General features: G+C 39.9%; 2 protein-coding genes across 7 annotated transcripts; one reads left to right on the forward strand and one right to left on the reverse strand.

Annotated features, from left to right (window-relative positions):
* GTPBP8 (GTP binding protein 8 (putative)) lies at positions 15,145-35,380 on the forward strand. Of its 2 annotated transcripts, none has more exons than XM_018066550.1 (6): positions 15,145-15,534; positions 18,585-18,683; positions 20,344-20,474; positions 21,383-21,482; positions 23,798-23,916; positions 35,046-35,380. In XM_018066550.1, exons 1-6 carry the CDS (start codon positions 15,199-15,201, stop codon positions 35,131-35,133), a joined length of 873 nt encoding a protein of 290 aa, XP_017922039.1. In that variant the 5' UTR covers positions 15,145-15,198; the 3' UTR covers positions 35,134-35,380. The 2 variants fall into 2 exon arrangements, with proteins under 2 accessions (XP_017922039.1, XP_005674983.2); XM_005674926.3 differs by lacking the exon at positions 35,046-35,380 and adding an exon at positions 28,845-29,055 and having other exon boundaries at positions 15,159-15,534.
* On the reverse strand, positions 30,399-48,953 carry NEPRO (nucleolus and neural progenitor protein). 5 transcript variants are annotated; one of them, XM_005674925.3, is made up of 9 exons: positions 48,776-48,953; positions 43,776-43,930; positions 41,197-41,276; positions 40,694-40,825; positions 39,924-40,001; positions 38,376-38,737; positions 38,080-38,141; positions 35,415-35,674; positions 30,399-33,298 (listed from the first exon to the last, which is right to left on the reverse strand). In XM_005674925.3, the coding sequence occupies exons 1-9, from the start codon at positions 48,876-48,878 to the stop codon at positions 32,839-32,841; spliced, it is 1,692 nt and encodes a 563-aa protein (XP_005674982.2). In that variant the 5' UTR covers positions 48,879-48,953; the 3' UTR covers positions 30,399-32,838. The 5 variants fall into 5 exon arrangements, with proteins under 5 accessions (XP_005674982.2, XP_017921666.1, XP_017921726.1 ...); XM_018066177.1 differs by lacking the exon at positions 48,776-48,953 and adding an exon at positions 47,707-47,749; XM_018066237.1 differs by lacking the exon at positions 48,776-48,953 and adding an exon at positions 44,859-44,896.

The following is a 72,089-nucleotide window of genomic DNA, read 5'->3' on the forward strand; positions in this document are numbered from 1 at the left end:
TTAAAAGCTTCTGCACAACAAAGGAAAGTATAAGCAAGGTGAAAAGACAGTCTTCTGAATGGGAGAAAATAATAGCAAATGAAGCAACTGACAAACAACTAATCTCAAAAATATACAAGCAACTTATGCAGCTCAACTCCAGAAAAATAAACGACCCAATCAAAAAATGGGCCAAAGAACTAAATAGACATTTCTCCAAAGAAGACATACGGATGGCTAACAAACACATGAAAAGATGCTCAACATCACTCATTATTAGAGAAATGCAAATCAAAACCACAATGAGGTACCACTTCACACCAGTCAGAATGGCTGCCATCCAAAAATCTGCAAGCAATAAATGCTGGAGAGGGTGTAGAGAAAAGGGAACCCTCCTACACTGTTGGTGGGAATGCAAACTAGTACAGCCACTATGGAAAACAGTGTGGAGATTCCTTAAAAAATTGCAAATAGAACTACCTTATGACCTAGCAATCCCACTGCTGGGCATACACACCGAGGAAACCAGAATTGAAAGAGACACATGTACCCCAATGTTCATCGCAGCACTGTTTATAATAGCCAGGACATGGAAACAACCTAGATGTCCATCAGCAGATGAATGGATAAGAAAGCTGTGGTACATATACACAATGGAGTATTACTCAGCCGTTAAAAAGAATTCATTTGAATCAGTTCTGATGAGATGGATGAAACTGGAGCCGATCATACAGAGTGAACTAAGCCAGAAAGAAAAACACCAATACAGTATACTAACACATATATATGGAATTTAGAAAGATGGCAATGACGACCCTGTATGCAAGACAGGAAAAAAGACACAGACGTGTATAACAGACTTTTGGACTCAGAGGCAGAGGGAGAGGGTGGGATGATTTGGGAGAATGGCATTCTAACATGTATACTATCATGTAAGAAACAAATCGCCAGTCTATGTCTGATGCAGGATACAGCATGCTTGGGGCTGGTGCATGGGGACGACCCAGAGAGATGTTATGGGGAGGGAGGTGGGAGGGGGGTTCATGTTTGGGAACGCATGTAAGAATTAAAGATTTTAAAATTTAAAAAAAAAAGTAAAAAATAAAAAAAGAAAAAAAATCATATATAGCCTCTTACTCCATTGTTATTATTCTTTCAAAAGATTGTCCCTTTATTCAAGTACAAATATTTAGGTAACTCAGTTATGCTTTATGTATACCAGTTTGTATCTCTATATTGTCACCCTGCTTATTTAACTTCTATGCAAAGTACATCATGAGAAACGCTGAGCTGGAAGAAGCACAAGCTGGAATCAAGATTGCTGGGAGAAATATCAATAACCTCAGATATGCAGATGACACCACCCTTATGGCAGAAAGTGAAGAGGAACTAAAAAGCCTCTTGATGAAAGTGAAAGTGGAGAGTGAAAAAGTTGGCTTAAAGCTCAACATTCAGAAAACGAAGATCATGGCATCTGGTCCCATCACTTCATGGGAAATAGATGGGGAAACAGTGGAAACAGTGTCAAACTTTATTTTTTGGGCTCCAAAATCACTAAGGATGGTGATTGCAGCCATGAAATTAAAAGACGCTTACTCCTTGGAAGAAAAGTTATGACCAACCTAGATAGCATATTCAAAAGCAGAGACATTACTTTGCCGACTAAGGTCCGTCTAGTCAAGGCTATGGTTTTTCCAGTAGTCATGTATGGATGGGATAGTTGGACTGTGAAGAAAGCTGAGTGCCGAAGAATTGATGCTTTTGAACCAGGGTGTTGGAGAAGACTCTTGAGAGTCCCTTGGATTGCAAGGAGATCCAACCAGTCCATTCTGAAGGAGATCAACCCTGGGATTTCTTTGGAGGGAATGATGCTGAAGCTGAAACTCCAGTACTTTGGCCAAATCATGCGAAGAGTTGACTCACTGGAAAAGACTCTGATGCTGGGAAGGATTGGGGGCAGGAGGAGAAGGGGACGACAGAGGATGAGATGGCTGGATGGCATCACGGACTCGATGGATGCAAGTCTGAGTGAACTCCAGGAGTTGGTGATGGACAGGGAGGCCTGGCATGCTGTGATTCATGGGGTCACAGAGTTGGACACAACTGAGCGACTGAACTGAACTGAACTGAAACACAATGATTTTAAGAGGTCTTTTGAAATAATGATTCTACAAGTCAAAGAGATACATAATATAAAATATACTTTCTACAAAAAGAAACAAAAAATGGAAGAGGGAGCAAAATATATTTTTAATGGTTATCATTATAAAAGTAATAAGTGAAGTGAAAGTCACTCGGTCTTTGCAACCCCATGGACTTCTCCATGGAATTCTCCATGCCAGAATACTGGAGTGGGTAGCCTTTCCCTTCTCCAGGGGATCTTCCCAATCCAGGAATCAAACCCAGGTCTCCCGCATTACAGGCAGATTCTTTACCAGCTGAGCCATAAGGGATGCCCAAGAATACTGGAGTGGGTAGCCTGTCCCTTATCCAGTGGATCTTCCCAACCACGGAATTGAACCAGGGGTCTCCTGCATTGCAGGTGTATTCTTTACCAACTGAGCTATCAGGGAAGCCAAAAAAAGTAATATCTTCTTTACTAAAGCAACTTAAACAGTAGTCCAAAATTATACAAAGTAAAAAGTGAAACTATTTCTTCAAGTGCTTCAATTCCTACCTGTCTTCCCGTTCCCACTCTTCATTTGTTATAGACAGAGAAATGCACACACACCCCTGCCCACCACACCAACAGGTCTGTCCTAATCCTTAGGACATGGGAATAAGTTTCTTATGGCAAGAAGAACATGGCTAATGTGATTAAATTAATGAGTTTAAAATGAGGAAATTATTTTGGATTATCTAGTTGGGTTCAATATAATCACAAGTATCCTTATAAGAGAAAGGAGGGAAGCAAGTCAGTATCAGAGAGATGAAAGATGTTACTCTGCTGGTTTTGAAGATGGAGAAGGAGATAAAAGCCAAGGATTGTTGGTTGCCTCTAGAAACTGGGCAAGACAAAGAGGCAGATTCTCCTCTGGACCTTCTAGAAGGAACACAGCCTTGCTGACACCTTGATTTCAGCCCAGTTAAAGCTATTTCAGAATCGTAAGGTAATAAATTTATAAGACAAAAATTGTTTTAAGCCATATAGTGTGTGGTATTTTGTTACAGGAGCAGCATAAAATTAATATATCATTTAACCACCACTATGCAAGAGAGTTCCAGAAAAACATCTATTTCTGCTTTATTGACTATGCCAAAGCCTTTGACTGTGTGGATCACAATAAACTGTGGAAAATTCTGAAAGAGATAGGAATACCAGACCACCTGACCTGCCTCTTGAGAAATCTGTATGCAGGTCAGGAAGCAGCAGTTAGAACTGGACATGGAACAACAGACTGGTTCCAAATAGGAAAAGGAGTACATCAAGGCTGTATATGGTCACCCTGCTTATTTAACTTCTATGCAGAGTACATCATGAGAAACGCTAGACTGGAAGAAACACAAGCTGGAATCAAGATTGCCGGGAGAAACATCAATAACCTCAGATATGCAGATGACACCACCCTTATGGCAGAAAGTGAAGAGGAACTAAAAAGCCTCTTGATGAAAGTGAAAGAGGAGAGTGAAAAAGTTGGCTTAAAGCTCAACATTCAGAAAACGAAGATCGTGGCATCTGGTCCCATCACTTCATGGGAAATAGATGGGGAAACAGTGGAAACAGTGTCAGACTTTATTTTTGGGGGCTCCAAATCACTGCAGATGGTGACTGCAGCCATGAAATTAAAAGACGCTTACTCCTTGGAAGAAAAGTTATGACCAACCTAGATAGTATTCAAAAGCAGAGACATCACTTTGCTGACTAAGGTCCATCTAGTCAAGGCTATGGTTTTTCCTGTGGTCATGTATGGATGTGAGAGTTGGACTGTGAAGAAGACTGAGTGCTGAAGAATTGATGCTTTTGACCTGTGGTGTTGGAGAAGACTCTTGAGAGTCCCTTGGACTGCAAGGAGATCCAACCAGTCCATTCTGAAGGAGATCAGCCCTGGGATTTCTTTGGAGGGAATGATGCTGAAGCTGAAACTCCAGTACTTTGGCCACGTCATGCGAAGAGTTGACTCATTGGAGAAGACTCTGATGCTGGGAGGGATTGGGGGCAGGAGGAGAAGGGGACGACAGAGGATGAGATGGCTGGATGGCATCATGGACTCGATGAACGTGAGTCTGAGTGAACTCCGGGAGTTGGTGATGGACCGGGAGGCCTGGCGTGCTGCGATTCATGGGGTCACAAAGAGTCGGAGACGACTGAGCGACTGAAGTGAACTGAACTGAACTGATGCTTGTATAACCTTCCATAACAGATATTCTTCCTCCTTTATTATGTCCATTTCTAATATCTGGGGGGCTCCCATGACGGTGCAGATGGAGGCCCACATAGCACATGTCTAAATATTTTGAAGTTATAAATTAAGGTAACAAATTGTTAAATAAAGTATGTTCTATCCTCCTACCTTAACAAGTAGAACTTCAAAACAAACAAACAAAAAAAGCTTTTTGGACTTCCCTGTGGCGGTACAGGGCATAAGAGTCCACCTGCCAGTGCAGGGGAGACGGGTTCCATCCCCAGTCTGGGAAGATCCTGCGTGCTGCGGAGTGTCTAAGCCCGCACACCTCAACAACTGAGCCTGTGCTCTAGAGCCCTCACGCTGCAGCTGCTGAAGTCTGTGCACCATGGTCTATGCTCTGCAACAAGAGAAGAGCCTGCAATAGAAGCCCGGGCACCTCAATGCAGAGTAGCCCCGGCTCGCGGAAGCTAGAGAAAGCCTGTGCACAGCAACCAAGGACCAGCGCAACAACAAATAAATAAACAGTAATTTTTTAAAAGTTTAACTCTAAACCTATGATTTGTATAAGGGCAAATGTTGGTAAGATATCAGAGATGGTCAAATTCAATTACTATTATGTAAGTCTGAATCTTCTCTTGCCAGTCTGTGTATGTTTGTAAGAGTCAGAAAACATGTAATGCATAAGCCATTGTGTAATTATGTCATAAACCCTTTTCTCATTTCCATACAGTTCAGTTTTCCCCCTCAATAAGTTCCATCTAGTCAAAGCTATGGTTTTTCCAGTAGTCACGTATGGATGTGAGAGTTGGACTATAAAGAAAGCTGAGCACCAAAGAATTGATGTTTTTGAAATGTGATATTGGAGAAGACTCTTGAGAGTCCCTTGGACTGCAAGGAGATCCAACCAGTCCATCCTAAAGGAGATCAGTCCTGAATATTCATTGGAAGGACTGATGCTGAAGCTAAAACTCCAATACTTTGGCCACCTCATGCAAAGAACTGACTCATTTGAAAAGACCCCGATGCTGGGAAAGATTGAAGGTGGGAGAAGGGGAAGACCGAGGATGAGATGGTAGGGTGGCATCACTGACTGAATGGACATGAGTTTGAGTAAACTCCAGGAGTTGGTGATGGACAGGGAGGCCTGGCGTGCTGCAGTCTATCGGGTCGCAAAGAGTCAGACACGACTGAATGACTGAACTGAAAACTGACGGTTTATACGCTTTGCCTAACCTTTTCTCCTTCTACTTGAGTTAACTATATTCTTTGTTGATATACCTAAGTTCCTCATATTCAAGATATTAATCACCTCAGCTGTCTCCTGGCTTGGCTCCACCCCATCTGCTGCTTCCAATAGTTTAAAATAGGTTAAAATGTTATGTATTTTATTTTAAACTTTGTTTCAAAGACAACATACAGAATTATCTAATGAATTTGAAACTTGCATTTTTATTGCATTTGTTTTTTGTTGTTTACCAATATGAGCATCCTTTATGAGCTAAACTATTTACTTTTATTATATTGCTGTGATATTAGATCTTATTTCAGCCATCTTATTTCTAGTTATTGATTTATTATACCTTTAAAATTAATTTACCTTTTTCTAATACGTCCATTAGAAAAATTCAAGTTTCTTATTCCATTTTGAAAAATCTACATCCTTTTTTTATTCTTATGGCAGATAACCCAACTTAACAAGATTCATACTTATCCTTATTTTTTCTATAAAGTTTTAAAGTTTATCAATATCTAAAACTCTCCACCACAAAGCCAAGACAAACATCCAAGCTTCTGCTCATTTTCCAATGGTCTTATGCACTTCCAGCCCACACCCACCCCATAATATCATCTGCAAGCAGGCTACTCAAAATATGGTCCCTGAACTAGCACTAGTCGACAAACTGTTTGATACCAGTTTTGATATTTTTAAAAAGGAACTTTGTGCCAGAGTGTAAATCATCTGCATTACTAAGCATACAGTTTAGCACAGCTTCCTTTCTTTCCTTTTTTGTCTAACAAGATTTTATTCAAATAAAATAAGAAGCAATGCATTCATTTACATTTCTGCACATGCATTTTGTCTCATCCAGTGGATAACAAACTCTTCTTGGACCTGCACTTCAAGGCGAAGTGATCTAGACTAGTTTTAGCTTTGAGGGGTTAAAATATGCTCTTGTGGGTCATTGCTTATTTAGTCAACAATAAAACATACTGAGCTGATGTTAATTTTCTCCAATGCTTTAAAAATGCTACTTTATTATTTTCTTAAAAATGCTGCTACTCAGAAAATTTAGTCCCTCTCTTATAACTTGGCAGTTGACCTGCATTTATCCTCTGGAAATTTCTAACATTTGTTTTTTGCACTTAGTGCTCTAAAATATAAACTTAATATGACTAAGTATAACATTTCTTTCATCTATTCTGTTATTTGAGCCCTTTCAAATGGAGGTTTTACATCTTTCATTCTGGAAGGTTTTCAATGGTTATTTTTTTAAATACTAACTTTCCTCCATTTATTTTACAGTCACTCCAATAATACTGATACCAGCATTTCCTCTTCTGTCCTGCCTTAGCTCTTAATTTTTCTGTTTCATTTTATTGTCTTTTTCCAGTGCTTTCCTAGACTCTTCCTTAACTTGATTATCCAGCTCACCATTTTGGGTGGGAGGGGAGGTTTCTAGTCATTCTTCTATTCATTATCAAGTCTATCCATTGAGATCTTTACTTGAAAATAATAAATTCTTATCCAGTATCTCTTTTTTCCTTTTTATACAGTTAATGGGGTTCTCACGGCAAGAATATTGGAGTGGTTTGCCATTCCTGCCTCCAGTGGACCATGTTTTGTTAGAACTCTCCACTGTGACCCGTCCGTCTTGGGTGGCCCTACACAGCATGGCTCATAGCTTCAATTGAGTTATGCAAGCCCTTTCATCATGACAAGGCAGTGGTCCATGAAGGGTGAGGAGTGATCCGTGAAGGACAGGGAGGCCTGGCATGCTGCAGTCCACGGGGTGGCAAAGAGTCAGACACAACTTGGTGACTAAACAGCAACAACATCCCATATCTCCAACTGGTTCTTCTCTGAAGCTTCCTGTTTCATATTTTTCATGTTCTCCCTTATCTCTCTGTGAATATTCACTGGTTTTATTTTAAATTCTTTGTCCACCAGATATGTTCACTGATTAAGATAATTTGTTTTTTACTTTTATCTTTTTTTTTTTTTTTTTGGCTTGTGGGTTTGTAATGCAAGTTTGTAAGCTCATATTATCATGGTAAAATCAGTTAGTTACATTGGCAAATAACAGATACAGGGGGAGAAGAGTGAACTAGGCCCTAGCTTGCAGTAGTTTGGGCAGTAAAGGGGTACCCCACAGTATAAAACCATCTTGCATTACATTCTAGGCTCAGCCATTCCTTCTATGCCCTCCATTCATGAGATCTGCCTATCAGGTAACTGCCTCATACTTTTATCCCAAGCATTCTTCTAAAAATAATCACAAAACTTTTCTCTTTTTCAACTTATTGTCCAGCTTATGAAGGAGAGTAAGGAGGTTAGAGGGACTAGTCCAGAACCTAATTGCACTCAACTGCAGCTAAACACCCCAGGATTCATTCAGTCACCCTAGCCTCTGCTGTTCAATCACTAATTCAATTACTAATGTTCACTGCACTGCTCTTGCTGCTGCTGCTGCTGCTAAGTCACTTCAGTCGTGTCCGACTCTGTGTGACCCCATAGACGGCAGCCCACCAGGCTCCCCTGTCCCTGGGATTCTCCAGGCAAGAACACTGGAGTGGGTTGCCATTTCCTTAGAGTCCCCATACTTCATGACAAGTAGATGGCACAGCAATGTTGATTATAACCTCCTTCAGTATAAAGAGTTCTAGTTTTGCTACGTTTCACTAAATTGACTAGAGCACGTTTATCCCACCTTCCTCAAAAATCTCCAGAAAAATAATTTGTATTTAGAGCAGAACCTGGAGTATAGCTTTTCTACAAGCATACAATCTCATAAGCACAGATAAGAAAATCCTCACTTAAAAAAAACTTTACCTTTTAATTTATGTGCAGAAAAGGGTTAAAATAGGAGGTTATGACTGCTGTCCTTAAAAAGGCTTTATTATATGGCACCTGAGAAATGGATTCGGAAAATTTCCCTGAATGATAAGAGCTCACTATACCTAAACTGACTGTAAAAACAATATGGTTTATGCTGAAGATCTGCTTTTCTTCTGTGAGTCTGGAATTTCAGTGACCACAGTCACATGAGCACTATGTGCCAGTACGACCGGCCCAGCATAAAACACTGGAGTCCTAGGCTAAGGTGAATGTTCCTGGTGGACGGTTCACACGTGTTTATGGCTCACTGCTGGCAGAATTAATCGCATCCTGTGCAACTCCCCTGGGAGAGGACTTGTAGAAACTTATGATTGGTTTCCTCCAGATTTCACCTTGAGTGCCTGTCTGTTTGCCAATTTTGCTTCATATTCTTTCACTGGGATAAATCATAGCCATGAGTACACCTATATGCTGAGTCCCATGAGCCTATCTAGTGAATCATTTAATTTGGGGAATAGTCTTGGAGACCCCTGACACAATCTACCTGAGAGTGAATTAAACTGTCTGAATCTCTCTCAACATCTCTGCCTCTTGAAAGGCTTCTAATCTACTCAGGATGCCAGAGAACACACCATTTACTTCCAGTAAGACAACGAAAATATAATTAGAGACATCAGTTCAGTTCAGTCTCTCAGTCGTGTCCGACTCTTTGCGACCCCATGAATCGCAGCACGCCAGGCCTCCCTGTCCAGCACCAACTCCCGGAGTCCACTCAGACTCATGTCCATCGAGTCAGCGATGCAATCCAGCCATCTCATCCTCTGTCGTCCCCTTCTCCTCCTGCCCCGAGTCTCTCCCAGCATCAGAGTCTTTTCCAATGAGTCAACTCTTCGCATGAAGTGGCCAAAGTACTGGAGCTTCAGCTTTAGCATCATTCCTTCCAAAGAAATTCCAGGGCTGATCTCCTTCAGAATGGACTGGTTGGATCTCCTTGCAGTCCAAGGGACTCTCAAGAGTCTTCTCCAACACCACAGTTCAAACGCATCAATTCTTCGGCGCTCAGCCTTCTTCACAGTCCAACTCTCACATCCATACATGACCACAGGAAAACCATAGCCTTGACTAGACGGACCTTAGTCAGCAAAGTAATGTCTCTGCTCTTGAATATGCGATCTAGGTTGGTCATAACTTTTCTTCCAATTAGAGACATACTACAATGTAAACTTGCCCATCAAAATGATCTTGCCTAATAGGTAATAAGGTTTAAAACATAGTCAATAATCTGTGAGAACAGCAAAATGCTTTTTTCCAACAACAAAAACTGAATAATATAAAAACACAAGTTGATAGAGTTCTAATATATTTTAAAAGCACTAGTATGGCAGAGAGATCAAACACGAAGTTACAAGTGAGAACAATTGACTATCTAACATAACTGTTTTTACTGAAAAAAACAACTTTGAAGGAAGTGAAGCTCTATACTTCTCCAAACCCAAACCATTCTAAGAACTCACCTCCTACACATGATCATGGTCTGATATTTAATCTACAAATCTCTCTAGAGAAATCTGTGAGTACAATAGGCAAAACCCTAAAAAAAAAAAAAAAGCTCAAAAAGCTTCTCTGAAGGAAAAAAATATATATCTCTGTTAGAGGCATTCTCTAGTGATACATTAATATATTAATATTAATTATAATATAATTATAATTAATATTAATATATTAATGGAATACAAACTGAAACTAAATGATTTGATGAGCTCCCAAAAAAAGGACTATAGAAAATAATGTTTCTTGAATGATGGTCAAATACTAAATTTCAAAAATAACAATTCATAACCTAATTAGGAAATTAGGTTATTCTTTGAGGGATTCCCTGGTGACTCAGAAGGTAAAGCATCTGCCTGCAATGCAAGAGACCTGGGTTTGATCCCTGGGTCAGGAAGATCCCCTGGAGAAGGAAAGCCCACTTCAGTACTCTTCCCTGGAAAATTCCACAGACAAAGGAGCCTGGTAGGCTACAGTCCATGGGGCTGCAAAGAGTTGGACATGACTGAGCAACTTCACTTTCCTTTCCTTTAGGAAATAAGGTGGGCAAATCATACATCATGTTACATATGTGTGCCATAAATTTTTGTCAACATATTTGATGATATCTAATTTAATTTTTTAATCAGCTGTTACACATAAATATTATTTAAATAATTAAATGCATTTTTAACTTATAGCATTCACTCAGACAGTAGTTATTATAATTCAAGGCAGGAGAAGGGGACAACAGAGGATGAGATGGCTGGATGACATCACTGACTTGATGCACGTGAGTCTGAGGGAACTCCAGGAGTTGGTGATGGACAGGGAGGCCTGGTGTGCTGCGATTCATGGGGTCACAAAGAGTCGGACACAACTGAGCAACTGACCTGAACTGAACTGAATATACCCTGTGGGCTTCCCTGGTGGCTTAAAGAATCCACCTGCAATGAAGAAGACAAGGGTTCAATCCCTCAGTTGGGAAGATCCCCCTGGAAAAGGAAATGGCAACCCACTCCAGTATTCTTGTCTGGGAAATCTCATGGACAGAGGAGTTTGGTGGGACAGTCCACAGGGTTGCAAAAGAGCTGGACATGATTCAGCCACTGCTACTGCTGCTGTTAAGTCACTTCAGTCATGTCCAACTCTGTGTGACCCCACAGACGGCAGCCCACCAGGCTCTCCTGTCCCTGGGATTTTCCAGGCAAGAACACTGGAGTGGGTTGCCATTTCCTTCTCCAATGCGTGAAAGTGAAAAGTGAAAGTGAAGTCGCTCAGTCATGTCCGACTCTTAGCAACCCCATGGACTGCAGCCTACCAGGCTCCTCTGTCCATGGGATTTTCCAGGCAAGAGTACTGGAGTGGGGTGCCATTAGCCACTAAACAACAACAATATACCCTGTATTTACTTATCTTACTATCTCAAGATCATAGCATATGAGAACAGAAACTTTTCTGTTTCATTTACTTCGTCTTGTATCTCCAGTACTTAGTACAGTGCTTAGCATGAATATTTGATGAATGAACAAATGATGGAATTGAGCAGGGGTGCCTTATCACTCTCAGTGTCAAATAATTTATACTACAGTATTACACAGGAAAGAGTATAGAACAGTACAGTCCATGAATACAGCCTCATTTATCAACTTCCCTGGGCTACCATGGGCTTCCCTGGTGGCTCAGATGGTAAAGAATCCATGCCCAAGGCAAGAGACCTGGGTTCAATCCCTGGGTCAGGAAGATCCCCTGGAGAAGGGAATCACTCCCTACCCCAGTCTTCTTGCCTGGAGAACTCCATGGACAGAGGAACCTGGTGGGCTACAGTCCATGGGATTGCAAAGAGTCAGACATGACTAAGGAACTAACACTTTGACGTCTCTTTTGCTGGGCTACCACAGTTTAGTGAGTATGTCTTGACCCTGTGCTGTGGAACTAGATCAAGGGTGGGTTTTCCACAGTTCTCTGGGATTTCTCTAGGTCAGTTCAAGCCCTTTCTCACATCCTAGTTATATCTCTGCAATCTGCTGACCAAGGAGCTGCTTGGTTTCTTAATCCACACTCCTTTTCCCCACAAGGACTTAAATCCTCTTCTGAATCATATAACACCCTGCCTAGCCAGGAGGTTTGATTCTGACTCCCAATTCAAAACTGTTAGCCAGGGTACTACTTCAGCCAGACAGACCACCTGGCAAGGTGCTGCCCACAATCAGAGACAGAATGTTGCCAGAAAACAGGGAATACTGTTGCAACATCCATCTGCCAGACTGGATCCCCATCAGTATTGATTTGGTCTGACATTCCTGGACTTTGAGAATTCTGTTGCAAGGAAGGAGAACCCCTTTCAGGGCCTAAGGGTGGGCTCTTGTCAAATACTCAGAAATGAATTGTCTGAGGAGACACATGCGCTGACAAAGCCAGAGATTTTTTTGGGATTTTATTGGGAATGCGCACCCAGTGGAGAGCAGAAGGGCAAGTGAAGCTAGGAGGACTGTTCTGTTACGTGGCTCACAATCTCGGGTTTTATGGTGATGAGATTAGTTTCTAGATTGTCTCTGGCCGATCATTCTGACTCAGGGTTGTTCCTGGTGGTCCATGCATCACCCAGCCAAGATGGATTTCACTGAGAAGGTTTCTGGGAGGATAGTACATAAGGACTGGTGTCTCCTATTGACTTTTGACTTTACCCAAATTCTTCCAATTGATGGTGGCTTGTTAGTTCCATGTTCCTTATCAGGCTCTGCTATCATAAAATAACTGATGCAAATAGTTACTCTGGTGCCTGGTCAGGCGGCAGTTTCAGACAGTGTTTCCCCTAACAATTCCTTGTGTACCCTAAGATTTCCATTGCAGCTCCACAATGGAATTATTTTCTTTATGCCAATTCCTCCTGTTTCTAGCTTCCCTCTCTGACTAGCAGGCCTCATGGCAATGAATGCCTCATGCAGGCTTCCTAGAATACCTCTCAAAACCTTATACGAATTAGCAAAAGTCTTTCATGCTTGGGCTTATTTCCACACCTGGGATCCCAACAGTGTTGAAAGTGTTAGTTGCTCAGTCATGTACAACTCTTTGTGACCCCATCGGCAGTAACCCACCAGGCTCCTTTGTCTATGGAATTCTCTACGCAAGAAGACTGTAATGCAAAGCCATTCCCTTCTCCAAGGGATCTTCCTAACCCAGGGATTGAACTCAGTTCTCCCACATTGCAGGTGGATTCTTTACTACTGAACCACCAGGGAAGCCCTCAAAGTTCAGAGTTGTCTGCAAATGTACCAACATACATATTCAGTGAAAAAAAGATGGACTATTTAATAAGTATTGTTGAGACAACTGGTTGACCATTTGGAAAAAAATAAAGCTGAATTCCTAGCAGACTCTTTTTATTAAAACAAACTCCAATTGTATGAAACACTTAATTGTGAAAAAACTTAAACCACTAGAATAAAAGATAGGTTAATTTGTTTATAATCCTAGAAAATTTTTCTAAACATAACACAAAGCTTAGAATGTTTAAGAGACTATTCAGTTTGGCCACTTACAAATTAAAAATCTACAATCAAAATCCTATTAAAAAGTCAAAAGTTAAAAGTTGGGGAAAATATTTTAAAAACATGACAGATAAAAGGTCAATGTTCTCAATAACTAAACAATTATTATAAATCATTTTAAAGTAATAATCTAATATAAAACATGATTTTTACAAAGTATATTTATTCTCTTTAATAATCAGGAATATATGAACTAAAAAATAGCCTGCTTTTATAATGCCTACTTTGATGCTATAATATTTTGTTATTAGGAAGTAGTCCAGAGAAGGAAATGGCAACCCACTCCAGTACTCTTGCCTGGAAAATCCCATGGACAGAGGAGCCTGGTAGGCTACAGTCCATGGGGCCGCAAAGAGTTGGACACGACTGAGCGACTTTACTTCACTTCCGCTGCAATTTCTTTAAAAGATAATTTTTCCACAGAAATATGAAAAATAGAAATGCACTCAACTTATGCACCAATCAAGTCCTCTTCTAGGGATATGTCCTACTTCCACAAGTGTGAAAAAATGTCTCTTTATGAGGTCTTATTGTAGCACTGTTGTAACAACAAAATCTAATTAGTGATCAATAAGACATGGGGGAAATAAATGGAATAATATGCCTCCTTTAAAAACAATCATTTATGTTAAGTATGTATTGATATAGGAAGACTTTCTAATACATTGTTTAAAAAATTTTAAGGCTTTAGAACAGTATTTTGAGTTAAATTACAAACATGGTAACTTATATATCCAAAACGTCTGGATGCTTACAATAAAGTGTTTTCTTATGGAGGCGTGAGACTAGGGGATGGAGGCAAGCCTTAAAGCCTAATGCAAAGATCAACAAAAAATTAGGCGGGCAACAATTTCAGGCTACTTTGTTGCCTGAAACAACAAAGTCAAAGTTGTTGACCTTGTTCACTAATTTTTGTGTGACATTAACTCAAGAACTGCCCTGAATAGTCAATGAACAACCTGAGGAATCGCTCAAGAGATCATGAGCTAACCTTGCTACGCTGTTTGCTGGTAAGGTTTTAGAAGATCCATTGTCTTTTAGGTAGAAATATCTTTCAGATAGTCATTTTATCACGATCGCTCTGTCTCCCATTCCAGCACTGATGAGTTTGAATGGCTTTAAGAAACTTCTGAAATAAGATGTCGTTACATAACTTCAATGAAACAACTCTTGAACACCTGTGTAAACTGTTTGGTTTGGTTTTGTTTTCTTTTACTCTGTAAGAAATCTCTAAATTTTAATGACATTTCCTGCAGCTGTAGAGAAGGCGAAATGAAGTACGAACTGTCTGCACCCTGAAAACCAGGTGCTTTTTGAACAACATTTCTCACCCGCCCTTTTCATTTCTGCGCAAGTGTTTTTGCCACAACCAGAAAGTGTGAAGAGTAAACCGCCCTGAAATCCACCAGAGCTGCGCACGTTTTCTTCTTCACTTGAGCCTCAGGGCTCACACAGCTAGATATGTTTTTTCAGCTCTGAAAAACAGTTAAACAACCTCTCCAAAGCGACATACATGTCAAAGGCACAGTTGTCAGGGCCAGGATGTGAAAAGCATCCAACCACTTTTCCCCCCGCTGCGGGTAACGCCTGTCTCCAGCTCTTGGAACACAGTCTCTGCGGGAACCAAAGAGGCAATTGGAAACTACAATTCCCAGCAGGCTTAGCGGGAGCCGGGTCACGCACGCGCATTTCAGATCTTGGGATTGAGGTCCCGAGGTGGGACTTCTAAAAGACGAAAATGGCCTCGCACCGGCTGCGGCCGTGCGTGGGCAGGCTGTTTGGGATGGGACCAGAGCTGGGGAGCGGAAGACGAGCTTACAGCGCGTTCCAGGCCTTCACGGAGGTTCTACGGCTGCCGAGCAAGCAGCTGACGAAGCTGGTCTTCCCGCTGCAAGAACTCCATGGGCATTTCGTCCCGGGCTCGAGGCCAGACCTTCACCTGAATATCTTCCACCCGAGCCTGGAGGACATCGCGCGGGCGGAGAGCTTCTTCACGGCCTCCGCCCGAAACCGCATAGAGTACCTCTCCTCGGCGGTGCGTCTCGACCACGCCCCGGACCTTCGCCGCCCGGAGGTGAGCGCCGCAGCTGCCTGAGGGTACTGAGGGCTTGGGCCATGATTTTGCTGTAACCTATTATCAACTAGCGATGCTAGTGGTAAAGAACCCTCCTGCCGATGCAGGTAGACATAAAAGACACAGGTTCGATCCCTGGGTCGGGAAGATCCCGTGGCGGAGGGCACGGCAGCCCACTCCAGTATTCATGCCTGGAGAATCCCTTGGACAGAGGAGCCTGACAGGCTGAAGTCCATAGGGTCACACAGAGTCGGACACGACTGAAGCAACTTAGCATGCCTGCCTGCATTATCAGCACACGAGAGAGATTTACTAGCTTTGTATGGACGCGATATCATTATTGTAACAAAGTAAGCAGATGTGCGTTTAATTATTTTGGTGAATAAGTGAGTGAAAGTCACTCAGTCGTGTCCGACTCTTTGCGACACCATGGACTATACAGTCCATGGAATTCTCCAGGCCAGAATACTGGAGTAGGTAGCCATTCCCTTCGCCAGGGAATCTTCCCAACCCAGGGATTGAACCCAGGTCTCCCGCTTTGCAGGCGGATTCTTTACAAGCTGAGCCACAAGGAAAGCCCAATTATTTTGGTAGTGAATATGAAAGACTTTAGAAGGCGATTAAAACATTTATCATTTTTGTTTTTAATTGAAGTAGGGAAAACATGCCGAGACAAACTGGAAAAAGTGAAGAATGCAAAAAGTAGAGTAGTTTTACAAATGAAGTGATCCTTATCAATACATAATTTTCACTCAATCTGAATTTACTATCATGTGCCAAAAAAATCATATATAAATGGCAATAATCTGTAAGACTTTCTAAAACAGCTTCAGTGGAATTCAGTGAGTGTCCATTTTATGCATGTCCTGCAGTTTAATATTTTGTTCTGTTAAGGCTCAGTTCAGTTGCTCAGTTATGTCGGACTCTTTGCGACCCCATGAATCGCAGCACGCCAGGCCTCCCTGTCCATCACCAACTCCCGGAGTTCACTCAAACTCACGTCCATCGAGTCAGTGATGCCATCCAGCCATCTCATCCTCCGTGGTCCTCTTGTCTTCCTGCTCCCAATCCCTCCCAGCATCAGTCTTTTCCAATGAGTCAACTCTTCGCATGAGGTGGCCAAAGTACTGGAGTTTCAGCTTTAGCATCAGTCCTTCCAAAGAAATCCCAGGGTTGATCTCCTTCAGAATGGACTAGTTGGATCTCCTTGCAGTCCAGGGGACTCTCAAGAGTCTTCTCCAACACCACAGTTCAAAAGCATCAATTCTTCAGCACTCAGCTTTCATCACAGTCCAACTCTCGCATCCATACATGACCACTGGAAAAACCATAGCCTTGACTAAACGGATCTTTGTTGGCAAAGTTTGCTTTTCATTATGCTGTCTAGGTTGGTCATATTTTTCTTCCAAGGAGTAAGCATCTTTTAATTTCATGGCTGCAGTCACCATCTACAGTGATTTTGGAGCCTGTTTCCCCATCAATTTCCCATGAAGTGATGGGACCAGATGCCATGATCTTTGTTTTCTGAATGTTGAGCTTTAAGCCAGCTTTTTCACTCTCCTCTTTCACTTTCATCAAGAGGCTTTTTAGTTCCTCTTCACTTTCTGCCATAAGGGTGGTGTCATCTGCATATCAGAGGTTATTGATATTTCTCCTGGCAGTCCTGATTCCAGCTTGTGCTTCTTCCAGCCCAGCGTTTCTCATGATGTACTTACTCTGCATATAAGTTAAATAAGCAGAGTGACAATATACAGCTTTGACGTACTCCTTTTCCTATTTGGAACCAGTCCGTTGTTCCATGTCCAGTTCTAACTGTTGCTTCCTGATCTGCATACAGGTTTCTCAAGAGCCAGGTCAAGTGGTGGTCTGGTATTCCTTTCTCTTTCTCAGACCTCCATTATTGGTGATAATGGCACCATTGCGCTGGAACTTTTCTACTCGAACTCTACAATAATTTAAGAGTACATAAATCACTTCATGATTTGGAGACAGCATTGCTTTTCCATTTTTAAATTCTGGACTTTTGTGTAATTTCTTTTTAATTTAGTTTTTTTAATCTATATTATTTGATTTAATCTGGTAGGACATTTGAAATTTATACAGCATCCAAATCAGTTTATTTTGAAGGACTGACCACAGTTTTGCAAAATATATAGCACTGCTGGCTCCTGCTCACTAAATGCCACCCAGTTATATTAATAACCAAAAATGCCCTCTTATTAATCATAAAAAATGCCCTTACAAATTTCAAAAACACCCCCAGGGGGCGCTACCGCCCTCATTTAGAAGCACTGATTGCCATGTGTATTAATGGTTAGTCTCAGAAATATTTTGTTGCTTTCTACATTCACACTAAAGGAGAAAAGCTTAAATGGAACAAGAAAGGTCAAGAGAAAGAAATAATTATAATGTTGTAATAGTGTACTTTGAGAGTTTGTGGGGAAATGTGGTTTCAAACAGGAGTGACTTTGGAGTCAGTTTTGTTGAAACGCATGTAATTGTTAACTTCAAAAAGCTTTGAAAATATGGAATTCTTAATAAATGTTGCAGATGTTCTTGAGTGACATGTAATTAAAAGCACAGGTACAGATATAGATGTCTAGAGTTCAGTTTCCAGCTTCTTCACTTTCTAGCTGTATAATTTGGGGCCGGATATTGAGCCTCTCTTTGCCTCTGGTTTTATCACCTGTAAAGTGAGAAAACTTTTAGTTTATAATGTTATCTGTCTCATAGGGATATTGTAAAGAGTAAATAAGAAAATAACAAGTGCTTTTAAAACCGTACCTGCCACATTAAAATCATTTAATATATAACAACTGTATATTAGAATTTGAAGGTTGACTAACCATAAGCTACTTTTTTATGGTTAATCAAGACTGAATAGTATTTACAGATATTTACAGCTAATAGTGTGTTGGCCAAAAAGTTCATTTGGGTTTTTCTGTAAGCTGGTAAAACCCAAATGAACTTTTTGGCCAACCCAATACAATATATGATTTTATATATATATATAAACTAGTACTCAATGATTTTCTTTTTGCTTGTATAAGGTATGTTTTATAGGCAGAAGCAATGTTGGAAAATCCTCTCTAATAAAGGCCTTGTTTTCACTTGCCCCAGAGGTTGAAGTTAGAGTCTCCAAAAAACCGGTATGTCAAAATTTAAAACATATCTGAACTACCTCTGCATTGACTAAGATGAAGAATAAATATTGGGGGGGGCGGTTAGAAACCATAATTGCTAAGTTCCTAGAAAAGTGATTTCTTTCAAACAAGTGCTAATGTAAGACATTTCATTAATGCCTGTGTATTTCTCTGAAGAAAACGGAAGTTATTTTAGTAACCTGGCCAGTATGTTGAAGAAATTTTCCTTGGTCCAGTCTTTTCTCAAGAGTTATTCCATTGTCATTCTATATTTGCTTCTATGAGAATGCTCATCTAGTTCTACATTGATTTTTGAAGGAAACAGCTTTAAGTGTATTTTTTTCCTCCTATAATCTTTCATACCTAGCTAACTCATATATATATATACATACACACGATTCAGGCACTTCCCAGTTTACCCAGGGCCAAATTGATGTGCTTAATATCCCAGTCAGTCTGCTGTAATAGCTTTTTGTCATTTTCTCATTTCCTCTGCTTCCTTTTCCATAATACAGACTCTACCAATATTTAAGGAACCCTCTCCCCACCCCAGTTCCCCTCACCTTATTATCTATCCTTGGCAAAATGTTCCTAACAACCCAGGGCTCACTGCCCCTATTTCCTTACAATAGAACCCTTCCCTGAGGCTTCACTAATGTTTTCTTCCTCCCAGTTTCTTCACATAGTTGATTCCCTGATACTACCCCTGATGATTGTAGTCATTTGTTAACCCTTCTATCCTTATTCCTTTGTGCCCTGCCTCATCAAATGTCGTAGTTCAACTCTGACTCCTAGGTAGGGTGTTTCCTTTCTGCTGTGAGAAGACAATGGAAGAATTATATTCTTGACATTTCTAATCTGTAATTCTAAAGTTTTTTTCCTATAGATAGACACATAAGTTGCCTGGGAACCTAAGCATCATTTATAAAACCTTCCTGAGTTCTGAACAATTGACTTTTAAAATTGTTTGTCATAATTTTTCCTTTTCTGATTAATAAACGTCTGTGGACAGAAAACCACATGCATAAACTATTTTGATCATCTTTACATTAATTGTAGTTGCACAAGTACTTTACAGTTGTACATGCTTTTTAAAAAAATGGCTTAATGAAAGCACCAAACCCATCTAATAAAACACGCCTATTGATTTAAGGCAAGTAATAGTCTAGCTACAGTATCAAACTTTGCATCTGGTTTTTATGAAAACTTGTATGACTGACAGTAAGCATTTAATTTATCCTGTTTGTGCCATAATTCATTTAAAGTGGAGATAATTCTTTAAAGTGGAAATATGTTTTTCATCAGAGAATATCGACTAATGCAGCCATACTATTTAGACCAGCTCTCTCACTAAGAGAGAACTAATGAAGTAGGAAAACTTGAAAATACTCTGCCTGCGTATTTCTAATATGGATTTGGAGTTCTTCAATCATACAGATTCTCTTTAAAGAAAAATGAATTGGAAGGAGGAAGTAGGATCATCTAAGCTTATATCTAGCCGCTTCTCTTCTGTTTCTTTTTCCTGTATCGTCATCTGCATAGGGTTATATACAGAATACTTTTATGCTTTTAATAAGTAATTATTGATTGAACAGAAAATATTTTGAGTCATGAAATATACAAAGGACATATTTTAAGAAACTTATTTTTACATTTACTTTATCAGGGCCATACAAAGAAAATTAATTTTTACAAAGTTGGAAAATACTTTACATTGGTGGACATGCCAGGTTATGGCTATAGAGCACCTGAAGATTTCGTTGACATGGTAGAAACCTACCTAAAAGAACGAAAGAAGTAAGAAGCTTTTTGTTTTTTAATTGTTGTATTTAACCCCTAAACATGTTTTCATGAATAGAACATTCTACACATGATGAACCCTTCAGTTTTATCAAATAACTTTTCTAGAAAGTGTACTTTATTCTCATAATATTCTGAACTATTTCGGAGGAAGGTATATACTGGCTTAGTTTTTTTTTCCTGTAAATTAGGTTAAACTTAAATTCAATTGTTTTCCTATATTGAGACTATAAGTAGTACATCAGCAGACTTTATTCATTTTTTATACCAGACTCTTGGCTGGCTATTTTTAAAAATGAAATTTGTTGGTTAATGTGGTGTTTACCAGATTTAAATAAACTTCAGTAAATTCTGGTTATTCTTAAAATACTTCTGACATCACAGCCTTGATGAATACTACTTTTATTTGTCTCCATAGGTAGTAGCCAGGTAGCAGGTCTATGTTTCAAGCATTGCAGAATATATGGAAAAATTAATTTTAAACTTTTGAAGTATAAAACAATGTTTATAAGTAATTTGCTTGTTGTATCTTTACAAAGAAGCTAAGATAAAATACTTACACAAGAAAATACAAAATATAATGTGTTTGGTTTTGTTATCTGCTAGTCTTAAAGTAATATTTGAAGACTTAGACACTTTTATGGTAACTTATAGTCATATGTTCTATATATGCTATTGAAATAATATTAATGAATCTGGCTATTGAACATAACCAACACTGGGACCTGTTGGAACTAGGATGGACTTCATGGTAAATTGAGAATTCCTTTTGCCTAAAGAAATTTTTAAATTTTGATCTGATAATTTTTCAAAAGACAATTTCTTAGTATAGTGAAGGTTAGGGTGGGGGAAATGAATAAGGATATTTTTCTTTGCTGTTAATCTTCATTTCTGCATTCCTACAGTTTGATGAGAACATTTTTATTAGTGGATAGTGTTGTTGGAATTCAAAAAGCAGACAATATTGCCATAGAAATGTGTGAAGAATTTGCATTACCTTATGTGGTAAGTATTTCTTTTGACTCATGGTTGCACTCAGAAATATGAGTTCCCTGTGTGTCTGTCTGTTTAATAAATGAGTAGGTCTCCTCCTCAAAAGTTAAAGGAGTACCTTTTAAAATGTCTTTTCAATTATTAGCCATTAATATTAAAATAAGTTCTGTGGTACTTTTATTCCCTTTCCTTCTCCTAGCTTTTAAATTCTCAAAATTATAGTCAAAGTTTTCTATTCATCTAGTGATTATAAATGCTTTTCCTTGTTTTGTTTTGTTTTTTATTTTTTTTTTAGTTTATTAAATTTTTTTTTTTACTTTATTTTACTTTACAATACTATATTGGTTTTGCCATACATTGACATGAAAAATATGGAACGCTTCATGAATTTGCGTGTCATCCTTGTGCAGGGGCCACGCTAATCTTCTCTGTATTGTTCCAATTTTAGTATATGTGCTGCCGAAGCGAGCACTGTTTTTTCTTTTTTAAATGACTATAAATATTTGCTAAAACTCGTTAGTAGCTCTTTAACAGCAGCTTGACAGATAGTACTTATCAGAATATAAATGAAACTACAACTGAAAAATTTGCTAAACTAATTTGGAATTTAAGAACATCACAAAAATTTAGTAGGCTCCAGCACACAAAGGTAGGATGTTTATATTCTTAAGGAAAAGAAAATTTCTTATGAGAATATATTACCAGTTCTTTCTGTTGTTTACCCTAGAATAGAATACAGATTGCTAGGTTGGTATCCTACCAATTTTGCTCTGTATGTTTTTCAGATTAAATGGCAATGTTCAAGTTCCTCTCTGAAGAACTTGACTATAATTTGGTTTCAAAAAATGTCAGAAAACCACTAAAATGTAGTGGTTTTGCAGTTTAATGCAAATCAAACCATTTTACTAGTCAAAAAGCTGTTTGTATTCGTGGAGTCATGGAATTCTTGGGGTTTGCAAATGCCCTTTGAAACATTAGAGATAATTTACAGTTATGAGGAGCCAAAGAATTGATAAATATAGTCTATATAGTAAAAAAAAAAAAAAAAAAAGCCCGAATTTTCCCCAACCAGTTTTATTGATAATTTGATAATTTACTCCTAATTTGATATCATAGATATCATTTTGTGAAATCATATATTTTCCTCAGTTTTAACTTTAAGAAAATATTAGCCTTTTTCTTTGTAAAAGAAGTTGTGATGGAGGAATTAGGTATCAGCGTATTTCTCTTCATGAAGAAAGACTTTCTGCTTCTCCTTCTGCCATTAATATTTTTTATGCTGTACAGTTTATTTATAATCATTATATTTTATTTTAATTATTTATATATTTTTATAACTGAAAAGCATAAATGATTAGTCAAGAAATTTAATTTTATAGAATTTTCCTAGGAAAACTTCTGAAAAATACATCAAGGTTTTTACTTTTTAATTAATTTTGTAATCATCACGCCTTGACCTTTTTCTAGTATATAATTGTCTTTGAGTAAGTAAATTACTTAAAGTATTATATTTGCTGTTAACCCTAGTAAATTCTAGGGTTACTTGGAGTATAACTTTATTTAAGTTGGAATATAACTACAGTGGCTACAACCTACCAATAGCCTGATTTGTAATTTTTCCTTTAAATTTAACATATAAGGTAGAACAATTCAGGATTTTAAAAATGATTATAAATCGGCAGTTTTATGTGTATCAACCTAATAATACTTCTGTGTCTTAGACCACAAAATAAATAGTGATCACATGAAACATTTGGTGTATAGCAATGGCAAGTATGGCCCTAGGGTTCTTTTCACTGGTCTTGAATCCAAGATATTATGGCCCTGTGTGGTTAAACAGCAAACACACAGTGTATGCTTTATGTATTGCATATATTAATTTATTTAATCTTTACAGCAGCTCCTTTAGAAGGTATTGCTTTTATTTTATAGATGAGGAAACAAGTACAGAGAGATTAAGAAACTTGCATAGGTCGGTCACCTAGTTGTTATTGAAATTTTGTAACTAAAATGTATAAAACTGTATATTAAGAAATAACAGTTGACCCTTGAACAGTATAGGAGTTAGGGGCGCCCACCGTCCTTTCAATCGCGAATCCAAGTTTAACTTACAGCCAGTCCTTCCTATTCAAGGTTCTCCTCTATTGATGGTTCCTCCATATTGGCAGTTCCATATCCATAGATTTAATCAACCACAGATCATGTAATATTGTGGTATTTACTGTTGAAAATATCTGCATATAAGTGCACCTTTGCAGTTTAATCCCATGTTGCTCAAGGGTCAACTGTACCTTATTTCTAATGCTTAAATATTTGTTTTCCTACAGATGGTATTAACAAAAATTGACAAATCTTCCAAGGGACATCTTTTAAAACAAGTGCTTCAGATCCAGAAATTTGTTGACACTAAAACACAAGGATGTTTTCCTCAGTTGTTCCCTGTAAGGTAAGAGTTGAATTGTCTTTATGTACTAACATATAACTTTGTGATAACAACCTTAGCATTAAATCAGTGTTTCTGAAATTGAGGTATCCTTTTAAGATTAGGGGAGTTTGGAAGACTCTGCACTTAGCCATAATTTATTGGCTTTTATTTTATCAACACTTTTTTTCCCTCCCCTCTATTCTTTCTTCTGTCTGCAGATTCTTGATGAATCTTCCCTGTAGTATCTTCATGATCTTTCTACTTCAGCCTATTTCAACCCTAGACCACATCAAGCTGTAAAGGATAAGAATTTTCCTTTTAAAGGACCATGTGTAAGGAAGAAATGCTTCATATAAGCTAGAATTAAGCATTGGTAGCAGACAGGATGGTTATTTCCTGAGCCAGCAATTTTTGTCAGATGTGGTTTAGCAGTGAAACATGAATTTTTACTTTCAGTGTACACTTTGGATACAGTAAGTAACCTGTATTATAGCAGAAATACAGTGCCACTCCTGTGTGATTTTCTGACTCTGACTTCTTTGTGGAAGGCACTATGATAGTTCCTACCAGAAATTACATGAAACTGTCCTCTAAGCAGTCATTCTAGTTCCTACCGATCCAGATCACAATTGTCTGTATGAATATGCAGTCACATTCTGTCTTCATTCATTTCTACAAAATGCTTTTCCCCCTTGACTTACATTTAAGTATTCATCCTGTTCGTTTGTCTGTGTCTGATAGATACAGTGGAAACTCCTATGGGCAGGAATGAAATCCTGTTTCTTCTTAGAGCCCTGAGCATTGTCTCAGAAAAATAATTGCTTTCTTTTAAATGTTTTTAATAACAAGGAAATGAGACTTCAGCTAAAAAGGTAAAATAAACACAAGCTGGGCAAATTATGGCCTAACAGCTGCATTTATTGGGAAAAAAAAAGTTTTAGTTGACTATAGGCTGAGTTGAATAATATAATGAGGCTGGGGAAAAACTGATAAGGTTGTCTTGAGCTACGGTGTTAGAATTATAGTGTTGAAAACAAGGGAGTGATCAAACCATAGTCTCACACTGCTTTAAGCTGTATACTGTCAGTTCAGTCAAGTCCTATTGTGGCTTGACATTAAGAACAACTAGAGCCATCTGAAAACAGATGGTCTTGGGGGAGGTTATGTCACTAGATCATTCTAAATACTTAATTGATCCACAAAGTAAGCATCTCTGTTTCACAGATACATTACAGGTCAGAGAAGTGAAGGGAATTTCAGAGAAGCATTTGCTGATATAGAAAGAGCATGGACCTCAAGGGTCAGACAACCATGGTTTTGCATGGTTCCTCTGCTTCTTGGCAATAGCTTTTAAAGCAACTTATTTCATTTTTTGAGGAAAAATGTGATGGTTAGAAGGATTAAATAAAATATATTGCAACAGATGTACACATATTAGCCACATAATAAAATTAGTTTCTTTCCTTCCCAAAAGTCAGTCAATGGCAAGATCAGGCCAACAACCTGAACTAACAGATTCTCAGTACTCTTTAGAGGTGTTCCCTTCTTTAGATAGGCTGGCATTTGCTGCTGCATGACCTTTGAATCACTGTGCCACCATACTAAGTGACTAAGGTACTGCAGAAGCCACACAGTACTCAAAAGTCTTACGAATTGAGACACATACAGGAGGTGCCAGCTTTCAAGAACTTCAACGTTCAGGATACCACAGTGACCACATACAGGAAGTTGTCAGACTGTAGTTCTCAAACCCAATTCAGATAGTAGAGTTATTTATACTCCTTGCTTTTATTTGCTTGACCAAGCCCCAGTACATCCTCCAAAAGGGAATTTGACCTAGTCATAGGATAATTATTATAAAATAAGACAGGTTTTATTTCCTCCTCTTCCTGTATGATACTGGTAGGAGAAAGGTGGAAGTGTGGGTAGGCATGTAGTCCAGCAAGGTTTGGCCTTTAAGCCTGTTGGCAAAAGTTTAAGTGCTCCCCTTCATGTCTGAACTCTACCCCAGCTGAGTTAGAGAAGTAAAACTGACAAAAGGCCCCTAAAGTTTGATGCTGGGATCAATCTGTTTTTATAACTCGTATGGAAGAAATATATAAGTAGGCACAATATAATTGCTTCTGTGGTTTTCATGCAAATGAGAACTGATTCTTAGGACAAAGAAAATCATGAATTGACACAAATGTTGCAAAGGAGTTCATGGTGCCATAGCTAGTGTGCAGACTATCCAACTTGTATCTCTTCCTTAAACCATACATGTGTAACTTCAGTTCTAGTTGAGAATCAGTATGGAGGCAGCTTTATCAAAAAGAATTAGCAACACAGCAGAGAATATTTCACCTGTTTAATATATACATATACACCATGTGAGTGAAGGTCGCTCAGTCGTGTCCGACTCTTTGCGACCCTGTGGACTGTAGCCTACCAGGCTTCTCCGTCCATGGGATTCTCCAGGCAAGAATACTGGAGTGGGTTACCATTTCCTTCTCCAGGGGATCTTCCCAACCCAGGGGTTAAACCCAGTCTCCCACATTGGAGGCAGACGCTTTAACCTCTGAGCCACCAGGGAAGCCCCCATATACACCATACCTGCATCCATAAAAGTCAGTGTATCCCAAGAAACCATGTGTTCACTTCCATGCTGACAAATGGATGAACAGATATGGATAGATACAGTAAGACAGAGCAATAATAGACACAATAATGCTGACAGTGATTTTTTTTTTTAAATCATGAAAAGTCTGTATTATCATGGTAATTTAATCTTTGTCACAAAAAGAACAAATTAAAGAGATCAGAATTTTAGTCTGGGAAATAAAAAGCAAAATAGAAGATATTCCAATGGCATTTTTCACAGAAATAGAATAGTCTGAAAAACTATGTGGAACCACAGGTGACCCTGAATAGCCAAAGCAATCTTAAGAAAGAACAAAGCTGGAGGTATCACACTTCCTGATTTTAAACTGTGTCACAAAAGCTGTAGTAATGAAACAGTATGGTATTGGCATAAAAACAGATATATAGGTCAGTGGAACAGAATAGAGAGCTCAGAAGTAAACCCATGCAATATGAGTGGTTAACTTTCAAAGGATTCAAGAATATACAGTGGGGAAAGGACAGTCTCTTCAATAAATGATGCTGGAAAAATTGGACAACCACACGCAAAAGAATGAAACTAGGTTACTATCTTACACCATACATGAAAATTAACTCAAAATGGAAAAGTACTTGAATGTAAGACATGAAACCATAAAATTCCTAGAAGAAAAGATGCTGTAAGCTCTTTGACATCACTTTTAAGTTGTGAGTATTTGGATCTGACTCCAAAAGTAAGTGGGACTATATTAAACTAAAAGTTTCTTCACAGCAAAGAAAATTATCAACAAAATGAAAAGTCAGCCTAATCAATGGAAGAAGATATTTGCAAGTCATATATCTAATAGGGGTTAATATCCAAAATATATAAAGAACTCATACAACTCAATGGTAAAAAAAAAAAAAAAAGGATTAAAAAATAAACACAGGAACTGAATAGACATTTTTCCAAAGACATACAGATAGCTAACAGGTGCATGAAATGATCCTCAACATCACTAATCATCGTGGAAATCCAAATCAAAACCACAAGATATCACCTCACACCTGTTAGAGTGCTGTTATCAAAAAGATAAGATATAAGTATTGGCATGAATATAGAGAAAAGGGAATCCTTGTGTACTGTTGGTAGGAATGTAAATTGGTGCAGTCCCTAAAGAAAACAGTATTGATTCCTCAAAAAACTAAACATAGAACTACCATATGATCCAAGAATTACACTCCTGGATATACATCTGAAGAAAATGAAAACATTAATTTGAAAAGATATGTGCACCTCCATGCTCGTTACAGCATTATTTTCAATAGCCAAAATTTGGAAACAAGTGTCCCTCAGTGGATGAATGGACAGAGAAGATGTGGTACTGTACAGCTGACCCTTGAACAATGTGAAGGGTTAAGGGTTCTGACCCTTACCCAGTCAAAAATCCAAATGTAACTTATAGTTGACCTGCCATAGCCATATTTCCTCCAAATCCCTGGATTCAACCAACTGGATGTAACACTGTGGTATTTACCGTTGTAAAACATCCACATGTAAGTGGATAGACACAGATTAGATCCATGGTTTTCAAGGGTCATCCTGTACACACAAATGGAATACAATTCAGCCACCAAAAAGGAGGAGATCTTACCATTTGAGAAGACATGAATGGACCTTGAGAGCATTATCCTAAGTGAAATAAGTCAGAGAAAGACAAATAATGTGTGATTTCACTTACATGTGGAATATTAAAAAACAAGCTCAGATGAGAAGAGATTCATGGTTGCTAGAGGTAGAGGTTGAGGGTAAGAAAAATAGGTGAAGGTCAAAAGGTACAAACTCCCAGTTATAAAATAAACCATGGGGATGGTGTAATATACAATATAGTTACCACAGTTAGTAATGCTGTACTGCATATTTGAAAGTTGCTAAGAGAGTAGACCGTAAAAGTCTTTTTTTTTTTCACAAGAAAAAAAAATTGTTTACTATAAATGGTGGCAGGTGTAACTAGACTTATTGTGGTGATCATTTTGCAATATGTACAAATATTGAATCATTGTAAACTAGTAAACACTAAACACTGAAACTAGTGTTGTATGTCGATTATACCACAATAATAATAACTTGGTCTGGAAAATAAAAAGCAAAATAGTAGATATGAAGTTTTTAGAATCATGCAGGAACTAGATCAGATGATATGGATCACCAGATTTAGAATATTACAAGAGGTGCTGAGGAAGAGAGGAAAGGTAGGACAAATTAAGATATCCTGTTTCACACTTGTTAATGGATTTTAAGTTCGGTGAATTCAGATCTGTTACTACCTCTGAAGTAAGGAAGAAAATGATCTTTTTTTTTCCCCCCACAGTGCCATGACCTGTTCTGGAATCCATCTGCTGAGATGCTTTATAGCAGATATAACAGGAAATCTTAAGACTACTGGCTTCCAGTTTAGCTGAAGATTCAAAATTGTCTGTGCCAACTGCAGTTAAAGACAGAATTTCAACATTGTTTTAAATGTTGTGTATCTGTAACTTGGAGAAGGATCACTTCAGCTCTAAAACCTGCATATTTCCAAAGGAAGAATGAATTTGTGCCTATAGGGGCAGGAAGGTTTATACATGATTGAGTTATGCTGTTCATTAGAAGAGATACCAGCAGTTTTTAACAAACTGACAAACAAGACCATATAGAAGTTTATAAAATGAAAATCTGTTTCCTACCGCGTAGGTGATAATTGTGTCTGACTCTTTGTAACCCTATCGACTGTAGCCTGCCAGGCTTCTCTGTCCATGGCATTTTCCAGGCAAGGATACTGGAGTGGGTAGCCATTCCCTTCTCCAGGGGATCCTCCTGACACAGGGATTGAAGTCACGTCTCCTGCATTGCAGGCAGATTCTTTATTGTCTGAGCCATCAGGGTAGCCCCTACTGTGTAGATGATGGTTTGCCGTATTATTCATTGGGTTTTTGTCTTTTAAAGGAATATCTATTACTCTATTTTTTAAAATATTACAATGCACTAGGTAAAAAGGGGCTACTTTTTTGTTAAGCACCGATAGATGGGTTGAAGGTAAAGTCTTATGTTATTGTTCAGTCACCAGGTTGTGTCTTGACTGCCACCCCATGGACTGTAGCACACCAGGCTTCCCGGTCCTTCACTGTCTCCTAGAGTTTGTTCAAATTTATGTCCATTGAGTCAGTGATGCTATCTAACCATCTCATCCTCTGCCACCCTCTTCTTTTACCTTCAATCTTTCCCAGCATCAGGGTCTTTATATGTATGGCTATAACTTATCATTTTTCTGGAGACCTCATTTGAATATAACAAAAATTATTCTTGGTAAAATTTCAATCAGTCCATAATGGAAATACCACTTATTTCAGGCTGAGGTCAGTCACTTTCACAGGGTTCAGAATCAGACCAGAATTCAAGTTCCAGTTCTAATATTTATTACACATTGGATGTTTCTGAACTTCTTTTGTAACTCTACCTCAGAAGCTGTGAAGATTAAAATGTGAAAAGAACATCTATTTATTCTACCTATTTGTAAAGCAAAACCAATTCAAGTATATAGCAAAACTCATGGGTAGATTTATCACAGAATACATCCTGTCACGGAGGAAGTAACATTTTATCTAGGTTAAGACCAAAGAAAGTTTTAGGTATGAAAGTTGATTTGCCCAGGGCAAGAGAAAAAAGTTGATGGGACGGTTTATAAATGGAATCTTCCCATTAGGATTCAGAATGGAAAGATAAAGCCTTACTTTGGAATAATGTTAGTGGAAAATATTTTTATGAAGGTGTTACTGACCTAGTCATACAAGTGGTTTAGCTTTTCAGAGTGAGGCTGAATATTAAAATGTTATAGCAATACACTGGATAAAAAATTAATGCTATAAGACAACGTTTTGACTTTTAGAAAATTCAGTTCTGAATATGTTTTCAGCTTTATAGTTAATACTACTAATTTATTCTAACCAGCAGTGATTTAAACTTTAAGAAGGTGGGGGGGGAACTTTAATATGGGCATTCACCAAGTAAGATATATATTGATAGTAACAACAAAATTATCTTAAAAGTCATCTTTCTGCCTGCCAGTGTTACTTTACAGCTTGTCTTAGCCTTGGCTTTTGTTCTTCTAAAAGGAAGGTCTAAGACAAAAGCTTGTGTCCAATAGTTTACTGGGGATGTGATTCCAGGGAACAGGAATGAAGGGGAAATGAAACAGATGGAAGGAAAGCCAATCAAGGAGGCAGTGAGTTGGAAACAACATAGCTCTAGGGCTTGATCTTGAGGGATCTGTGGAACCTTAGGAAATGTGCCTCTGCATTGTCTTTGAAGGGAGATTAGCAAATTGTGTATGCCCAAATGCCAAGCAGTTCCTGTAGCTTGTCAGAGGCGAGAAGGCAAGGTATAGTCATCCAGTCCTGCTTGAGACTGGTTATCATAGTAGTGGCTGCAGTAAGAGGCCAAGAAGATTTGAAATGACACATGAGAGGTCTACCACACTGCTCTTATAAATGACCAGAGTGTGTTAATGCCACCAGAAGGGATTAAATTGGTATTTACCATGATGATGCTGACAGTTATTTTCTAATCTAATTTACTGGGTAAGTTATGGTTTTGTAAATTTAAGATTTCACTTTTAAAACTTAAAACATTTGAATTTGTTTGGGAAAAAAAATAGAATACTATGTTCCTTATTTTTACCAACTTAGGGACACATGAAACTCTTTACTGTTTTTCCCAGAATTTTAAGGGGCAGATGGGAAAACGAGATAAACATACTCCAAAGGAACATTAATTAAATAGGAAAAAAAAAATGCTAGGCTTATAGTCTAATCCAGTTTCACCTCCTTAGACAATTCACTGAACCACTCTGTTGTATACAGTGAAGGGTGATCGCCAAAGTCTCTTCCAGCTGTACAGGTTTATGATTATTGGACAGTAATACCACTTCAGATGGAGGAACTGAGCCCAGAGAAGCCTGCTGTTTGCACATGATTAGTGTCACATGCACACAGAAGCAAGACTGGGTCTTGAATCTTAGAAGCTGATGGCTATTTCTAGACTTGTCATGGAGACTTCCTCGGTATTGTCCATGTTTTAAAGTACCAAGTAGCTGTACCACTTGGTAGGAAACCAGGAGAAATATAAACTAATAAAAAGTGACTAGAGATTGACTTAGCAAGGCTTCAGGAAAGAAGGGAGCTAAACCAGTGTTTATCTAACTGCATTTTGGGCTACTTGCATCAAAATCACCTGAGCCCCGTATTAAAATGCAGATTTCTGATCCTGTCCCCTATCCATGATTATCAGTCTCTGAAAGGAACTCAAAATCGGCATTTTAAACAACCCCACCAAGTGATTCTCAAGACATCCCTCAGTTTGAGAACCACTGGTATAGTAAGTGGAAAATATACAGAAAACAGACAAGGAAAGAAAAAGGCCAGATAAAGAACAAAAAGGAAACTTAAAAAATGGTAGGATGACTGAGGAAGATGCAGGATATACTAGGGCATTGTATAAATTACTATATATAAACATAAAACTTGAAAGAAACCTCAAACTTCGCATCATTATTTGAAAATACGTAGGATTTACCTTCTCAGAGCAATTGTATGAGGAACATACAAATATCAGGTGATAGCATCAGCACCAATTATAAATCTATTTTTAGCCTCTCTAGGTTGATTTTGTGTTTCCTTAGCTTTTTCATTTAACTTTCTCACCTAGTTCTACTTTGTGTATAACCGTAAGTCACTCTATATCCTTTCTGGAAAAAAAATTTATCTGGACTCAATCACTAGCACCCAAATCAAGCTCCCCTATAAACTTTTGGACAATTCCAAAAGCATTTTAATATGCCCTCCAATGAGATAAGGTTAACAAATGAAGTGAAATAATGGTTGTAACCACTGCCTGCTAATACACCTGGTGGCAAAACTGATGATCAGTTCTAACATACAGAAGACAGACAGTACAGATGTTAAAAGCTACAGACCTTGGTGTTCAGAAGAGCACTTAGCTACGGTGGAGCCATTAAGGTCAAAGTGACCTTCTAGGTGATTCCCTGCTACGCCCCACCCCTGCATCCCATTTACCTAAGGCACAATATAAGTTTTACAAACCTAATTACTCAGGTCTTAAGTAAAAAACTGACTAATCGTCAAATATTTGTCGATTGACACAAAGCTATGGTAAGCCTTTATTGAACTAAAATGAACTGCTCTACAGTGTTGTCCTAAAGCAGCTCCTCTGAGTCCAAGTGGTACTTGCAGATCTTCCCACATCTCAGCTGTTCTACTTAAAGCAGCAGAACACTGGAGCAACTGGTTAACAGTTTCACATATGCGCCTCTAAACTCCCATTAAAGCAAAAATATCATCAATGTCGTCTGTCTCCTTAGTGGTTCCTGATGTATTATGTTTATTTCCTTGCATCACTGTCCAAGAATCCGTCTCATTTTCATTGCTTTCTGTAAGCTTTTCATGAGTTTGTGTCTCCTTAGTTTGTATGACAGGATTTGAAACTCTCCTATTCAACACTTGCTTATTGTTAGGGTACAGAGCAGTCCTACGAACAGTAGAATCTGAGAGTCTCCCTTTAATGACATCCTTAGCACTCTGAGTCCCTTGAGGGGGCTGCTGGATTTCCTTTAAAAGAGTCGACTGCAACTTTCTCTGTTTCCTTCCTTTCAGTGAAAATTTATTCTGTGATCTTCTTTGTCTCAGGTGATGCTTCGAAGTTTTCATACCTAAGCTATGAAGAAGGCAGTTGCAAATAGATGTTTTCATGCACTGTAGCTTCTTTGGCAAACTTTAAAGGACAGAAGAAATTAGATTGTTAAGATGCAGAAAAACATTCTCAGAAATTTTGTCTCCTTTTTACCAACTTCCAATTAAAATATATGTCCTATGCCTCTGTACAATTTCCAGAATCATAAGGAAAAACACAGAAATAGGAGCTTCATATCCAGTCTGTGTTTTCAGAGCACAGCTTCCCTCTGATTTAGACTGTGGGCAAATGTGTCCCCATTACATTTCCACAGTAAAGTAGCTCCTTCAACTAGCAAGGCAGCTGAATGGTGAGATACTGCCATATTTCAGTGCCAGAGCTACTTCCTGATAATTGCTAATCTATTCATAATGTAATAGGAATGGAACTGGGGAAAAGATGAATTACAAATAGAAAAGTCACTAGGATGCATCTTCCCATTTCTAGAGTAACGACTTCATATTCAATATAATAACAGGAGATAAACAAGAAAAAAGGAATAAAAGTGAAGAGGGAGTTTATGTAAAATGAGAAGACAGGGATGCCAGCATAGGCAAAATGACAGCATTCACATTATCTTCAAATCTGGGGATTCAGAACTCAAATGGCTGGTTGTGTTAGGTATTTAGGATATAGGATATACTGAGCAGGGTATACTGCCACAAGGAGCACTGGTACCCTGCTAACTGCCTCACTCTGATAGTCAGAATGCAAACGATTAGCCTGAGTCTGTGCCTCCTACTGTACCCTCTTCCTTTTTAAACCAATATAGAACTTTGAGGAAGCCCATTTTAATGCAGTAATCCATGATCTCTGTTTCCAAACCATTCTGTCTTACTATAAGTGGTAATTTTTAAGTGAGGAGAGGGTAGGTGAATTCGCAACTGAAATGGAAATAGATGAAAAAGAACCCAGAAGAATCAGAGGATCTGCACTGAGTTCAAGATCTCCAGCTCTAATTCCCTGAGTAAAATCCTCTTATTAACTCATCCATAAAATGTGAATACCACCACCTGTGTCAGTTATTGTGGACATTAAGTAAACTTAAAATGTAGCACAAATATAACATGTTTCTGAAACATCAAAACAGGGCAGAATGAAAGAGCACTGCATTTTTGTGGGGTGCAGAATAACGGCTTCATCAAATAACCACCAGTTTGTTACCCTCTGGATTAACTTTTAGTTAGCATCTCTGCCTCATCTACCCCTGAGTTTAAACAGAATCTTGAACAGAACAGCTCCATTTTAAATTGAGCTTCCACTCTAGAGTATAATGTAAAAACCCTTAACTTCTCCCACAGCTTTTAGTCAAAACTTGCTATAAAACCTTCAGTATATATCATTTTTTTTTACTAAAACAGGTATTGTTTTTCCATAAATTTTTAAAGAAAACAAGTTGTGGCCAAGTGACATCCATGGAAACCATTATAAAGCCCTGAATAGACACATGTCCATAAATATAGTAAGAAATTGTGGTGGATGCACAGAGTGTTTCTTGAAGGATACGCAAAAAGTGGTCAGTGATCGCCCCTGTCAAGGGGGAATGAGGACCTTTATGGCCATTTGTGTCTCAAATTGTTACTACACGCGTCTATTATTTGTTCAATAAAAACATAAAGCCCTAAAATATCTAACTTCATTCAAGCAATATTGGCTCACAAAGATAACCATCCTTAAGGAGTGCTATGAATGTAGGCATCCCAAAAGGATGAAGCAATACATGGTGAGTCTAGCTCCTGTGAATGGAAACTACTCGACGCTGACTCAAGTCTGGTGTGTGGCCTTGTAGGAGGAAGCATCTTCTGCTCTCACACCCTCATCCCACTGAAGCTGCGGGCAGACTGGCCATCTCCTACCAGAGAGGCAGAACTCCATGAGGATTAAATCTGTCTTACACATAGTGGCATCTGCAGGTGAGCATACCACAGATACACCTGATACTTTTCGAATAAAAGGATGGAATGGTGAAGAGTAAATCCAATTGACTAAATTTACTTCCTCCCGATGATACATATATTTAGCTCTGTCCAATAAAAGTAGCTAACAAAACTGCAATTTTAGTCCCCAGGGTACCGGACATTAAAAAGGCTGACTATATTCTTTCGCCTTAAAAGATAACAGAAGAAGTAAAGGAATGTAATTTTTATAATATACCTACCTAGAGCCTTGAGCTTCCACATGTTTAAGCCGATTACTTTTAAGAAGTTTGTTACCCAGAAAGGTGGTCTGAACCTTCAGTTTCTTGCTTCTACACCACAGAATTGCCATTTGGATTTCTTCAGAAAGTTGTGTGAAAGTCTCAGCCTCTCGGAATCTTTGCACAAGACTTTTTACACAGGGAGTTCCTATTGCTTTCTGAGAAGAATGTTTGGTTGCCTTTAGTTTGGATGGAGAACATTTAAACTCAAAGCTCTTCTCCTGAAATATGGAATGAGAAAAATATATTGGATCTGTTACTGACATATAACAAGAGAGAGAAGTTGACTCACACACTATCAACATTTGAAAATGCATCTTTTTAAAAGAAGGAGAAAAGTTTTTTCCAGTTCCCTATGCTTTCTGTTTGTCTTTTTAAATGTTTTTGACTGTGCCACCTGGCTTTAGGGATCTTAGTTCCTCAACCCTGGGATCAGACTGGTACCCCCTTGCAGTGGAAATACAGAGTCCTAATAACTAGACTGCCAGGGAATTCCTTTCCTTTGCTTAAAAAAATTTTTATTCATTGTTCCTAATATGATTTTTTCCCCTCTGTGCTACAACAGATCCCATCTATAGCTAAATTCAGTTGTACACAAGTAACAATATAAATATTACATACATATTTATTTAACCTGTGTTGCTGTTGTGTTTGTGACCCCATGGACTACAGCCCGCCGGGCTCCTCTATCCATGGGATTTCCCAGACGAGAATACCGAAGTGGCCATTTCCTTCTCCGGGGGTCTTCCCCACCCACAGATCCATCCTGCCTCTCCTGCCCTGGCAGGTGGATTCTCAACCACTGAGCCACCAGGGAAGCCCATGTAACCTACACAAAGGAATAAAACTCCACATAATTAAGTATTGGTCAAAGTCTATCTGGCGGGAGACAAAATCACTGAAAAGCCCTTTTCCTCTAATACTGGACTACCACAGCTTGTTTTTCATCACCTCCTCAATGAAGGGTCATAAATGTTGTTGATAAATGTGGAAATGCAGATGACTGCTGAATGTATGCTAAAAATGCTTAACTGAGCAATATTTCCAATTCCAATTCAACCATCTTTTGATGTGGCACCTCTGTCTCTTCAACTTCATTTTTCTGCATGAAGTCAAGTTTGAATTTTATCAACTACTACTGTTTATTGAAATATGCCACCTACTAGGTCTGCTTCCATCTTATGTTCAAAACTTCGTTTCTTGCAAATTTCTCATTCTCAAGAAGAACAAGTAATAGTAGTAGAAGGTGGAGACCCATCGATCTTTGTGTTGGTGATCCATAAAGGTTTAGCCTAAAAACACCCTAAGCATGTTGGTGCTAAATGCTAAAAATAAAATAGTGATTGGTCATAAATAAGAGGGATGCTGGAACCAGCTCACATAGGAACAAGTGATGGACTGCAGAAAGTTTCAGGAGTCACAGAGAGCTGTAGTTATTAAGAGAGAGCTGATAAAACTATTTGGAGACTGGTGTAATGATAAACTGCAGGAGACAGTTAAGGACGGGGAAGCCTGGTGTGCTGCAGGCATGGAGTTGCAGAAAGTCAGACACAACTTAGTGACTGAACAACAAATAATATTAAATGACAAAGACTAAAACCAAACTGCCTGGTTCAAATCCCAGTTCTGCCCCATATTTGCTATCTGGCCTAGACAAATTTCTTGTCCTTTCTTTGCCTTAATTTTCTCATCTGAAACATGGAAAGAACAGCACCTACCTCACAGGACTTTTGCAAGGATTATATGAGTTTACACATATAAAGAGTTCTGAACAATGCCCGGCAAAGAGTAAATGCAGTATAAGTATTATGGTGATGATGACATCTTCCTCCAGAACTTGTAAACTGGACAAAATATAAATGCAAGCTGGAATCCTTGTAAACCTTCAAGAAAGTACTGACTTGTTAGAAAAGAATTCTTGAATAGAATGGAAGAAATAGCCCATGAAGAAAACAACTTTGAAAAGAGAGTAAAAGAACTTCTTATCCGTGTCAGATCCAGAACAAACCGAGTTTACAGACACTGGCTGAGGAGAGGTCAAACGCTGACATCAGCTCTAACGCTGACAGAAAGACAGAGATAGAAGCCTCATGATAAAAGATGATGATGATGATAGTGACGATGGAAGTACCTGACAGCATCTAACATCAAGTAAGGGCTTACCACACTTGAGACTCTGTGCTGAATACTTTACATGTACTAAAACTGGCACAGCCCTATGAAGAGTATACTGTTCTCTAGAAAATGGAGGCATGGACAGGTCAAGAAACTTACATAAGGTCACAAACTACTACACACCAAAGCCAGGACGCAAACCATCTGACTTCGAAGCCCATGTTCTTAAGCTGCAGTGTAATCCACTCCTATGGTGGAGCCTAGGACCATTTTAAATCCTAGCAAAACCCTTAGTAAAATGTTTCTGAAGGCATACTATTAACTGAATTAACTAGATGCACTCAGATTCCTTGGAAATGCCTCTACTCATTCAGAAGCAGATGGAGACTAAGATGGCACTATGCCTAGAGCCGAGGATAAAACCAGGAGTGAGAGTCAGCCTCTGGCCTTGGTAAGTGACATCTACACTTAGCAGAAATCATAAGCTATTATTAAAATAAGCCAGACAAACCTGAATAGCTTTTTGTTTCAGCTGTTTGCAGAAAGCTCTCACATCAAATTCTGATGACTTTTCTGTGGAGATAGAGCACAGATAAAGCAATTAGGCATACTATTTTCAAAACAATAAATTCTTAAGTACATGACAACAAAGGGAGTTAAGCAAGCAAAGAACTATGAAGATACAATAGAAAGAAATAACATGCTCAAGCTTAGAAAACACACATTATTAATACCACACGTCTCTAAAGATAATGTGAGTTAAAATTAAGAGAGTTTAAGAGAATGAGCCATATCAAAGCAAATTACCTTTTAAGATTTTCTTACTCTTTACTGGTTGTCCAAGATCCATGTTATTCGGTATATTGATCTTCATTTGTTTAGCTTTTTCAGAAATTCTAAGTAAAGTTTCTTCACCCGACCTCTGTGATTGCTCTTTTGTTAAAAATAGTTTATTTAGCAGTTTGGTTACTCCTTTAGCTACAAAAGCTGTAGGCATTTTTTTCTTAAAGACTTCAAAATAGGGCTCTCCTAAAAATTCAACAATATCAGAAGGGAAGGTAAAACCTTTGAAGTAAGGCAATGGTTGAATCCTGGAGACCTCTTGAAGTAATCCAAACAATGGTTCATATAAAGAAACCAGCTTTTTTAAAACATCTTTATACAGAACCCTAGGGAAAGAAGTAAGAGCTCATGAATTAGCCAGTAATTGTAATTTGCAGATTACATAATAACTAACAGATTCAAAGCTGAAAATAACACCTATCAGTCTGCCACTATAGATTTAAAAAGAAAAAATGCTACAGTGGATACTTGCAAAGAGCTAGATTTAGTCCAGCTTATACAGAAAAATCCAAGTACAAAATGTTATATAAAACCAAATACAGTACTACATGGAGAGAGATTTTAAAGGATGGGCACCAAAATCTTAAATGTGGTTTTATCTAGAGGATAAGATTTTAGGCAAATTTCAGGTTCTTTGAAAAGTTTCTTCAAATAAACATGTATTATTAAAATTAAAAAATCAAAGCTATTTTCATTGTAGGGAAGAATAATACGGTTTGACATTGAGTAGTAATTCTAACATTACTAACATGATAATCATACTAACATATGGTAAATAATTCTAACATTGTTAGCTCTAAAAGCAAGCAGAATAAAAAAATAGGATGACTGAAAATAGTACTTGAGATAAACAGATTAAGACAGAAATTAAGGATTAGAAATAATTTTTTCTTTTTCTGTTTCCATTCAAATTATAGCTAATCACAAATGGGCAGATTTTGAATCTGATTATCCATCAGATAAGCTCCATAATATATATTGTGAGATGCAAGGGAAATTCTCTTTGGTTTGCAACTAGTATTACCAGTGTTCTTTACATCAACAGCCAAGGCTGGAAAAGCAGTAGTGGTTCATGTGGAAGAAAGGAATTTAGAAAACATAAGGAAGGCCATTGCCATTAAGTATTAGAAATCTAGTGGCAGAAACAAAGGAATGATAGAGACTGCTCAGGAACACACTCATTTTTAATGGCTCAGCTGAATGATTAAAGGAACCTTTTTTTTTTTTTTAATTCCAGCTGCTAATCCTAGGAATTCATTTGCTTAGTTAATGTGGAAGTGATCTCATGGATTCAGATTGAAAGCCTAGTCTTTTGACATAACTTAGCTTCCCAATAACAACACTTAGCTTCCTAATCCATCCCAGATAAACTCTGATCAAATGAAGAAACAGAATTTCTGCACCTTCAACATCCCATGGAAAAGCAAATATGAAAACTACTAATAAGAAACCTAGTCTGAGTTAGAGAAATGAAAAAGAAATGAAGGATTTCAAAGGTACGTACGTACATACCATAACCTGCTCACGAGGCCAACCATCACAAGGTTTAAAATAATGAATTCTTGCAAACCTAGATGTTTCACAGTCAAGCTGAAGAATCAAGTTAAAGTTGGAAAACAGAATCAAAGGAATTTATGTTTTGTTGAGTTACATTTATGGGAAAAAAAACAATGCGGAATTTTAAGGAGTTAAAGCCTTAAAACATGTTCTACTAAGTCATTGAAGCTTTAACAAAAGTAATATACACTCTGCTAGAGGCTTCATTAATAAATTTGGTTTCTAAGGATTAGCTTTTAAGATTAAGAATTTCTAACTGTCAATGCCTTTAGGATAATACATATTAAATAGAGGTAGAAATCCCTGGCAATGGCTATTTCAGGCACTTCCCAGGGAAGAGGAGACCAAAGAGCAAAATTTTAAGAACTTGCATAAATTATAACTCCTACTTTGAAAATATGAAAAACTACATACTCCCTAGCTTTCAAACAGAAATACTATTAAATTCATCCCTGTATGCATGCTCAGTCGTGTCTGACTCTGCAACCCCATGCACTGTAACCCAACAGGCTCCTTGGTCTGTGGGATTTCCCAGGCAAGAATACTGGAGTGGGTTGCCACTTCCTCCTCCAGGGGGTCTTCCTGACCCAGGGATCAAACCTGCATCTCCTGTGGCTCCTTCATTAGCAGGTGGATTCTTTACCACTGAGCCACCTGAGAAGCCCATTAAATACATCCAAACAACTGAAGTTCAGAAAAACGTTTTTTAGATGATTCAAGGATACAGAAATGTCTTGCAGCAACAGTCCAACAGGCGAAGCAGCAACTTGCAGGCTCCCAAAATCTTCATCAACACCAGTTCCACCACTGGTTGGCTTGGGATGACACATGCTTTGGTATTTATAGGCTGATTTTCACTTGACAAAAATAGAAAAGTATGTTACTTTCATTCTTAACTATAAAACACTTATATAATAAGTACAGAATTCCTTTAAGCTCAATTTGAGGTAGTTAACCTTACTAATGACTCACTGAAGTTAACTGACACTTATGTTTCACAATAGCTCATCATCACCCAGGTTTCAGTGTCACACTATTCCTTCCCACAAGCCAACAGAGGGAGATTACCACAAATACCAGGGGCCCTTTATTAAAATAAAATTTGTACAGCTAAGGTATAATTGGTTATATTCAAACAATAATGAAGGAAGTCTAAAGCGAGGTCACAGCAAGACACCAGGTTTCCAGCCCAGCACAAAGCCCATTACAAAGCAACTAGACTACTTACTTAGAAGAAAATGCCTCTGAGAGATCTTGAATTGAACCTTCCAAATTCATGTTTTTCAAACGTTTTAAACACTGTTCAACCTGAAAGGGGAAGACCAGCTCAAATTCACATGTTTATGTGTAATAGAGACACGATGTGAACACGAAAACAAATTCAAAATTTCAAAGTATGGTAATACACTGAATACAAAGTATAGAAATACACAGAATACCATATTTTAGGGTAAAGAAACCTATAGCCCAAAGCAGTTGCTTCTGGTTAAAAATTTTAAATTTATGTAGCCAAATAAATTTTTCAGATTTTGCCTTAAGCTTCAAAAGATACACAAAACACTTTAGACAACTTGTTATATACTCATTTAATACATTCCCAATTAGATTATTTACCACCACAATATATAAATTGCAACTTTGTTCTTTTTATGATTCGGGGATTTTGATTATGCTCAGGTTATGACCAATGACTGGATTTCCCTGGTGGCTCAGATGGTAAAGCATCTGCCTACAATGCGGGAGACCCAGATTCGATCACTGGGTTGGGAAGATCCCCTGGAGAAGGAAATGGCAACCCACTCCAGTACTCTTGCCTGGAGAATCCCATGGATGGAGGAGCCTGGCGAGCTACAGTCCATGGGGTTGCAAAGAGTTGGACACAATTGAGCAACTTCACTTTCTTTCTTTCTTTCTTTCTTTCTTTCTTTCTTACTATAGTCCAGGATGTGCTTGGTGCTATAAAGAGGACCAAAGTAAATGTAAGATTATTCTCAAGATTGTATTAATAAACTGTTCTGAAAGTAACATGATTCTAACAGTGAAACTATTAAAACAAGACAGTAAATTGTTAAGTACTAAATTTCACTGTCCGTAAGTACTACAGACATGAGGATCAAGTGATGGAGGGCTTGGGCATTGTACACATACAGAACCAGGTAAGCAAAGGCTCAGAGGAGGGAACCAATGTGGTGAGTAGGAAGACTCAAAGAGTTCAGGCTGCTTGTAGTACAACATATATGACGATGAAGACCACAGAGAAGCCTGAGCTAAGAAAACTGAAGAGGCCAGATCAGGAAGGATCTGCTAAGTTAAGCTAAGAGGTCTGCTCTTTATTCAGGGGACAATGGAGAACCATTAAAAATTAAGCTGTGTTTTAGGATGATTAACCTGGATTTGGTATGTGTGAACATGCCACAGTAGAGGAAAGACTGAAGGAGGAAACATCAGTCAGAATTACAAGACAACAAAAAATTGACAAGGTTTTAAAATTTAGCCAGAACTAAAAGGGACTAGATACAGAGAAACTGTTAATTGATCAGTTAACCAGATGGGAGAGCAGAGAAAACAGAACACCAAATTTTTATGACTATACTTATTGACAACCTGGAAGCCAGGAGGAGAAATACGTAAATTCAATCTGAGATAACAAGTTTGGTTTTGGAGTTAAAGACTCAGGAGATAAAACCTGCTCCAGAGAAGAAAACTTAGAAAAAACCATAATCGCAAATCTTTCTTTGGTGAAGAAATCATCTTTTTTGCTTTAAGTAATGTGAATGGAAAACTAACCAAAGAACATGAATCTGTTTAAGGTTGGAGATTATGCCATACACCTAGCACAAAGCACAGTACCTGACACATAGAAAGTTTCAAAAATACTTGGAGAATTAATAAAATGAAAGAGCAAATAAATTAGCATATACAGAACTTAGAAGGCTCTATTCTGTGTATGTAATTCCTGAGCTAGAAGGACCCAATTTTGTCTTAAACTTCAAAAGATACACAAAACACTTTACACAACTTGTTATATACTCATTTAATATATTCCCAATTAGACTGTTTACCACCACAATAAATTGCAACTTTGTTCTTTTTATGATTTGGGGATTTTGATTATGCTCAGGAAAATTGTTTCTTAATCCAACATTTTGTTTTGATCAAATCACTCAATCTTTAAAGTAGACAAAGGAGTGGTAATTTGTTACAGATTGTATATAATGAAGAAATTTTTTCATAATTATCTACCTACTAGAAACAAGACTGGGAAAGAATCGAACATAGTTCTTTTCTAATACAGACTGTTTTTTGAAATGCTTTCAGGGGAAAAAAACTGAAAGCTCACATGTGATTGTGGGCTTAACACTTAAAAATCACAAGTGAAAGTGAAGTGAAAGTCACTCAGTTGTGTCCAACTCTTTGCGACCCCATGGACAGTCCACGGAATTCTCCAGGCCTGAATACTGAAGTGGGTAGCCTTTCTTTTCTCCAGGGGATCTTCCCAACCCAGGGATCAAATCCAGGTCTCCCGCACTGCAGGCAGATACTTTACTAGCTGAGCCACAAGGGAAGCCCAGGAATTCTGGAGTGGGTAGCCTGTCCCTTCTCCAGTGGATCTTCCCAACCCAGGAATCAAACCAAGGTCTCCTGCACTGTAGGTGGATTCTTTACCAACTGAGCTATCAGGAAAGCCCAAGTAAATCACAAGTAATTTACTTCAATTTCCATAAATAACAAAAGTTAAGTGGCGGTGTCATCTCCATCTTCACCAAGTAAATATGTTTTATCTTAAATACAGGGCTCTCGCCTTACCTGTCTGAGGGCCAAATGGGGCTTATGGCGCCCCATTCTGTTGTGATTGCTGTAAAGGATTGCACATAATACATCTGTCTCTGCGTCTAAGGTTCGGCTCTTCAGTGACAATGTAATGCGACAGCATTCTTTAATTACAGCTGCAATGCAAAGGTCTAATGCAGAGATATTTAGTAATAAGACTTAACATGCATTTCTACATTAAGTATATTATACAAAAAATACACTAAAAGAAGCATCTTTCCTTATCTGTTTTAAAGAAATCAATAATAATACAATCAGCTTCACCTGTAAGAACATAAGTAAACATTTCTAAGTATGTAAGAAATGACATAGGAAGGAAGGAAAATGGTGACAGATGATATCAAGTTCATGAAATCATTCAGAAAACATCTATTAAACTAGAATGTATATCATATCACATTTTATCATGATTTTAATATTCTTTCATATGAATACTTTGCAGAGTCATTTAGGGTACACCAAACACTTTAAGAAAGTGGGGAAAGCCACTAGACCATTCAGATGTGACCTAAGTCAAATCCCTTATGATTATACAGTGGAAGTGAGAAAAAGATTTAAGGGACTAGATCTGATAGACAGAGTGCCTGATGAACTATGGACAGAGGTTCGTGACATGGTACAGATGACAGGGATCAAGACCATCCCCAAGAAAAAGAAATGCAAAAAAGCAAAATGGCTATCTGAGGAGGCCTTACAAACAGCTGTGAAAAGAAGTGAAAAGTAATAGGAGAAAAGGAAAGATATACCCACTTGAATGCAGAGTTCCAAAGGACAGCAAAGAGAGATAAGAAGGCCTTCCTCAGTGATCAGGGCAAATAAATAGAGGAAAACCCTGGAAGAGGAAAGACTATAGATACCTATAGTCTTTCTTATCTACCTAATAGACAAGAAAATTCAAGATACCAAGGGAACATTTCATGCAAAGATGGGCCAATAAAGGACAGAAATGGTATGGACCTAACAGAAGCAGAAGATATTAAGAGGTAGCAAAAATACACAGAAGAACTATACAAAAAAGATCTTCATGACCCAGATCATCACGATGGTGTGATCACTCACCTAGAGCCAGACATCTGGGAATGTGAAGTCAAGAGGGCCTTAGGAAATATCACTACGAACAAAGCTAGTGGAGGTGATGGAATTCCAGTTGTTGCTGCTACTGCTGCTAAGTCACTTCAGTTGTGTCCAACTCTGTGAGACCCTACAGACAGCAGCCTCCCAGGTTCCGCCATCCCTGGGATTCTCCAGGCAAGAACAGTGGAGTGGGTTGCCATTTCCTTCTCCAATGCATGAAAGTGAAAAGTGAAAGTGAAGTCACTCAGTTGTGTCCGACTCTTCCAGACCCCGTGGACTGCAGCCTACCAGGCTCCTCTGTCCATGGGATTTTCCAGGCAAGAGTACTGGAGTGGGTTGCCATTGCCTTCTCCCGAATTCCAGTTGAGCTATTTCAAATCCTAAAAGATGATGCTGTGAAAGTGCTGCACTCAATATGCCAGCAAATTTGGAAAACTCAGCAGTGGCCACAGGACTGGAAAAGGTCAGTTTTCATTCCAATCCCAAAGAAAGGCAATGCTAAAGAATGTTCAAACTACCGCACAACTGCACTCATCTCACACACTAGCAAAGTAATGCTCAAAATTCTCCAAGCCAGTCTTCAGCAATACGTGAACCATGAACTTCCAGATGTTCAAGCTGGTTTTAGAAAAGACATAGGAACCAGAGATCAAATTGCCAACATTTGCTGGATCATTGAAAAAGCAAGAGAGTTCTAGAAAAAATCTATTTCTGCTTTATTGACTATGCTAAAGCCTTTGACTGTGTGGATCACAATAAACTGTGGAAAATTCTTCAAGGGATGGGAATACCAGACCACCTGACCTGCCTCTTGAGAAAACTGTATGCAGGTCAGGAAGCAACAGTTAGAACTGGACATGGAACAACAGACTGGTTCCAAATAGGAAAAGGAGTATGTCAAGGCTGTATAGTGTCACCCTACTTATTTAACTTATATGCAGAGTACATCATGAGAAAACGCTGGGCTGGAAGAAGCACAAGCTGGAATCAAGATTGCCTGGAGAAATATCAATAACCTCAGATATGCAGATGACACCACCCTTATGGCATAAAATGAAGAACTAAAGAGCCTCTTGATGAAAGTGAAAGAAGAAACTGAAAAAGTTGGCTTAAAGCTCAACATTCAGAAAACTAAGATCATGGCATCCGGTCCCATCACTTCATGGGAAATAGATGGGGAAACAGTGGAAACAGTGGCTGACTTTATTTTTCTGGGCTCCAAAATCCCTGCAGATGGTGATTGCAGCCATGAAATTAAAAGATGCCTACTCCTTGGAAGGAAAGTTATGACCAACCTAGACAGCATAATAAAAAGCAGAGACATTACTTGGCCAACAAAGGTCCATCTCGTCAAGGCTATGGTTTTTCCAGTAGTCATGTATGGATGTGAGAGTTGGACTATAAAGAAAGCTGAGCACCAAAGAATTGATGCTTTGAACTGTGGTGTTGAAAAAGACTCAAGAGTCCCTTGGACTATAAGGACTTCCAACCAATCCATCCTAAAGGAGATCAGTCCTGGGTGTTCATTGGAAGGACTGGTGTTGAAGCTGAAACTCCAATATTTTGGCTCCCTGATGGGAAGAGCTGACTCATTTGAAAACACCCTGATGTTGGGAAAGATTGAAGGCAGGAGGAGAAGGGGATGTCAGAGGATGAGATGTTTAGATGGCATCACCGACTCAATGGACATGAGTTTGGATAAACTCCAGGAGTTTATGATGGACAAGCAGGCCTGGCATGCTGTGGTTCATGGGGTCGCAAAGAGTCAAACACAACTGAGCAACTGAACTGAACTGAAACACTTTAAGTATGTTGAAGGTGGGACACTCTTATATACTTCTCTAATACCACTTTAAGAATATATTTAGAAAAGAGAAATCACTGTAACAACTGGAAATTATATCTGACTAAACACAGGGTGCTTATTTAGCAAAACAAGATAACAGCCTCCTAGTCTGAAGAGCTGTGAATATAAGAGTTAATAGCGTTCTCTATGCCTCTTAACGGTAGCAGTAGCATCCTAAGTGGGAGTAACACAAAGGCAAACTTTACACATCACAGAGAACTTTCTTACTCTCCCAACTATTTGAGGCCAGAATGAGCTGCCTTGGGGGTGGGGAGAGACTTGGTGAATTTCCATGCTTAACAGGAATCCTGTTAAAAGTATTTCTGAACAGAGGAAGGGGTAACGTTAATCTGTAAATGGGGCAGGATGGATGGATAGAGAGGGGAATGTGATGATAAGTTATAAATATTTAATAACAGCTATCATCTGCAAGGAGATCCAACCAGTCCATCCTAAAGAAAATCAGTCCTGAGTATTCATTGTTAGGACTGATGGTGAAGCTGAAACTCCAATACTTTGGTCACCTGATGCAAAGAACTGACTCATTTGAAAACACCCTGATGCTGGGAAAGATTGAAGGCAGGAGAAGGGGAGAACAGAGGATGAGATGGTTGGATGGCATCACCGACTCAATGGACATGAGTTTGAGTAAGCTCAGGGAGTTGGTGATGGACAGGGAAGCCTGGCTTACTGCATTCCATGGGGTCGCAGAGTAGGACACAACTGAGCTACTGGGCTGGACTGAACTGATCATTATTTACTATATCAGGCACTGTTCCAAATATTCACTTTATTTTATATTAATAATACTTTATATTATTACTCTATAATAGTCACTTTCAGCAGAATGCTCTACGAATAAAGTATTATTGTTATTCCAGTTTGAAAATAAGCTGAGGCCCAGAAACGTTAGACATTCCCTACTGCTCAACCCAGTCCAGCAGAGGGAAGAGCCGGATTCAATCCCTCAACCCAGTTCTTACTGACCTGTGTGCGTGCTAAGTCGCTTCAGTCTTGTCCGACTCTGTACGACCCTATGAACTGCGGCCTGCCAGGCTCCTCTGTCCATGGGCTTTTCCAAGCAATACTGGAGTGCGTTGCTATGCCCTCCTCCAGGGGATCTTCCCGACCCAGGGATCGAACCTGCGCCTCTTACTTCTACCTAAAGAAAGGTGGGTTCTTTCCCACTAGCGCCACCTTACTGCCCTACTGCCTAATAATCGCAATGCCATTCAAACACTAATAGAGCCCCATGAACAGTATGAACAGTATTGATAGAGCACGCTTTCCTAAACGACATCATTTAGATCCTCCCAAAGACCTGGCGATAGCTGCTGCTGCTGCTGCTGCTAAGTCGCTTCAGTCGCGTCCGACTCTGTGCGACCCCAGAGACGGCAGCCCACCAGGCTCCCCCATCCCTGGGCTTCTCCAGGCAAGAACACCGGAGTGGGTTGCCATTTCCTTCTCCAATGCATGAAAGTGAAGTCGCTCAGTCGTGTCAGACTCCTAGCGACCCCATGGACTGCAGCCTACCAGGCTCCTCTGTCCATGGGATTTTCCAGGCAAGAGTACTGGAGTGGGTTGCCATTGCCTTCTCCGGGAAACTAACCCCATTTTACAGATAAGGAACTGGGGACCCAGGAAATTTGCGGCTTAATCGCAGAGTGCTTGAGTGACGACCCGCAGCCCTTCAGAGGCAGAGCGCGGCAGAGACGGACGGCTAACCACGCCTCTTGGTGGCTGAGTGAAACGTAGGGCTCCCAGGCAGCACTCTTCCCTGACACCAGTTGTGTCCGCCCCTCTCCCCCATTTCGGTGCGGTGCTGGGTCGCGAGCCTTCGGTACCCCTGCCAGGCCCTGCGATAGACACGGTGGATCCAGCGAACAACTGTAAAGCCGGGTGCCCCCACGAGACTCCTTGGCAAATTCCCCAGTTCCTGACCCTTCGGCCCTTCCCAGTGTCCCGCGGGCTCCGGAAGTCCCGCCCAGCGCGCACGTGCGCCGGCCCCACGCCTCCTCCGGAAAAGCCTGCGCCCCTAGCCCGGCGCCTCACTCACCTAGCGCCGTATCCGGGTCCTGTACGGTCACTGCGCTACGGCTCCCTGCCTTAGGGATCCTCACCCGGTTCCACGGCTCCGGGCCTGGCCACAGCGTAGCCATCTTGGGAGGCAGCAGGCGGAGTGGGAGGGGCGGAGCTAGGCGAGACCAAGTGGAGGCACCGAAGGAGGGGAGATGAGCCGACGTCACCGGGAGGTAGAGGGCAAAAGGTGGGGCGGGGGCGGGGCCCTGGGCGGAGTCTTTCACGGAACAGTGGACTAAGTATGGTGAGCCAGAAACACGTGGTAGTGTATCAGAATCACCTGGGAGATTTGGGGGGCGCCCTATCCTAGTACTAAACAAATAGAATCTCGGAATGGGTTGAGGCTTTGTCCTTGTGTGTATGCTTCCCCATGGGATTCTGAGGCGCAACCAGTTTGGGAAATACTTCAAGGCCTTTTACAGACGTGAAAAGTAAGACATGTAGTTGAGTTGCATACACCCCCATCTCCACCTCAGCCATTAGGAGAAAAGGAAGAAATGGAATAAAGAGCCTTATACAAAATGTACGTTTGCAACACAGAAAACTTATAGAGTTAGTCAAGGATGGGGTGTGTGTGTGTGTGTGTGTGTGTGTGTATTTAGTCGCTCAATCGTGTCCCTCTCTTTGTGTCCCCATGGACTGCAACCAGCCAGGCCCCTTTCCATGGAACTTTCCAGGTAAGAATACTGGAGTGGGTTGCCATTTCCTTCTCCAGGGAATCTTCCCAACCCAGTGATGGAGCCCACATCTCTTGGGTCTCCTGCCTGAGTAGGCAGATTGTTTACCACTAGAGCCACCTTGGAATTGACCTTAGCCAAGGAAGCAGCAGCAAAACTATAATAGAGTGGAGGCTTTAGCACACGGGGCTGCTGTGTGCCATTACACTGTGCAGTGGCCAGTGGGCCTGCTCAGTCATTGGTTAGTGCCATAGTGGGCCTCTCCCATAAATAACTATCAATGAGTGACCGTTAGTGATCTTGCCAGGCCTTTGGTTGGTGTTGCAGTGAGCCCCACCATCAGATAACCGTCGATGAGTGACCCTTAGTAGGGGATTTAGCCAAGGGTCAGTGGAGTGTGGTCCTCAGGTAGAAAGTGAGGTAAGAGGCAGATCCTGTTCTTCCAGGGGGCTGGTCCAGCTCACCCTGCTTTGGGCCAGTGGGTGAACTAGGGAAGGGGGCAGGCAGGGAACAGTCTAGGGGTTGTGTCCCCCAGGGCTCCAGAGCCCTCACTACGCCCAGTGGCGGGGCCCAGGCCTCAGGGTGGTGGTGAACCTCTGCCCTGTCTTCCTCTCTGTGATATAATAGCAGCAGCCATCTGCATGGGCTACATTCTGCAGGATTTGGGCCCCCTAACTGACATTTGTGTGGCCTGAGGAGTCTGAGGGCCAGTTGTATCCTGGATGCCTGGCTCCCTCAGTGATGACCGCTGTTCAGGATCTGGGGATCTGGCCCTGAGGGAGCCGCTAGCTGAGAGCTACCTCTTCAGCACTGGTGGGAGGACCCAGACTGGGTACTGGACGAACCCTGCTGGGCAGGGTAACCAGCAGGCCTAGGAACCCCCTCCTCTTAGCCAGGACCTCAGAGAGTGAAGGTTGAGTCTTGAGACTTTGCCGTTTATTGTCAGAACAGAGAGTAACATTTGTTTGGTGGAGGTTTTTACAGGAGACTCCTTACCTGACCGTGACTGACCTCCAGAATAAAAGATCTGACACCAAGAAGTTTGAAACTGACCATGGACCTCCCCCTCCTTTTTTATAAAAGGGTTTTGCTGAAAGCTTTTGGGGAGTTTGGGATTTTTATGGCATGAACCACCATCTCCTTGCATGGCCCTGCAATAAACCTTTCTCTACTCCAAACTCCAGCGTTTTGGTATTGTTTGTCCTCACTGTGCATTGGACACATGAATTTGCATTTCAGTAACAAAACCATGATCACAGAAAACTGGAGGCTGCTTGACTCTCCATCAACCCAATCTTCTGTCAGTGTCCAAAACAAGACAATATTCCAAGCTCTGCTGATCCTCGCCTCAATATCTTTTTGATACTTGATTTACTTCAGCTATGCTGTTGCCTGAAAGCTCAGTTGGTAGTTTCCTCCTGCAATGCAGGAGACCCCAGTTCAATCCTTGGGTTGGGACGATCTGCTGGAGAAGGGATAGGTTACCCACTCCAATATTCTTGGGCTTCCCTTGTGGCTCAGCTGGTAAAGAATCCACCTGCAATGCGGGAGACCTGAGTTTGATCCCTGGATTGGGAAGATCCCCTGGAGAAGGGAAAGGCTACCTACTCCAGTATTCTATACTGTATAGACCTTGTGGTCACAAAGAGTTGGACACTACTGAGTGACTTTCACTTCACTTCACCCTGTTTCCACCTTACTTAAGGACCCCACCATAATGTATTAGAGAGGCAGTTAGTGGGTTGTGAAGACAAACCAACAAGTTTCTGATTTTAGATCTGCCGTTTGCTAGCTCTATGATCTCAGGATAGTTAAACTAACTGCTCCAAATCTTAGTATCCCTGTAGGTAAAATGAAGATAAATACAAACTTGTAAAGTGCTCACAGTTAAAAAGTGCTTTAGAAGAGTGCCTGGCATGCAAACAGTATTTACCCTTAGAAAAATTAATATTATTTTTGCTGTTTAAATAACCTTGCCAAATTGAAATGCTTTGCATGCTCTCTGTGCTTATTACTCTGTGTCATTTCCTTGAAACACAATCTCCCTCAGATCTTATGTCATTACCTTTGGGTAATTCTTCTGAACATCCCATTCTCATTCCATAACTTGATGTAGAGACTCTCTTTATGTACTCGTTTATGTACATATGCCCTGTGTTGGCCTCTGTATTAGCCTCCTATTGCTGCTGTAACAAATAACTACAAATATGATCACTTAAAACAACACAGTTACATTTCTGGAGACCAGAAGTCCAAAATGGATCTCACTGGACTAAAGTTGGCAGGGCTGGATCTTTCTGGAGTCTCTACTGGATAATTCATTTTCTTTTTTCACCTTCTAGAGGCCATATGCATTCCTTGACTCATATCTCCATCCTCCATTTTCAAAGTTGGTAGCATAGCATCTTCCAATCTCCTTTCACCCTTCCACCTGCCTTCATCTTAAAAGGACTCTAGTGATCAGATTGAGCCCACCAAAATAACCCAGGATATTCTCTTCATCTCATAATCTTAAACTTAATATCTACATAATATTTTGCAATGTAAACAAACATGTTCATGGATCTGGGGGCTTAGGATGCAGATATCTTGTTGGGGGCATTATTTAGCCTACCATAGACTCGCAGAATTTACCTCACTGCATTATATTATATATTTGTGTGTTTCCTCCAATGACATGTGAGCTTACTGAAGGTAGTTCTACCATTGTAGCTTATCACAATGCTTAGGTCAGAGTGTGGTGTTTAGTAGGACTTCAGTGAGTTCTTAACAGCTTTATTGAGGTGAAAATTTATATAGAGAACTGTGCATACTTAGCGTAAACATTTTTACTAGTTTGTTGATATTTGCTGGCTAAGACACTAGATGATGCTTGAGTAGAGTTTTTGAAGGGCAAGTAGAACTTTCCCAAGCAGATAAGAGAAGAAGACATTCTTGATAGAGAGATGGTAAACAACATGGGTTGGAAAAATCATTAGTCCTTGCTGAACCAGTATTGCTGGAACATGATGCATTCTGAGGAATTAACCTGGGAGTAGGGGTGTCAGGTCACAGACAGAATTTGGATTTACCCTGCAGACAGGTGATTCCCAAACCTGGCTGATTGTAATAACCTGGGTAGTCTTTTAAAAATAGAAAAATTTCAGGCCCCACTTTGGAAATTCTTATTCATTAGGTCTGAGTAAGATTCTATGCTTTTTAAAAGGTCCTTGTGAAGGTGGTCTGCATTAGGGATCCCTTGTTGAAAGTGCAAAGGGGACACTAAGTCTTAGGCTTGGCAATTTTGGTCACTTTGCATCAGAGGAGCAGCACTCCGGAAACAGATTTGAAAATGAGACTAGAGGAAGGGACATAATAATGTGATCTATTACAAAAGCTGAAGCAAGACATGATTAAGGCCTGAATTCAAACACTGGGACTGAAGATGGACAGGATGACTTACTTAGATATCTAGTTTCAAACTGTTTAAATACCCAAACTGTTTGAGTTTGAGATGTGGCACCCAAAAGAACCATTTTAAGTAGGTGGCAGGAATCATGAGATAACTTGTGATGCACTGAGTTTGAGATTGCCCATTGGGCTGCCCACAGGGTATGTCCAATTCACCGGTTAAATAAATGGGACTGTAGCTCAAAGAGTAATTTCTAAGGGAGGGAGTAGGATAACGTTTTTAGAAGCTTAGAAGGGAAGACAGAGTCTATGCAATAAAAGAGAGATGCAGGATCAAGCAGTGTACTCAGTTCAGTTCAGTCGCTCAGTCACGTCCAACACTTTGTGACCCCGTGGACTGCAGCATGCCAGGCTTCCCTGTCCTTCCCCAACTCCTGAAGCTTGCTCAAACTCATGTCCGTTGAGTCGGTGATGCCATCGAGCCATCTCATCCTCCGTCGTCCCCTTCTCCCACCTTCAATCTTTCCCAGCATCAGGGTCTTTTCAAATGAGTCAGTTCTTCCCATCAGGTGGCCAAAGTATTAGAGCTTTAGCTTCAGCAACAGTCCTTCCAATGAATATTCAGGGTTCATTTCCTTTAGGATTGAATGGCTGGATGTCCTTGCAGTCCAAGGGTCTCTCAAGAGTCTTCTCCAACACCACAGGTCAAAAGCATCAATTTTGTAGCGCTCAGCTTTCTTTATACTCCAACTCTTACATCCATACATGACTACTGGAAAAACCATAGCTTTGACTAGACAGACCTTTGTTGACAAACTAATGTCTCTGCTTTTTAATATGCTGTCTAGGTTGGTCATAGCTTTTCCTCCAAGGAGTAAGCATCTTTTAATTTCATGGCTGCAGTCACTGCCCACAGTGATTTTGGAGGCCCCCCCCACCAAAAAAAAAGTCTCTCACTGTTTCCATTGTTTCCCCATGTATTTGCCATGAAGTCATAGGACTGGATGGTGTAATCTTAGTTTTCTGAATGTTGAGCTTTAAACCAACATTTTCACTCTCCTCCTTCACTTTCATCAAGAGGCTCTTTAGTTCTTCTTCGCTTTCTGCCATAAGGGTGGTGTCATCTGTGTATCTGAGGTTATTGATATTTTTCCTGGCAATCTTGATTCCAGCTTGTGCTTCATGCAGGCCAACGTTTCTCATGATGTACTCTGCATATAAGTTAAATAAGCAGGGTGACAATATACAGCCTTGACATACTCCTTTCCCGATTTGGAACCAATCTGTTCTATGTCCAGTTCTAACTGTTGCTTCTTGACCTGCATACCAATTTCTCAGGAGGCAGGTCAGGCAGTCTGGTATTCCCATCCCTTTCAGAATTTTCCACAGTTTATTGTGATTCACACAAAGTCTTTGGCATATTCAATAAAACAGAAGTATGCTCTTCTGGAAAAAAAAACAGATGCTTTTCTGGAACTCTCTTGGTTTTTTTGATGATCCAATGGATGTTAGCAATTTGATTTCTGGTTCCTCTGCCTTTTCTAAATCCAGTTTGAACATCTGGAAGTTCATGGTTCACGTACTGTTGAAGCCTGGCTTGGAGAATTTTGAGCATTACTTTGCTAGTGTGAGATGAATACAATTGTGCGGTAGTTTGAACATTCTTTGCCATTACCTTTCTTGGGTATTGGAATGAAAACTGACCTTTTCCAGTCCTGTGGCCACTGCTGAGTTTTCCAAATTTGCTGGCATATTGAGTGCAGCACTTTCACAGCATCATCTTTTAGGATTTGAAATAGCTCAACTGGAATTCCATCACCTCCGTTTGCTTTGTTCATAGTGATGCTTCCTAAGGCCCACTTGACTTCGCATTCCAGGATGTCTGGTTCTAGGTGGGTTATCACACCATCATGGTTATCTGGGTCATAAAGAACTTTTTGGATAGTTCTGTATATTCTTGTCACTTCTTCTTAATATCTTCTGTTTCTACTAGGTCCATACCATTTCTGTCCTTTATTGTGCCCATCTTTGTGTGAAATGTTCTCTTGGTATCTTGAATTTTCTTGAAGAGATCTCTAGTCTTTCTGTTGTTTTCCTCTGTTTCTTTGCATTGATCACTGAGGAAGGCTTTCTTATCTCTCCTTGCTATTCTTAGAAACTCTACATTCAAATTCAAACTCTGCATATCTTTCCTTTTCTCCTTTGCCTTTCACTTCTCTTCTTTTTTCAGTTATTTGTAAGGCCTCCTCAGATAACCATTTTGCCTTTTTGCAATTCATTTTCTTGGGGATGGCCTTGATCCCTGCCTGCTATACAATGTCATGAACCTCCATCCATAGTTCTTCAGGCACTCTGTCTATCAGATCTAATCCCTTGAATCTATTTGTCACTTCCACTGTATAATTGTAAGGGGTTTATTTAGGTCATACCTGAATGGTCTAGTGGTTTTCCCTACTTTCTTCAATTTAAGCCTGAATTTGGCAATAAGGAGTTCATGATCTGAGCCACAGTCAGCTCCTGGTCTTATTTTTGCTGACTGTATAGAGCGTCTCCATCTTTGGCTGCAAAGAATATAATCAATCTGATTTCAGTATTGACCATCTGTGTAGAGTCTTCCCTTGTGTTGTTGGAAGAGGGTGTTTACTACAACCAATGCATTAACCGGTGCAAAACTCTGTTAGCCTTTTCCCTACTTCATTTTGTACTCCTAGGAACAAATTTGCCTGTTAGTTCAGGTATCTCTTGACTTCCTATTTTGCATTCCAGTCCGCTATGATGAAAAGGACATCTTTTTGGGAGTGATAGTTCTAGACGGTCTTGTATGTTTTCCTAGATCTTTTCCACTTTTGCTTCTTCATCATTACTGGTTGGGGCATAGGCTTGGATTACTGTGATATTGAATGGTTTGCCTTGGAAAGGAGCCAAGATCATTCTGCTGTTTTTGAGATTGCACCCAAGAACTGTATTTCAGACTCTTTTGTTGACTATAAGGGCTATTCCTTTTCTTCTAAGGGATTCCTGCCCACAGTAGTAGATATAATGGTCATCTGAGTTAAATTCACCCATTCCAGTCCATCTTAGTTCACTGATTCCTAAAAGTGATGTTCACTCTTGCCATCTCCTGTTTGACCACTTCTAATTTACCTTGATTCATGGACCTAACATTCCAGGTTCCTATGCAATATTGTTCTTTATAGCATCAGACTTTACTTCCATCACCAGTCACATCAACAGCTGGGCATTGTTTTTGCTTTGGGTCTGTCTCTTCATTCTTTCTGGAGTTATTTCTCCACTTTTCTCCAGTAGCATATTGGGCACCTACTGACTGGGGAGTTCATCTTTCATTGTCATACCTTTTGCCTTTTCATACTGTTCATGGGGTTCTCAAGGCAAGAATACACAAGCAGTGTATTGTTATGTTCTAATTTTAAGGGTAGTGTATCAGTCAGGGTCCCACCAGTCAAAAAAAAAAAAAAAAAAAGGCAAGAGGAAAGAAATTGGCTGTAGGGATTGGATAGTCAAATCTAAAACCCATGTGAAAGTGAAGTCACTCAGTCGTGTCTGACTCTTTGTGACCCCACAGACTGTAGCCCACCAGGCTTCTTAGTCCATGGGATTTTCCAGGCAAGAGTACTGGAGTGGGTTGTCATTTCCTTCTCCAGGGGATCTTCCCAACCCAGGGATCAAACCCAGGTCTCCCGCATTGTAGGCAGATGCTTTTACGTCTGAGCCAGGGAAGTCCCTAAAATCCATAGGGCAGGCAGTCAGGCAGGAGCTGAAGCTGCAGTCTACAGATGGAATTTCTTCTCTTTTTTGTCCTCAGGGAAACAGTTGTGTTCTCAAGGCCTTTTAAACTGATGGGATCAGGTTTATCCAGATTACCCAGGATAATCTCCTTTACAAAAAGTCAACTGATTGCAGCTGATAATCACATAAACAGAATACCTTCATAGCAGCACTTAATCTAGTGTGATCGAATAACCGGGTACTCTAGCCTAGCCAAGCTGATACATAAAACTGACCATCACAGACAGGAAATGACCTCATCACCTAAATAGGCTAAGGGAAATGGGGCCAAAAGAGTGAGAGAAGCTGGACCTACTAAAGGGATGAAGGGGAGAGAACTGATGAAGGAAGAGCCATTAAGTATTCATTCAGCAGTTTTTGAGCATCAGCTGTTTGCCAGACACCACACTAGGTCCCAGAGGAGCAAGCAAGGGTGGGATCAAGAGCTCAGGTAGAGGGGTTGTCTTAAAGATCAAGAAATCTTGATTCTCTGAGCCAGGAAGATAAAGATAGCTTTAGACATGGTATTTTTGAGTTTTGGCAGGAAGATTCCCCTGGAGGAGGGCATGGCAATCCACTCCAGTATTCTAGCCTGGAGAATCCCCATGGACAGAAGAGTCTGAAGGGCTATAGTCTGTAGGGTCGCAAAGAGTCAGACATGACTGAAGCAACTTAGCATGCAACAGAAAGATGAGGGAGCCCCAGAAAGAGAGCTCCTATGGTGTCAGTGAAGAAGAATTTGCAGTCATTACCAAGAATGGAGGGCAGGGAGATGGATTCTGGATGAACAGTGGATATTTAAAATTGGAGCTTCCTTAGCAACCTAGATGTCCATCAGCAGATGAATGGATAAGAAAGCTATGGTACATATACACAATGGAGTATTACTCAGCCGTTAAAAATAATACATTTGAATCAATTCTAATGAGGTGGATGAAATTGGAGCCTATTATACAGAGTGAAGTAAGCCAGAAAGAAAAACACCAATACAGTATACTAACACATATATATGGAATTTAGAAGGATGGTAATGATAATCCTGTATGCAAGACAGCAAAAGAGACACAGATGTATAGAATAGTCTTTTGGACTCTGTGGGAGAGGGCGAGGGTGGGATGATTTGGGAGAATGGCACTGAAATATGTATAATATCATATGTAAAACGAATCACCAGTCCAGGTTCAATGCATGATACAGGATGCTCGGGGCTGGTGCACTGGGACGACCCAGAGGGATGGGATAGGGAGGGAGGTGGGAGGGGGGTTCAGGATAGGGAACATGTGTACACCCGTGGTGGATTCATTTTGATGTATGGCAAAACCAATACAACATTGTAAAGTAATTAGCCTCCAATTAAAATAAATAAATTTATATTTTTAAAATTTCAAAAAAAATAATAAAATAGAAGTGTCTCTGGTAAATTGGATTCAGCAAGTGTCGGATCCAAACCCAGCAAAAAAATTAAAAGTGGAGCTTCCTTGAAATGGGGGATGGGCTCTGTATATTAGGGAGAAAGTAAGTACTTGGGGCCATGCTTTTAAATTTTTGAGTTTGCAAAGAAAGACTGCCACAGACACAAATTACATTGAAATAGAAACTTGTTCATCTCATTAGCAATTCAAGAAATACAGGTTAAAATAATTTCAAGGTATTGCCAAATAAGAGTAAAATGCGTTGTGTCCCATTGTGTCCCTCTAGGGCTTCAGAAAAAAAATTTAGAGAAGTTATCCTTTTTTGTTATAACCATGAAAATGAAAAGTGATATATTCACACAAGTCAGTGGTTTTCTACTATATTGGCAGTGGAGTTTTTTTCCCCACAAAAATCTTGACATAGAAATGAAATGTATAAAACAATAGAAGCAGAATTGAAGTGGTTTAGGATGCAAGGGAGAACTCAGCACCCTCCCATAAAGTCCTTCTGCCCAGACTCCTAGAAGTACCTCATAAGACACTTCCTAGGAACAGTTTGGATTCTACTGTTGTATTAATTAAAACATGTATTAATATGAGCAGTTTTTAATGATACATTAAAATATTTTAAAGCAGTTTAGAAAACTACGTACAACGTGATTTCATGAAAAAATATGCATCCACATTGAGAAAGAGGTCTGGAAGGATCTAAATCAAGGTGTTAACAATGATTATCTTCTCAGCAGTCAGATGGATTTTTTTTTTCATCTAGGAGCTTGTTTGTATTTTCTAGTTAAAGGAAATAAATATGTGTTGCTATTGTAATGAGAAAGAAATTATTTTTAATGCTAAATAGTGTGTCAAACTCTTAGGATATGTGTGCACGTGTGTTTGTGTGTGTGTGTGTGTGTGTGTGTGTGCGTATGCCAGTATGTTCAGACACACACTTTTTGACCCATCTAGCTATGGTTTCTCAGCTCCGATCCCATGCATTGCTGTGGGATGCTGGGGCTGGGGTTCTTCAAGACCAAGCGGTCTTTACCAGCTGGCAGTTATAACAATAATTGACCACTAGAGGGAGATTGGAAGGCAGGAAGAGACGAGAAGGGACTTGTTCCTTCCTGTCTTCTTATTCCTGACAATGTTGCCCAGCAGCAGCTCTTCATCCCCAATAATGGCTGCTGCTTCTAGTCCCTGACTCATTTTACACACTTGCAGAAATGACACTTCAGAGGTGCTAGCAGCAGCTGGATGATGCTCTCTTGTCAAAGATCTGGGTCGCAATTCTGCAGATCCCTTCCTCCAAAAGTCTAAATTCTGGTAACCCCAAACTGGTAATCCCCTTTTTACTCTAGCTCCAGGGGTTGCAACTGCTTTCAGCAGTTATCTCTGTGTTACCTCAGTGTTATACGTGTGCTTTTCAGTTCTTAAACATTTAACCAATTTGTTATATTCTCTCTGGTGAATAGTATGATTCTGTTTTATTAGCAGGATTCTTGGAACAAGAAGTGGTCCTAGGAAACAGCCCCCAAAATGGGATTCTTAGGTTGATTTGAGCATGCCCTTAGCTTTGAACACGGTAGTGGTCTCTTTACCAAGAGGAAATAAGGTTTGAGTATCTATGATATGTTCTGACATCATGCTTAATATCTGTGGTTGACTGGGATGAAATACCTTCTGTGGCCCTAAGGGGACCAAATGACTGTTATGGTAGCAAAGATGCTTCTGTAAGAAATGACAGCCTCAGATCATTAACTCTCAGCTCAAGTCACAGAGAATCAGAGAGTTTCCCATGGTTACTCTACACTGGATTAAACCAAATGTATTGATATGGATCATTATATCAGTTACTAAAGCTCTTACAGTTAGAAGTGTATCTAATGATTTTTTTTTTTTTTTTTGGTTGCCAGAAGCGTAAACTCAACTATAGCCTATGCTCCATGAAGATAAAATTGTGCCAGATTTTTCCTGGCACAACGTAGAAGAAGGAATCCAAAGACTCAGAGAGATCGGAATGGTGGAGCAGATATATAATCATCAACTTGCACACCCATCTTCAACTACATCCTCTGAGAGTTCACTCCCTCCACTGAGGCACTGAGAAAGGCGTTAATGGCAGGCCCTCAGTGTCCTCACAAAGTTCTGTGATGACTGTCTTCTGTAGGCTATGGTGATGGTAAAAGATACCACCATTGAAACTGGCTCCCTGATTTCAGTGAAGATGATGGGATCCCAGAATGACAAAGGCCAGGTGGCAACAATTAACTATAAGAGGCAAGGTGAGGGCATTTACTATAATGGGCAATCGAGATAAAATGTTAACCAAATTGTTTTGACTAGCAGGAATCTTTAGTAGTAGCTAACTGATCATGGTATCTATAGGAATTTATCAGATTGCAGCCTATTAAAATATTACTTCATTCAGAGAAGGAGAAATATCATATGACATCCCTTACATATGGGATCTAAAAAGAAATGATACAAATTAATTTACTTATGAAAGAGAAGCAGACTCACAGACTTAGAGAATGGACTTGTGGTTGTGGGGGAGAAAGATGGGGGAAGGGATAGTTCAGAGTTTGGAATAGACATGTGCACCCTGCTATATTTAAAACAGATAACCAACAAGAACTGTATAGCGCAGGGAACTCTGCTCAGTGTTATGTGGCAGCCTGGATGGGAGAGAGTTTGAGGGAGAACGGATACATGTATATGTAATGCTGAGTCTCTTTGCTGTTCTCCTGAAACTGTCACGACATTGTTAATCAGCTATGCTGCTGCTGCTAAGTCACTTCAGTTGTGTCCGGCTCTGTGCAACCCCATAGACGGCAGCCCACCAGGCTCCTCCGTCCCTGGGATTCTCCAGGCAAGAACACTGGAGTGGGTTGCCATTTCCTTCTCCAGTTAGTCAGCGATACCCCAATACAAAAAAAAAAAAAGTCGAAAAATATAGTACTTCATTTCTGTCGCAGTGGCCAGAAACCTAATTTGAGCACCCAAATAGAGAGGAGACATGACTCCTTACTCAGTTTCCAGACTTAAACAAGTTCAATACCATAGAATCTCTTGATGAACAAGGAAGCTGGTACAAAGATGTTCCTGAGAGTCATTTCCAGTGACAAAACTTTAGAAAGATACAATCATCATGTATCAGTTACCTATTGATGGTTAGCAGTCAACATATTCATGACTCAATCATTTTATTGCTTACAGTTCTGTGGGGTCAGGAGTTTTGCCAGGGCTCTGAAGGGATGTCTTGTCTCTCATCCACATAGTGTTGGCTGGGGGCTTTACTAGGTTTGGAGGACCCCGAAGGCCTCACAAGTCTGGCACTCCCATTGGCATGACTCAGATGGCTGAGGTGAGCTGGGATGGCTGGGTCTCCCTTTTCGCATGGTATTAGCAGGGTTCACAGTATGTCTGGGTCCTTGTTTCTCCTCCATGTGGTTTCTCTATCCACATGGCATCTCATCCTCTAGGACCCGTCTCCCTGTGTAGACTCCCTCTAAAGGATAACCTGAACTTCTTTACATGCAGCCTGATCCATGAGGAGCAAAAGCAGATGCTGTCAGGCCTCTTAGAGTCTGAACTCAGAAGTCCCCAGATGCCACTTCCATCACACTTTGTTGGTCAAAACAAGTCAGAAGGGCAGCATAAATTCAAGGAATGGGGAAACAGACACCAGCTTTTGTTCGAAAAAGCAGTAAAGGCATATTTCAAAGAGGTGTGGACCCAGAGAGACCCAATTCAGTCACAGGGTTTATTTTAAACAACCTAGTACATTTTAATAAACATTTCTCTTAAGAAATTAAGGTACATCCATACAGTGAGAAATGGAGTAGGCAAAATTGCTGTAACAAAAAGACTCGCAAATATATAATAGTCCAAACACAATAGATATTTATTCTCACCCATATTGTATTCAACACACGATTATTCAAAATTGTAGTCTCCCTCCATCCTTTGACTTTGAATTCCCCTCAGGCCTTATCATCTTCTGCATGTAGCTGTAAGAAGAGATAACATAAAGGAGACACACTTGCCTTTTAAAAGCATTGGCCAGGAATAGCACACATTACATTCATTCCTATTCTTTTCAGTTCAGTTCAGTTGCTCAGTCATGTCTGACTCTTAGGGACCCCACGGACTGCAGCATGCCAGGCTGAATTCACTGTTCTTACTAACTCCTGGAGCTTGCTCAAACTCATGTCCATTGAGTCGGTGATGCCATCCAGCCATCTCATCCTCTGTTGTCCCCTTGGATGGATGGCATCACCAACTACACCTAACTGCAAAGAAGCCTGGAAATGTAGCCTAGCTGCATGCCCAAGGAGAAGGAAATAGATTTTGATGAACAGCTAGGAGAATCTGCCACAATCACTTTTTAGGGATAGGCAATGACCCAGGGAAATGCTCACATGTTAAATGAATGAAAGAGATGATAAAACTTTGTATACACTATGACTCCAAGTCAGGGAAGGGGCAAAAGGAAATGTATATCTGGAGTGAATATGATGCCAAGATTTTTATTTCTGGTTGGTGAAAGTACAAGTTTTCTATTCTTTTTATTTTCAGAATTAGGTTCAGTGAACACAAATCTTTTCCATAACATGACAATATGTTTAAATGTGTTTTAAACTCAAAGCACTCTTTTAGCATCATGACTGACAATCAAGCTCTCTCAACTCCTAGAAGCTCATAGAAGTGTAAAGGAAAAAAATGCCCATTGATAGATAGCATATTTGCCACTCTGTGTTCTGAAGTATTTAGGGACCAGCATACAATTTCAACACAGATAATTCCTAATTTAGAAAAGTCATTCCTAAGTCCATCCTTTGAAATTGAATGTATTCTCCACAAAGTGAAGGTAAAGCATGATGATTAGGACCGAGAGCTAGCCCACCAAAGCCAGTTTCCTCCAACCAATCATGATGTCCCAGCCATTGGTTCTCTAGAGGACAATTCTGGATCCCAGGATTGTTACAGAAAAGTGCATTCCACCATCAAGATCAAAATAGCGGAACACACCTTCCCTCAGCTTGGGTTACCCTCACCCCCAGCGAGCTCTGGCAGCCAGAGTCAGAGCTTGTACCCTTCCCTGTCCCTAGAAACATTTGCTGCACCAGGTGGGAAGTGGAAGCTGGGATCTATTAGCAGTGGAGCCCCTGGCGTGATGGGAGCAAGAAAGTGGAGGAAAAGCAGGGCTCCGGGCGTCGGCAAGGGTGCCCATATGGCATGATCACATGAGACGCAGGATTCTGAGGGAGACCTGATGTCCGATTAGGATGATGGGGGCAAGGCTACAGACGTCTAGCGTAGGGAGGAGGTGCTTTCACCGCTCACTTTCCCTCTCACAGACGAGTGATCTTGAATACTTCAGTTCTCCATCCCAGGTCATCTTCATCCCAGTCCCTTCATTGTCCTCATCTCCAGTAACCTTCACATCCACTTCACTTCAGTCACATACTCTCAAGTCATATCCCAAATCTTGCTGCCATCCAGAATTATTCTATATCTGATGTCACAAATTCAGACGTTTCTTTCTGATGATAATGTCTTATTTTTTCAACCTTCTCACTCAAGTCACTCCTTACAAATCTGGTCTTAAGCCTCACTGGATCACCAGTCCTTAATCCCTTACTCTCTTCTCATCAGTACCCTTCCACTTCCACCCTTCTTTATATATAGCTTAGATACTCCCAGTCCATTGCACGCCAGTGTTATCAATCCCCTCTCTCTGTTACACTTCCACCACATTTGTCTGGCCAATGTCCAACCCTTTATTAGTTCTATTCTCTGAATTTTCTGTAATTATGGGGAAGAAACACTAAAGTTCTCAGATAAGAGCTCTCTCAACCTAATAATGTCAAACCTACAATTTTACTTGTCCCTCCAACCATCCTATCTCCTATTCCTCCAGTTACAATGGATAAGGTGATCCTCTTCTCACCCAAGATGAATCCCTTCATTGTCTGTCTCCATCTAGTAAAAGCTTTTTCAGAAAAAGGATCATGTGTGCTTGTTAACTGCTGCCTTCTAGGACTTGGCAGAAGTAGGCATAAGAACAAGTACACAGTATTTATCAAATGAATAGCTTTGATGAATTAAGGAAAAGGTAGGGACAGAGGGAAGGAAATAAAACAGTTATTCCTCCTCTCTTATTTTGCTGTTTTTGGTTAGAAGAGAGAATAGTATTCTGAGAAAGAGCAGAATTTTCTCATACATAAAGGACAGAGGTTGATCAAGAATTGCCAGTATCTGAACTGTTAATAATTCTTACATTGTAAAATTCACCTGAATGGCACCTATTCAGTTCAGTTCAGTTCAGTCGCTCTGTCGTGTCCGACTCTTTGCGACTCCATGAATCGCAGCACGCCAGGCATCCCTGTCCATCACCAACTCCCGGAGTTCACTCAGACTCACGTCCATCAAGTCGGTGATGCCATCCAGCCATCTCATCCTCTGTCATCCCCTTCTCTTCCTGCCCCCAATCCCTACCAGCTTCAAAGTCTTTTCCAATGAGTCAACTCTTCGCATGAGGTGGCCAAAGTACTGGAGCTTCAGCTTTAGCATCATTCCTTCCAAAGAAATCCCAGGGCTGATCTCCTTCAGAATGGACTGGTTGGATCTCCTTGCAGTCCAAGGGACTCTCAAGAGTCTTCTCCAACACCACAGTTCAAAAGCATCAGTTCTTCGGTACTCAGCCTTCTTCACAGTCCAACTCTCACATCCATACATGACCACAGGAAAAACCATAGCCTTGACTAGATGGACCTTAGTCGGCAAAGTAATGTCTCTGCTTTTCAATATGCTATCTAGGTTGGTCATAACTTTTTTTCCAAGGAGTAAGCGTCTTTTAATTTCCTGGCTGCAGTCACCATCTGCAGTGATTTTGAAGCCCAAAAAAATAAAGTCTGACACTGTTTACACTGTTTCCCCATCTATTTCCCATGAAGTGATGGGACCAGATGATCCCATCTTTGTTTTCTGAATGTTGAGCTTTATGCCAACTTTTTCACTCTCCTCTTTCACTTTCATCAAGAGGCTTTTTAGTTCCTCTTCACTTTCTGCCATAAGGGTGGTGCCATCTGCATATCTGAGGTTATTGATATTTCTCCCAGCAATCTTGATTCCAGCTTGTGTTTCTTCCAGCCCAGCGTTTCTCATGATGTACTCTGCATTTAAGTTAAATAAGCAGGGTGACATATAAGTTAAATAAACAGGGTGCCTTGACGCACTCCTTTTCCTATTTGGCACCTATTAGCTTCATATAATTTATTTCCCTGAGAAAAATTCTTCCTTTAGAATAAATTTCTGTCATCTAGAGTAATTTTATGTACAAATTCTATTCACCCTTTAATTCCTAGTTCAGAGGCCCCTTGTTTCTTCTCCCCCCAAAGCTGGAACTTGCCTCTTCCATTTCAGAACTTGCATCTTGCTTTCTACCTCCCTCTCGTATGATACTGACTGACAGCAGTCTGCTTTGTTCTTGAGGCGTTTGTCATGAGTTCTCTAAGCAACTTCATGCAGGGATTGTGTATCTTCCCTCCTGCTGGCACATGGATTCTCAGTAAATATTGTAGAATAAATACTGAATGAATTAAGTAACGAATAAAAAGCCTTTCCATAAGAACCAAGTACTAGCCTGGCATTAAGAATTTCTCAATTCAAGAAACATGATAGCTCTAGAAGTCACTGGAACACATTTGAAAGGCCATGCATACATATTCATACTGTGTTAATGAGGCATACTATAGTCTCCAAAAATTTTCCTTGATTATAAAAGGCATCCTATCAGAGGTTTTAATTTAAAAAACATGCTTCCACCTGATCATACTTTTTGAAAATGTTGGCATTTTTAGGTCTGTAAAAAGAAAGCATATTTTCTTTTAAAAAGTACTTCATGCAAAAGTCTTAAGGAGATTGCCTCTCACTTGTACTTAGAACTTTCAGAAGATATAAGACTAGCATGTTTCATTTGAATTCCTGAAGTGAGTTTTGGTTTGGATTTTGATCTGAATGTATAGGTATAAATCCCAGTTTAGTGTCTGGAGAATATAAGGATTATACTTTTCCTGGTCAAATACTGATTTTCACTTTTTGGAAATGTATAAAAATAACCACTTACAAGAATCTTATAATTATCATGTAAAGATACATAAAGTGATGGTTGATGCAAAGGAAGAGTTTAGAGAAAAAAAAAAGGGAAATGAGTCCCCAACAAGCAGAAATAAAAAGAGAGTGGAATTAAAGCTCCCATTATTGAGAAATCAGACTCTTATAGAGCAACCTTTTAGACTCCATTCAGTATATACTTTTATTATAACATTTAGCTTCACAATAGAGTATTACTTAATAGCTTTAAGTGTAATTATTTCCCCATCGACATTTGCATATACACCTTGACAGCTTTTGCTGAGAAATCAAATTTCTCAGTTGTGGCTTCTTCAATATCGCATCTCTCCACCAGAGGGCAGCAAGAAGCTGTGACCAGATTACCCTCTAAAGGCTCCTGGCTTCATTAAGAAACCAAGCAGAATTTAATCTACAATCCAACTCGCCAGTGGAATCCTAGCTTTACAGCTTCAGACAAAATGGAGACAAATTGGCTTATTCCTGGCAGAGGAGATTCAAATAATCAAAGGAATGTCTTACAGCAAAGTAGATACACATGATTTCAAGGCTTTACCCCTAACTTGGAAGCAAGTCATGTGACCTGAAGGTTTAGCTTTGGTCAGGAATGGCATAAACCAAGTTCATTTTCAAGGAGCTGAGTCACTTGACCCCGGGAATGGCAAGACTTTTTTTAAAAGTTGATAATCAGATATATTTTTTTCTACATTAAAGACTCAGTGCCCAAGAACTGGTCTTGGAGAAAATGAAATTATTATTCCTACTCTTTGACAGCCTTGAGGCAAAATTTCCAAGTCAAAAGGAAGAGTTTAGAGAAAATATGAGAAATGAGCTCCCAACAAACAGATATAAAAAGAGAGTGGAATTAGCCTTGAGGCAAAATTTCCAAGTCAAATTTATAAGGTGTATAGGGATTTGGTTGCTTGTTTTGCTTTCTTTTTTCTTGCCAGTTACCTCCTGAGAGCTGGGCATGGATCAGTAAAATCCCTCTGCTGTGGCTGCCAGCAAGCCTGTGCCTGATTTGGCGCATTTCTGAGAAGGTACCAGAGCCTCTAGTGGAACATGACACCCTAGTACTAAGCCAAGGGACGGAGCCAAGCCACATTTCAGTGTCTGCCACTGAACCAAGCTGCAAGCAGGGGCCATCTTTTCTGCTCAAAAAGTTGTTACTGAAATCCTTCAAGTGTTTGCTTTTGCGACTAAACTGGTCAAAAAAAATGTTCTTTAAAATTAGGATTGACTTAGAAAGGAGATAGTCTCTCTATGCCCAAAATTTCCAAGAGACACATCATCTGTGCACCCAGATACACTCACAAACAGACATGCACACTTGCCAAGAAACAAAAAGTTCTCAGGAGGATCATGCTCCTAAGAGCTTTCTCTCTTTTATACCAGTATTTATTACTGCCTGTTCTCATAAAATCTACTTTGGGAGATTCTGGCATAGCAAGAATCTTGCCTCAGGGATGTGTAAGAAAACATGATCAGGCAGTAAGCAGATAAACAGTGACAAGGCACTCAACTGTGATCTTCCCAGGTAGTGCTAGGGGTAAAGAACTCTCCTACCAATGCAGGAGACATAAGAGTCATGGGTTCAATTCCTGGGTCGGGAAGATCTCTTGGAGGAAGGCGTGGCAACCCACTCCAGTACCCTTGCCTGGAAAATCCCATGGACAGAGGAGCCTGGTGGGCTGCAGTCCATAGGGTCACAAAAAGTCAGAAATGACTGAAGCGACTAAGCACGCATGTACTCAAGAGTGGTAAAGCCAATAAATGGAGTCACATCCAGCTCAGGGCAACTCTAGGATAAAAATTAAGGATATTAAAATCAACATTGAAAATCTCTCCCCATGAGCATGTAGGCATCACAAGACAGGAATGTTAAGTTCCTTGTTCTAAGAGCAGCTCTTCAGTTCTTCGTTCTGTCTTAAGTGCCTAAGATGCTCAGTATTTGTCAAGCGAATGCTTAAGAAAGTTACCACATCAGAGACCAATATCTCCTAGTGAGTCCATTTCAGATAATCTTTCTCCCCTTCCAGCATGAAAGCAAATTATGATTTCCTCAGTTGAACAAAGTTGACAAAGTTGTCTACTGTCAAGGAACCATGTTGCATGCGTCTTTAACAACAGTCATAACCAGAGAGGCAAGCTGCTCAACCCAGAGAGCCTGTGTGAACAGACTGATTGAGTGAAGTCGCTCAGTCGTGTCCGACTCTTTGCAACCCCATGGACTGTAGCCTACCAGGCTCCTCTGTCCAAGGGATTTTCCAGGCAATAGTACTGGAGTGGATTGCCATTTCCTTTTCCAGCGGATCTTCCCGACCCAGGGATCGAACCCGGATCTCCCGCATTGTAGACAGAGGCTTTCCCGTCTGAGCCACCAGAGAAGTCCCGTGTGAACAGAGACTAATTGTACATCCTCTTTTTATTTGCTAAATCTGGCAACACTACCCCAGAGAGAGTGTGAGATGGGATTGAATAAATGAAGATTCCCATCTCACACTCTCTCTGGGGTAGTGTTGCCAGGTTTAGCAAATAAAAAGAGGATGTACAATTAAATTTGAATTTCAGGTTAATAAATTTATCATAGGACAAAGACTTATATCCTAAAAAAAGAAAAGTTCACTAAGTAAAATTCAAAATTAATTGGGTGTCCTGTATTTTGATCTGACAATTCTAATCTGCAGCATATACTTCCTGAGCAAAATAGTAGAATAGTTGTCTGACCTTAAAAGTGTGACCTTCCTCTCAGGTAACACAGGTTGTATTAATAATATCTTTTTAACTTCAATGTATGAATGCCACTGTCAACAATGGTGACATTGTATGGTGACAACAATGGGTTCCATTTAATTCCTTTAGGTGTGCCATGGAAAATTCCAGAATTTGGAAACATCCTTTAAACTCAAAGTTTTGAACACCACTAGTACAGAGTCTTTGGTAACCTATGTTCTTTAAGCTGAATGAAAGGTCTGCCCTATAACATTGTTCATCCGTGTACTTTGGGAAATAATTTTTGGGCAAATAACATTCAATATCACAGTAATCCAAGTCTATGCCTTGACCAGTAATGCTGAAGAAGCTAAAGTTCAATGGTTCTAGGAAGACCTACAAGACCTTCTAGAACTAACACCCGAAAAAGATGTCCTTTTCATTATAGGGGACTGGAATGCAAAAGTAGGAAGTCAAGAAATACCTGGAGTAACCGGCAAATTTGGCCTTGGATTGCAGAATGAAGCAGGCAAAAGGCTAATAGAGTTTTGCAAAGAGAACACACTGGTCATAGCAAATACCCTCTTCCAACAACACAAGACTCTACACATGGACATCACCAGATGGTCAACACTGAAATCAGATTGATTATATTCTTTGCAGCCAAAGGTGGAGAAACTCTATACAGTTAGCAAAAACAAGACCAGGAGATAACTGTGGCTCAGATCATGAACTCCTTATTGTCAAATTCAGACTTAAATTGAAGAAAGTGGGAAAAACCACTAGACCATTCAGGTATAACCTAAATCAAATCCCTTACAATTATACAGTGCAAGTGAGAAATGGATTCAAGGGATTAGATCTGATAGACAGAGTGCCTGAAGAACTATGGACGGAGGTTCATGACATTGTACAGGAGGCAGGGATCAAGACCATCCCCAAGAAAAAGAAATGCAAAAAGGCAAAATGGTTATTTGAGGAGGCCTTAAGAATAACTGAAAAAAGAAGAGAAATGAAAGGCAAGGAAAAAGGGAAAGATATACCCATTTGAATGCAGAGTTCCAGAAAATAGTAAGGAGAGATAAGAAAGCCTTCCTCAGTGATCAATCAATGCAAAGAAATACAGGAAAACAATAGAATGGGAAAGACTAGAGATCTCTTCAAGAAAATTAGAGATACCAAGGTAACATTTCATGCAAAGATGTGCACAATAAAGGACAGAAATGCTATGGACCTAATAGAAGTAGAAGATATTAAGGAGAGGTGGCAAGAATACACAAAAGAACTATTTAAAAAAAGATCTTCATGACCCATATAACCACAATGGTGTGATTACCCACCTATACCCAGATACCTTGGAATGTGAAGTCAAGTGGCCCTTAGGAAGCATCATTACGAACAAAGTTAATGGAAGTGATGGAATTCCAGTTGAGCTATTTCAAATCCTAAAAGATGATGCTGTGAAAAGTGCTGCACTCAATATGCCAGCAAATCTGGAAAACTCAGCAGTGGCCACAGGACTGGAAAAGGTCAATTTTCATTCCAATCCCCAAGAAAGGCAATGCCAAAGAATGCTCAAACTACTGCATAATTGCATTCATCTCACACACTAGCAAAGTAATGCTCAAAATTCTCCAAGCCAGGCTTCAACAGTATGTGAACCGTGAACTTCCAGACATTCAAGATGGATTTAGAAAAGGCAGAGCAACCAGAAATCAAATTGCCAACATCTGCTGGATCATCAAAAAAGCAAGAGAGTTCCAGAAAATCATCTACTTCTGCTTTATTGACTATGCCAAAGCCTTTGACTGTGTGGATCACAACAAACTATGGAAAATTCTGAAAGAGATGGGAATACCAGACCACCTGACCTGCCTCCTGAGAAATCTGTATGCAGGTCAGGAAGCAACAGTTAGAACTGGACATGGAACAACAGACTGGTTCCATATTGGGAAAGGAGTGCATCAAGACTGTATATTGTCACCCTGCTTATTTAACTTATATGCAGAGTACATCATGAGAAACACTGGGCTGGAAGAAGCACAAGCTGGAATCAAGGTTGCCGGGAGAAATATCAATAACCTCAGATATGCAGATGACACCACCCCTATGGCAAAAATCGAAGAACTAAAGAGCCTCTCAATGAAAGTGAAAGAGGAGACTGAAAAAGTCATCTTAAAACTCAATTCAGAAAACTAAGATCATGGCATCTGGTCCTATTACTTCATGGGAAATAGATGGGGAAACAGTGGAAACAGTGACAGACTTTATTTTGAGGGGCTCCAAAATCACTGCAGATGGTGACTGCAGCCATGAAATTAAAAGACATTTGCCCCTTGGAAGAAAAGTTAGGACCAACCTAGGTGGCATATTAAAAAGCAAAGACATTACTTTGCCAACAAAGGTCTGTCTAGTCAAGGCTATGGTTTTTCCAGTGGTCATGTATGGATGTGAGAGGTCAACTATAAAAAAGCTGAACACCAAAGAATTGATGCTTTTGAACTGTGGTGTTGGAGAAAACTCTTGAGAATCTCTTTGACTGCAAGGAGGTCCTACCAGTCCGTCCTAAAGGAAATCAGTCCTAAATATTCTTTGGAAGGACTGATGCTGAAGCTGAAACTGCAACACTTTGGCCACCTGATGTGAAGAACTGTTTTGAAAAGACCCTGATGCTGGGAAAGATTGAAGGTGGGAGGAGAAGGGGACAACAGAGGATAAGATGGTTGGATGGCTTCACTGACTCAATGGACATGAGTTTGAGTAAATTCTGGGAGTTGGTGATAGACAGGAAGGCCTGGCATGCTGCAGTCCATGGGGTCGCAGAGAGTTGGACAGGACTGAACAACTGAACTGAACCTTTGTTTAGAAGGTTGAAACTAGGCTTAGGAAGTTCTGTGTTTCCTGAGTGATTTCCAGCCCAGTCATCTACCTCCTGATCATGAAGTGGTAATAAAACCCAGTTCTGAGTGGGAGAGGAATTCATAACACAACAGTGTGGGAGGAAAGGTACTGAATTAAGCAATGATAATACAAACTCAGTTTTTCCAACTTGAGTATGGCTTAGAAGATTTCTATTCGCAAACATCATATATTAGTCCCGGACCAGAGCCAGGCTTTTGGGAAAATTCATACCTAACTGTAAGCTAAAGTGATCAGTTTCTGGTTACAGTCTCAGAGGCAC

Source organism: Capra hircus, chromosome 1 (genome assembly GCF_001704415.2).
Source record: "Capra hircus breed San Clemente chromosome 1, ASM170441v1, whole genome shotgun sequence".
In the NCBI taxonomy this organism is placed as follows: domain Eukaryota; kingdom Metazoa; phylum Chordata; class Mammalia; order Artiodactyla; family Bovidae; genus Capra; species Capra hircus.

Coding starts and splice junctions, on each gene's coding strand:
- NEPRO (XM_005674925.3), bottom strand. CDS start 48,878: ATGGCTACGCTGTGGCCAGGCCCGGAGCCGTGGAACCGGGTGAGGATC. Junction 43,931..48,775: donor GGACCCGGATACGGCGCTAG/GTGAGTGAGGCG, acceptor TCTCTGCATTAG/ACCTTTGCATTGCAGCTGTA. Junction 40,826..41,196: donor TCAGAGGCATTTTCTTCTAA/GTAAGTAGTCTA, acceptor ATTTTTGTCAAG/TGAAAATCAGCCTATAAATA.
- GTPBP8 (XM_005674926.3), top strand. CDS start 15,199: ATGGCCTCGCACCGGCTGCGGCCGTGCGTGGGCAGGCTGTTTGGGATG. Junction 15,535..18,584: donor CGGACCTTCGCCGCCCGGAG/GTGAGCGCCGCA, acceptor TGCTTGTATAAG/GTATGTTTTATAGGCAGAAG. Junction 23,917..28,844: donor CCTCAGTTGTTCCCTGTAAG/GTAAGAGTTGAA, acceptor TTCCCCCCACAG/TGCCATGACCTGTTCTGGAA.